The sequence below is a fragment of the Carassius auratus genome, unplaced genomic scaffold (genome assembly GCF_003368295.1).
Source record: "Carassius auratus strain Wakin unplaced genomic scaffold, ASM336829v1 scaf_tig00216100, whole genome shotgun sequence".
NCBI lineage: Eukaryota > Metazoa > Chordata > Actinopteri > Cypriniformes > Cyprinidae > Carassius > Carassius auratus.
In genome coordinates this window covers 10,776-78,088 of record NW_020528409.1, presented here as the reverse complement: position 1 = coordinate 78,088, position 67,313 = coordinate 10,776, and the positions used below count along the sequence as shown (strand labels likewise).

Genomic DNA, 67,313 nt, shown 5'->3' with positions numbered 1-67,313 from the left:
CGATCCGGAACGAGCGCTGTGTGAACAAAAGCCAGATCTAATTCCGTATCGAAGTGATGACGCGCGTTATCGCGCGACTCTTTTACCGGCTGTTTTGAAGGAAGATCAACATTCGCGACGAAAACATATGTGCAAACTGTAATGAAGCAGAGATCAGTTAGTTCCTCATTTCCGCGCTGACGCCGAGATCGTTTGCTTGCTTCAGTTAAAGTATAACGTGCCAAGCGTTGTGGACTCGTACATTACACGTCACGCGCTGATGTCACGTGTCGTTACGGGATCTTCTAGGGTTGTGTGTGAAAGCACGCACATATACCGGGTCTTCACTGGCAGTGTGAAAGTGCCAAATCTAGCGACCAGGAAACAATTACAGGAACACTTTACCCCTGTATTTGACGGAATGGCAGTGTGAAAGGGGCTATATTCAGCAGAGGGCCTGACCAACCCCAGAATGCCTTTTGAAGATTTTGCAGAGACTCCTTTTTTTCAGCGGGAACTGGAGGCCTCTAAGCAGAGAGGGACAGAAAGGAAGAGGGTCACTGATGAGAGAAGCAAGCGGAAGTCAGCAGTGGAGCATCCTACTGGTCGTCTGTGCAGATTCTGCCACCTGCCACTGAAACAAGGACCCAACAGTCCTCATATTCACACTAGTTTACCTGGAGTGGCAGGCAAATACATTTACTGTCCTGCTAAAGTGTTTTCTCTTTATCAGGCTCAGGGAATGAGAGCAGAAATGCCATGGAGAGACTTTCAGCAGTCTCCATTCTATGAGACTGAGAAGCAGAGGTGGATAAACGAAAAAAAAAAAATGACTTCACTGTGCTACAAAACAATATTTGAGATCTGGGCATGTCATTTGCCAAAGACATTCTTGCACAAGGTTATGTAAATAACCTTGTACATTTTTTTAAAAAAATTATTTCATTTATTTCCATTTGTTCATTAAAGCACAGAAAGGATTCTTTATTCTATTGCATTGTATTTTAGTGAGGTTTTATTTGTTGACTTGCATTGTTAATAACTGTTATAACTAAACTGTCTACATAATTATTTAATTTTAAAAATAATTTTTTCTTGTTTTTCCCCGTTATCCACAACTTTAGATTATATTATCATTATTGTTGTTGTTGTTATTTAATCTATAATTGTAAATTATTTTATTTATATTTCTGTTCATTAAAATACCAAAAGTAATATATTTTATTGTATTGCATTGTATTTTAGTGTTTTTAGTTTTATTTTATTGACTTGCATTATTTTATCTTGCCTCATAAACACTATATGTTAATAACTGTTGCTATTAAACTCTTTTTTAATTTAAAATATGTGTTTCTTGTATTTTCCCCCCATGTTATCCACAACTGTAGATTTTATTATTATTACTGTTGTTTAATCTGTAATTTTAATTATTTATTCCCATTTGATCTTTAAAATACCTGAAACATTGACCTTATTTCCATTGTATTTTAGTGTTTTTTATAAGTAATTTTATAGACTTGCGTTGTTATTACCTTGCTCAGATTTGTAAACACTAAATGCTAATCACTATTAAATACTATATAATTGTTCATAATTATTTAATTTACAACACAATTTAATTGTTTTTCCTGTGTTCTCCACAGCTTTGGATTTTATTATTGTTGTTGTTTAATATATAATTATTTAATGTATATTTATTCAACTATTATATATTTTGGTAAGTACTGTACTTTAATAATTACATTTTTCAGTTTTATGTAATATATGAATTACTGACCTATAGATAAAAATTAGAAACTTTTTTGCTGTTATATTTTTATTTATATATATATATATATATATATATATATATATATATATATATATATATATATATATATATATATATACTGTACATAGTTATACAAATATAAAATTAATTTCTTTCAAAATAAAGTCCTGAAATATTACCAAATGTTCTTTTTTAATTATTCAAATTGTTCTATATTAAAAATAACTTCCCTATAATAATGTAAATATTTATTAAGATCGTTGCACATTTTAAGTGTATCTGGATGAAAAACGAATACAAACTTGTTTTATGGTGTTTGTGGCCGAGACGGGAATTCAAACCTCTAATTCTGTGTATTTTTTACGTCCCGCCTCCCTGGAATTTCCTTCATTCCTATTGGCTAGTCAGCACTGTACACCTTTCCGCGACTAGCCTTCGCGTGTGAGGCGAACGTGATAACCACTACAATATGGAAACCCACTTTCTAAAGAAGTCCGAAATCGTTGTGTGCAGGCTCGGCAAAATGCGTGTAAAGGCTAAACCTTCTGAAGCCAACTGTCGGCTCAAAGGAGTTCATACATTTCTTCAAAAAGGGACAGCTGTTTCTGCTCGGTTTCGAACCGAGGACCTTTCGCGTGTTAGGCGAACGCGATGACCACTACTAATAGACAATCGGCGTAAGTCCCACACACAAGAGGCCAAAGTTCATTCGGCCTGGCAGTCTATGCAGAGTTTCCTGAAACGCTACCCTTAACATACCTCGGAATTAAACACTTGCAGCGTGATATCAAGCTGAAACCTGCCTTCCTGTGCTAGTCTCAAACTAACAAACCCAAAGTTTCAAGAACACAGGAGAAACTCAAAAATTTCTCTTGGTGATTTTTGTTGGTCAAATTTTTGAGTTTCTCCAATCTTCTTGAAACTTTTAGTTTTTTTGAGCCGAAATTTAAAGCTTCTCCAATCTTCTTGAAACTCACCACTGGGGTAGCACGTGTCTAGACTAGCATGGGAAAGCAGGTTTTAGCTTGATATCTCTTCAGAAAGCTGAGATATGACTTGCCACGTACAATCTATCCCATTGTAAAAAAAACAGGCTGTTTGTGGTCAGTGGAATTCCGAGGGTTTAACACCTCTGGGTGCTTCGGGAGTAAGCGAGGAGCCACCTGAACAGGTTTATTGGCAGATTCGTTGACCATTGTGTTGAATTTCAAGAAGGTTAGCCATGTGTTAGAAACTGCTATGGCTTGCATCATTTTATCAGAAAATAACACTCCAGATGGATGTGTTTTAAAGTTCGTAAAGGGGATAAAAAGGCTACTTGTGGGCACGTAGGGGATCAGGGGGACACATAGACTGCTTGTGGTCACAGTCTTTGTATTACCAGTCGACAGAAGGGCAGTTAGTGGTCACATAGGCGGTAAGAGGGACAGATGGGCTGTTTGTGGTGACACAGGTGATCATTCGGACAGACAGGGCTGGCGCGCAGGGGTCCAAGTGGATATTAAATTATGTTGTGGGATAATTAAATATATTCTAAATAAACTACAAACTTAAAATTATATAAATTTATTTTGTTCTCACGTTCTTTCTTGTAACACCTCCCTCTCAGTGACAACAGCTGACTGAGCGGCTCTTTATGCAGCTCATTATGCAGGGCTTTGTCTTCTCACGTGTAAATCGTGAGTAAATCCGTGACTCGGATTCGAACCGGGGTTGCTGCTGCCACAAGACAGAATACTAACCACTATGCGATTTTTTTTTTTTTAATTGAATAAAGTAATCAATTCAAACATACATATCAATTATTCACATAGAAAAATACATAAGATTCTTTCTTTGACATAAAAAAACTTCTACTTTGAATTGACAGACATCTTACTTACATTTAAAAGAAGTCATTAAATAGTTTAATCTTTTAAAAAAGACCATTCAATCCCCAGCTCTTTGAAAACTTTAACACGCTCCTGAGTAAAAATATTATAAAAAAACATCAATCGTTTCCCTCCAACTTAAAATAATAAAACAGACTTTCAACATATTTTTCTACTTTTCTCCTGAACACATTCCATACATCGATTAAAACATTTTCCTTTTTCATCACCACTCTTCTTTCCCATATCGAACTTTTCATCAGCATTACAAGTAAATTAATCAGCTTCTCATGTTTACATTTCTCAGTTATGCCCAACATTAACACCTTTTCCCACTCAAAGTTCCCATTTCCTTCTCCTCTCAAAATTAAAATCATGCTTTTACATCTCTCATTAAAATCTTTCAGCTTATCACAATATAAAAACAAGTGTAAAAAACCTTCATCAGCATCTTGGCAAACTTTACATATTGCACTTTCCTCCATCCCAATTTTGCTTAAAATTACGTCTGTGAACACTGCTTTGTTTCTGATAAAATATTCCATATTCTCCAGTTTAGTCTGTACAATTTTCCCCTTTATATTCCCCCATATTTTCTCTTCTGTTACATCATTGAACATCTGTAGCCAATATTCATTTACAACAGGTTTCTTGAAAACCACATCTCTAAAAAAACAATAAAACATTTTCACATTACATTCTTTAAAAGCACATAATTCCCCCCCCCCCAGCTTTACATAAACATCTTTTCCTTGATCTTCTTCTTCCATATTTTCAATACTCTTTATCCATTCTTTAGGTATAGCATTCTTAATTAAATCATATTTGTTTGTAATCTCCTGTCTGGTATAATCCTCCTTTGCCTCCTCCATCACATCCACAATGTATTGAACTGGTAAAAACCCCTCTTTTAATTTATATAAAAACATCTCTGACTTTCATGATTCCCACATCCCACCATTTCTTAAAAAACACCTGCTTGCCTTGATTTAAAATGCAGTTATTTAAGAATAAAGGCTGATTTAAAATGTTCTCTCTACCTTGTGGCTTAAAATGCACATTATCTAAAAATTTCCCCATGCTCCCATCAGTTCTCTATAAAATTCTGGCATCCCCTCCGTCATCCAATTTTTTGTTTTCATCCATAAAATGTTAAATGCTAAAATGTTAAATAAAAATCCAAATTAAAATGACTACACTTGTTTAAAAAATGCCCCATTGTTCTTTTCCATGCTGTTTTATTTCCTTCGTCTAGATATTTGCTTATGATTTTCACCCTTAAACTGTTCTTTCTTTGCTCCACGTCCATTAGCCCTAGCCCCCCTTCCCCACTGCTCCTATTAAAGAGTTATATGCAATTCTCGGTGGCTTTCCTTGCCATAAAAAATCTAAAAAACATTTTTTCAGCCTTTTTTCTATCCACAACGAAGCCACATATAAAATATGCCATATTTTTTGAAGCCACATATAAAATATGCCATAACTTAGAAACCATTAAAACATTCAAAATTAAAACCCTCCCTTTCAAAGTTAAGGACATTAATCTCCAAAAATTCAACCTTCTCTCGATTCCTCCTAACATCTCCTCCCACATAATTCCTTCTGCTTTGGTTTCATCCCTCCCCATTAAAACACCTCAAATCTTTATTTCATTAATTTCCTTAAAATTAAAGTGCCCAGTTAAAACCTCACTTCCCCGAATCTCATGTATACTGTTTTATCCTCGTTCACTTTAGCCCCTGATCCCCTGCAAAATGTTTGTACTATTTTCATTGCTTCCCTTACACTCAACAGATCTTCCAGCAAAGCGTAGTATCATCAGCGTACTGAAAAAAAATTTATTCTCTCCTCCCTCTATGCCTATTCCTCTTATTCTTCCTTCCTGTTCTACCATTAATCCAAGTGGTTCCGCAAACTAAGCATCGTAAAAGTGCCGACAACGGGCAACCCTGTCTAATTGATCTTGTTAATTTAAACATTCTGTTAAAAACCCCTTACATTTAACTTTCGTTACAGGCACTTTATATAAAATCTTAACACATTTAATAAAATTCCGTCCAAAACCAAAAGTATTCAAACCCCAAATAAAAAAGCATGCTCTACCCTGTCAAAAGCCTTCTCAAAGTCCAAACTGATTAAAAAAAAACATCTTCTTCTTTTCATTAATATATTTTATGGTATCTTTTATGCTCATTGTTGTATCCGCAATGTCCCTTCCTTAATCTGTACAGCTGGTTTGTTTGAATTATTGTGGGCATCACTTCTGTTAAATCTATTAGCTAAAACTTTTGATAAAATCTTTAAATCAGTGTTAAGCATTGTTATAGGCCTATAATTATTTAACTCCACTTTTGTTTCCTTTCCTTTTATATAGCTCATTAATCCATTCCCATCCTTTCGTTCATCTCACCTTTCCCTAAAAATCTCGTCAAATACTTCTTTTAATATAGTTGTTAAAAACATCTTTAAAAACATGTAAAACTCACTCACCAACCCATCTATCCCTGGACTTCTTCTTTTGTTTAACCCAATTATTGCTCTTTTTATTTCTTCTTCTCTTACTTCATCATCCACACTCTTTTTATCCCACTTCTCCTACTCTGGCTTTATCTTCTTCAGTAATTCTTTTTCTCCTTCTTTTACCCCCTCTGTACAGATAAGTTCTCATAATATGATTTTATTTCCTCTAAAAATGTACGCATTTCTTCTACTATTCTCCCATTTTTGCCCCTTATTTCTCTAATCATGTCTGCTTTCCCTCTTCTTTTGTCTAAATCAAAGAAAAATGTTGTGCACTTCTCCCCCTCCACTGTATATTTTGCTTTGCTTCTTAATCTTGCAGCTTCATATTTCTCCTCTTCCATTTCCTTCAGTCTACCTTCTATTCTTTTATTTTCTCTATGCTTTTTCTGCCTTATCCAGTTCCTTATTTAAGATTTGTCTAGCTCTCTTCCTTATTTTTCTTACATTTGTTAATTAATTTGCAATATGTCATTGTAAACTTTTTTACCAGATATTTCACGTTCTCCCACCACATTCGCTTATCCCCAATTTACATTTCATTTTCTTTTTTCTTTTCAATGATCTCCTTTAGACTTAAAACATAATCTTCATTCTTTAAAACCTCTGTATTTAAAATCCAGACTCCCGGCCCTCTTTGCACTTTACTCCAGTCTACTTTAAAAAATAAAAACTTGTTATCGCTAAAACTTGTTTCTTCATACTTAATCTTTTTTATAAAATTCTCCACATTTCTTGTACATAAAATAAAGTCTATTCTTGTTTCACACACAAACTGCCCCACTATTTGCCTCCTTGAAAAATCTTTTATCTATTCATTTCTTTCTCTCCACACATCGATGATATCATTTTCTCCCATTAATGCTTTTAATTCTTTTCTCCCCTTGTCATTTTTAAAAACCATTCCTTCTGCCATGTCTTGTTTACTAAAAACTGTGTTAAAATCCCATATCATTATTATTTCCATATACCTGTTTATGATATTTCTTAAAACATAAAAAAAAAATCTTTCTTTTCCTTCTCCTCTGTTGGCGCATGTACATTGAATAAAATCAGTTCGCGTCCTTCACAATTTACTTCAACCACCATACATTTCCCCATCTTATCTTTATACACTACCCTACTTGAATTAAAAACATCTTTTCTTATTAAAAAGTCACTCCTCTTCCAAGCCTTCCATCCCCATTGTTATATAAAATATCCCCTTGCCATTTCTTTTTATAGTCCTCCATCACACTCTCTTTCCAATTTGTTTCTTGTAAAACAATAACATCTTCGCCTTGGCATTTTTCCTTCACTTTTTCAAATGTACCCATGTCCATCAGTCCCCTTGCATTAAAAGTAACGCAACTTAAAACCGTTAATAAGAAAAATAAATACATAACAAACATTACTTTCCATCTTCTCCCTCCAACCCTCTTAACACTTCATATCTGTTTACAATTTTCACTCCGCCCATTGTCATTATCTTTTTCTAGCATTTTCCACATTTGGTTTTACCTTTAATGTTTGCCTTCTTATTTGTCCTCTCCCCTCTCTGTCTTTTTCCATGTTATCGATCCTTGTCTCTTCTCAACTGTCCATTTCTTTGTTTTGATCATCCATTCCATGTCCATCTCCGTCCACACCATCTAAAACTGTCCGATATTTCCATTTCCGTCCATTGGGTGTCCTGTTCTGTTGTATGCTCCTTGTCTGCATCATTTACTTTTTCTCCTTCTTCCTCTCTGTTGCTCGCTCCTCCTTCTATTTCTTCTTGTTGCAATCCGTCTTCCTCTTGTCCTTCATCAGTTTCTCTTTCCACCTCACTGTTTCCTTCATGCACCTGTCCGTCCAACTGAAGTTCCATACCTCCTTCCTCTCTTTCCATCCAACATTCACATTTATTTAAAACTTCTTGACACCCTGGGCATCTGACAGTATTGCAATCTCTTGCAAAATGTCCCCTCTCCTCGCACTTCCGGCACTTAAAATCTGGGCAGTCTTTCAGCGGGTGTCCAGGGCTCATGCACAGCCTACAGGTCTTCACCTGATGGCTGTGCATTACCCTAAAATACTGCTGCCCTTCTGCTGTTTCCAGCTTTGTGCTATATGGCAACGATGCTACATCTTTGGGGAATCTCACTTTTAGGAACCTTGTTCCGTCTTCTATGTTAGTGCCCGGGTAAACTCTTCTTTTTATCTGTGAAATGGGATTAACTCCCCATCCTTCCAATTTACCTATAATTTCTTTGTCATCAATATAGACTGGCAGGTACATGAAGGAAACAACATAATCTCTGTTTTGCAAATTTTTTACCTCACAGTTCACTCCTTTTATCATCAGTTTATCAATCAGTTTGTCACATGTTTCTTCTTTCTCTGTTGTTAATTCATATTCTTTTCCTTGTCTTGGCCTTAGTGCCAGGATTTTCCCATGTCCACATTGTTTTGATACAGTCTTGATGATATCCTCTGCTCTCACCTCGATCACATTCTCTACGTTCACAATCACTGTAGCCTCCTTTAGATATTTTCTTTCAAGAAATTTTTCCATCGTGCCTTGGTTATTTCCATTCCCAGTAGTCGATTTCCCAGTCCAGTGTCATTTACCGATCGTGTCTCTCCGCCAAATCCAGTATCGTTTGCCATGCGTCTCTCTCCAACCAGTCCAGTGTTGTTTGCCATCTGTGTCTCTCCAGCCGGTCCTGTGTCGTGATCCATTAATTCGTCCATTTTAAGAGAAAAAAAAAACAAAAACAAAGAAACCACCCTCCAGCCAGCAAAAAGCTGCTGTTAGGTGGTTTAAAACTGAAAAACACACAAAAAACTGAACTAAGGTCCAAAAACAACTTACAAACAAACACAAACTGTAAAAACAAAATGGAGAGAGCCTTCCTCTCCAAACTGCAGCCAACACTTCCTGTAGCTCTCTAGCGCCTTCAGGTTGGTATGGCCGTAAGCCCAGAAGAGACGCAGGTGTCATGGGATGAAAGCTAGAAGCAGTTAGGACAAAAGGGCAAAGGACCATAGAAGGCACAATTACCATCACAGAAAGCTAAAGCAATACTGCAAAGCCCTCCCGTAGTCTGCAGGGTTCGAACCTGAAAAATCTATGACCTGGATTTGAACCGGGGTTGCTGCAGCCACAACGCAGAGTACTAACCACTATACGATCATGGCGTACCACTGGCTCACCCAGGTTAACCACTGGAGCCCGAATACATGAAGCACCAGCGGCGTGTTGGTCCATCGAAGAGGGACTGGACATTTTGCAAATCAGTGGGAGGACCTTGAAAAATTCATGGACGCTTTTCCTCATGGCCTTCAGCAAACAGCGTAGTCGGTAGGATTCGAACCTGCGCAGGGAGACTGTAATGGTCAGCCTACTAATAGGCACCACAAATTTTGTAGCCAAATTAAACAGAGGCAGTATGAATACACAACTTTGAAATGTAAACAAATATTTATTTAAACTTGCAAAAGGGCAATCATCCAAGCCCAATAATATAATTAAACATGACAAAAAATAGAAGGAACAAAGTCTTAACCAAAAAGAAAAATCCAAATTAATTTCAAATGCAAAATAAAGTTTCCAAAAATAACTTCCTTAACAACAAGGTCAATTTCAAAATAACTAAACAAAATACCCACAATACCTACAACCCTCAGGCCACACTCTCCACTGCAGCAACAAACACAGACTACCTTCCATTACAAAGTCATTCACATTTATACTGGTGGCCAGCACCATTACCCCATGGGGAGGGACAAACTCACATACAACACTTTACACATGTTCACCTAAATATACAGCGTCTAAAAGAAACATATTGGCATGATGTTATAATTAATAAATCTACTTTGATGTTATTAAATCATTCACATTAAACAGGAAATAACAGCAACAACTAGGCCGCGTTGCCCCTGAAACCCCCTCGCTCAATTAATACATGGTAGATTCCCACCCTAAGCGGAACCAATAATTCCTGCCATGGTTTCCTACCGGGACTCTAAAAATCACGGGACAAATGCTACACGGGAACAATACACATCATTTACAGGTATTCCATTCACTCTGATCAATAATTACAATAAACTCTTATCACTAAACAGTCTCTGTGTGTGTTTGTGAGTATGTGTGTGTATTAAAGTCCATGTTGAATGTGCGGTCTTCCCGTGACCGTCACACTCCCCTCCACCCATTTTCAAGCCGGCAGGCGAGAAAGAAAGTCCGCTGTAGCATTACTCTTTCCTGGAACATGTTGGACAATAAAACGATAAGGTTGCATAGATAGATACCATCGAGTGATTCGTGCATTTGAGTCTCTCATTCGATCCATCCATTGCAGTGGCCGGTGGTCAGTTTCAAGGAGGAACTCCCGGCCAAGAAGGTAGTACCTGAACGTGTCCAGGGCCCATTTAACGGCCAAGCACTCCTTCTCAACGGTGGAGTATCTCACCTCCCTGGGATACAACTTGCGACTTATATAGGCCACTGGATGTCTATCTCCCAGTGCCCCTTGCAACAGCACTGCCCCAATGCCAGTATTAGAAGCATCAGTCTGCAAAACAAAAAGTTCTTCAAAATTAGGACAAGACAGCACAGGATCATTGCATAGGGCATTTTTAATGTCCTGGAAGGCATGCTTTGCCTCCTCAGTCCACTGAATTTGGACAGGACAGGTCTTCCGTGTCAGATCAGTTAAAGGTGCTGCTCGAACCGCAAAATTAGGCACAAAGCGCCTATACCACCCAGCCATACCCAGGAATGCTCTCACTTGAGTTTTCGTTTGGGGCAGGGAACAGTCTTGAATTGCCTGCATCTTTTGTATCTGTGGTCTAATGACACCACCACCGATAACATATCCTAGGTATTCAGTTTCCTTCTTTGCTATGGCACATTTACGGGGATTGATAGTAAGACCAGCTGATTGAATACGATGAAACACCACTTTGAGATGCTCAAGATGTTCTTCCCAAGATGAACTGAAGATAATGACATCATCCAAATAAGCTGCTGCGTATCCTTCCAGCCCACCTAGCACTTGGTCCATTAACCTTTGGAATGTCGCTGGTGCCCCATGCAGTCCAAACGGCATAGTACAAAAATGGAAGAGCCCCCAGGGGGTCTTAAAGGCTGTCAGCTCTTTTGCAGTGTCACTCAAAGGGACTTGCCAGTAGCCTTTGCATAAATCAAGTGTGGTCAGCCACCTAGCCCTTCCAAGATGGTCAATCAAATCATCAATTCGCGGAGTAGGGTAGGAGTCAAATTTGGAAACTGAATTTAAATAACTGAAGTCCACACAAAAGCGTAGGGTTCCATCTTTTTTTGGAACTAAGACTACAGGGCTACACCACTCACTGCTAGAAGGTTCAATAATACCCATGGCTAGCATTTGATTCACCTGTTCCTTCAATGCTGGTAATAACCGTTCAGGGATACGGTAGCTCTTCCGTCGATTGGCAGCCGCTTCATGTAATGTGATGTTGTGATGAATCAGTGTGGTGCGTCCAGGTTTCTCTTGGCACACCCCTGGGTGACAAATCTTCTGAAGCTGTGACTGTTGAAGGGGGGAAAGATGATTGAGGTCAACTGTGGCTACTACCGGCCGGGGTAAATATTGCTCCTCCACCTCATCTTCATCCTCCACCTGACGAATCAAACACACACCAGCCACTTGAGGCAGTCTCTCATGCCATTTCTTAAGCAAATTAACATGCAGTACTCGACTTGAGCGCCTCTTCCCCAAGTTGGCAACCTCATACGTAGTAGGTCCAAGCTTACGGACCACTTCAAAAGGTCCCTGCCATTTAGCGAGCAATTTGCTGGTATCGCTGGGTAACATTACCAACACCCTTTCTCCAGTCTCAAAACTTCTTACTTTGGTCTTTTGATCATAATATTTTCGCTGACGTTGTTGTGCTTGAGCTAAGTTTGACTGGGCTAGCTGAGTCATGCTCTTCAGCCTCTCTCGCATTTGAAGAACATAAGAAAGGACATGTTGAGTCTCTGGAGCCTCCTGGCCTCCCATCCAGCACTCCTTCAATAGAGCCAAGGGACCTCGCACCTCCCGGCCATATAACAATTCAAAAGGTGAAAAGCCAGTAGAAGATTGAGGGACCTCCCGGTAAGCAAATAGTAAATAGGGAATCCACTGATCCCAGTCAGCTCCAGATTCACTCACATACTTCCGCAGCATTTGTTTAAGTGTCTGATTAAACCTCTCTGTCAAACCGTCAGTCTGTGGGTGGTAAGGTGTGGTTCTTATGCCCTTAATACCCAACAAGCGGTACACCTGTCGTAAAAGCTTAGACATGAAGTTGGAACCTTGATCAGTCAAGATAGTTTTAGGAAAACCCATTCGGGAGAACAACTGCATAAGGCATATTGCAATGGTCCTAGCCTTGACTGTCTTAAGAGGGAAAACCTCTGGGTACCTTGTTGCATAATCGGTCATAACCAACATAAAGCGATTTCCAGTTTTGCTTCGTTCTAATGGCCCTACCACATCCATACCCAACTGTTCAAAAGGCACACCAACTACGGGAAGTGACTCTAATGGGGCTCTAGGGGGACCTCTACCGGAAGTCTTCTGACACTGAGGACAAGTTCTACAAAATTCTGCCACATCTTTATTCATATTTGGCCAGAAAAAATGTCGGCTAATCCGAGCTGAAGTCTTCTGCCTTCCTAAATGGCCAGCCCAGGGAATAGAATGGCCCAATTCAAGCACCATCTCCTTTGCCTTCTGAGGGACTACTATGCGAGCCTCTATCCCCTTCCCCTTATACAACACACCATCTTTAACAAACATCAAATTCCCTAAACCACCTGCGGTAGAGTTCTTATCTTGTCCCTCTTCCTGAGCCTGCCTATATAGTGAACCAATCACTGAATCCTCTTGCTGCCACAATCCAATCCCCTGAGGTATGTCTACTGGAGCCATCCCTTGTTCTACACTAGGTTCCTCACAATGCGTCACAGTAAAACGAAGTTTCTCTAATCTTTTTTGTCTTTTAGGTTTCCTCGACTTACCTGGATGAGCTTCCAAATCTACTCCAAAGTAAGGTAACATACTCAAGGACTGACTATCTGCATTTTGTTTCTGAGCCTTAGCCCGGGTCAAAGCTACACTGCAATCTTTTATCATCATGCTTTCATTGTCATCTCTGAGTAGGTCTACTAGAACAGGCAAGTCTCTGCCCAAAATCATTGGATACGGCAAACCATCCACTACACCTACCTCCAATATATAAGCCTGCCCGCGTACATTAACTTGAACACCTACAGTGGGGTACTGCCTTTCTTCTCCATGAACACAACAAATCTGTGCTATAGAAGTGTGACTCCCCATATCTACAGAGACCAAATCTGAACGCACCAGTGATTGCATACTTCCTGTGTCTACCAGTGCTCTAACCTTTTGTCCATTAAGAACTACGTCAACACAAGGCAATATAACTGGGGTTACTACACCGCTAGATCTTGGAAATGTACACATATTGACCTGGGTAGAAGCATTACTAGGGCACCTTGACTGTTTGTGACCTTCTTGTCCACAATGGTAACATATCAAACTCCTATTCACACCAAATTTCAAACCAGGGCTTTGTTTGGCCGAACAAACCTTATCACTCACAGACTTACCTTCATGGATGGCTCTTACTGTAGTGGGGAAGGAGTGTTGGAACTTGTTGGAATCTTTACTCCCCTTCCAACGCTTGAATGTCCATGGTTGAGTCTTGCGTCGCGCTGCCACAAAGGTGTCTGCTAAGTTGGCGGCTTCTGCAGCAGAGACAGGGCCTCTTTCCTTAATCCATACTTGCAGATCAGGGGCCAACATGCGCAAAAACTGCTCCAAAATGACTGTCTCCCCAATCTCCTCCTTAGTATGATGCTGTGGCTGCACCCACTTGGCATAGTTTTCTTTTAGTCTGGCATACAACTCTTTTGGGGTTTCATTCTCCTTCACTTCTGTTGACCGGAACTGAAGCCGATAAGTCTCTGCATTTATGTCATACTTAGCAAGAATGGCTGCTTTGAGTTTGTCATAATCAAGTGAGTCTACCATGTCCATATATACATATGCAGCCCTAGCCTTGCCCGACAAGAGGGGCACTAACCTAATTGCCCAGTCGGTTGTTGGCCACCGACACGCCATCGCTATTCGTTCAAAAGTAGCTAAATAATGCTCTACGTCATCTGTTTCACTCAGTCGTTGCAGGTGTGGCTCTCTCTCAATTCTCAATGGACTCTGGCCTTGGCCTTCCAGTGGAGATGCAGCTGGTGATTCCATCTGTCGGCTGACTGATGTATCCCGTAACACTGAGGGCACTCGCTGGACTGTTGGTTGTGATAAAAGGCCAGTCTGAATATCACTACCAGGCCGTAGATCTGGTGTCGTCCTTACATGCACTTCCTGCTGCAGAAGAGAGAACTGATGCTGCATTGCTCTCCACCGAGCATCTTGTCGGTCAGCCTCTTGCTCCAGGCGATGGTCTCGAGCCTGCTGCTGTGCGAAATGTGAACGGAACAGGTCTCTCAACTCTGCGAGTGAGACATCCTCAGTGACGCTCCCCAGTTCCACTTCACTAACATCACCTTCCCCAACAGCTCTACCGGGTTCCTCCACCTCAGCTTGATCCGTCCGCACCTTTTTAGGAGCCATTCTGAGCCAACACTATGCCACTGTTGACTGCAGTGGAGAGTTAAAAATAAAACAAACAAAAAAAAAAAAAAATCCCTACTGCTCTCTTCTGGCTATCCCACTTCTGACACCAGTGTAATGGTCAGCCTACTAATAGGCACCACAAATTTTGTAGCCAAATTAAACAGAGGCAGTATGAATACACAACTTTGAAATGTAAACAAATATTTATTTAAACTTACAAAAGGGCAATCATCCAAGCCCAATAATATAATTAAACATGACAAAAAATAGAAGGAACAAAGTCTTAACCAAAAAGAAAAATCCAAATTAATTTCAAATGCAAAATAAAGTTTCCAAAAATAACTTCCTTAACAACAAGGTCAATTTCAAAATAACTAAACAAAATACCCACAATACCTACAACCCTCAGGCCACACTCTCCACTGCAGCAACAAACACAGACTACCTTCCATTACAAAGTCATTCACATTTATACTGGTGGCCAGCACCATTACCCCATGGGGAGGGACAAACTCACATACAACACTTTACACATGTTCACCTAAATATACAGCGTCTAAAAGAAACATATTGGCATGATGTTATAATTAATAAATCTACTTTGATGTTATTAAATCATTCACATTAAACAGGAAATAACAGCAACAACTCGGCCGCGTTGCCCCTGAAACAACCCTCGCTCAATTAATACATGGTAGATTCCCACCCTAAGCGGAACCAATAATTCCTGCCATGGTTTCCTACCGGGACTCTAAAAATCACGGGACAAATGCTACACGGGAACAATACACATCATTTACAGGTATTCCATTCACTCTGATCAATAATTACAATAAACTCTTATCACTAAACAGTCTCTGTGTGTGTTTGTGAGTATGTGTGTGTATTAAAGTCCATGTTGAATGTGCGGTCTTCCCGTGACCGTCACAGAGACCCCAATGGATTTCTAGCGCTAGATGGCGAAGGATAGTCCGACATAATTTCAGAAATGTTGAGCAATGTCGAACTGCGCAGCCAATCGCATCGAAGCCCTATGACATTTGGACCAATCGCGTCGAAGCACCTTAACATTTCCAGCCAATCAAAAAGCACAATTCATAACATTCTCTTGACATTCGTGACATTTGGCCAATCATAGAGCAAGGGGATGCCGGCGGCACGTTTCCGCGTATCACCGCTAGGTGGAGGGGTCAGCTCTTCAAGTCAGGTGTCAATCAAGTTGCCGAAATGTGCCGAAGGTGTACGAAAGAATGACATCGTACTCAGGAGGTGTGTCAAGGGTCAAAAAGTTCATTACTGAAGTTCGTGACCTACGACGAGTATCATTGCCGCGGAGCTCAGCATCATTTTTACGGAGGACAGCCAAACTTCATTTTAAAACTAAATACGGCGATATTACCGACGACGACAACAGTTAAGAAATTATCATCTAATTGCAAAAAAAATTTTGTATTCAATTTTTTTATTATTAGTGTAATTTTAACTGTTTTAATTGTTCTTTCAAAACTGTTTCATCAAAGTCAATAAAAATGTCTGGCAAACAACAAAAATCACATAAAGCTATGTCGGACGCTGAATGGATTTCGCGTTTAAAAAAGTTTGCCAGCACAGGAATTTGGCCATCAAATGAAGGTAACAGGCCTGCTCCTAGACAGAAAAAGTGGTAAGAGATCTATCAAAGGGTGAGTGAGTGTTTGTTACCTTTGCATGATAGAGAGAAAAAAAAACACTTAAGTGTTTGTTGACTTGCATAATCGAACATTATTAGTATAGTTGTTTAATGTATTTGAATAAGAGAACAACAGATTAGGCTCCATTACAAACATTTACCTGGTCCCATTCATTGGTATGGTGTAATGTGATGGTTGTGTTATGTTTATGTAATGTTGCAGGTATTTTGAGATTTATGTCATACTGTTAATGAAAAGTTACATCAAAGACCTTTTGTGTACTGGGAGACTCAGAGATTTGAGAGGGGGAAGGGGGAAGGGACAGTGAATGAATAGGTGGTCTGAAGGTGTGAAATGTCTCCTTTAAAGAGAGATACCAGCTCTAACATTATATGTAAGATAAGTTTGACTTGTGTCCTAGACATTAATCAGTGAATGAATTAATATATTAATTTAATAAAGTATTTTATGCTCTTTTAAGTGACTCACTTGTATTGTGCATTACATTTGTTATAATACTTACAGATTGAGAAATGTCCGATGCTGTCTCGTGGCCAAACAACCTTGCTTGGAGGTGTGCTGAAATGCATCTGTGGTTTTCACACTCTAAAGGTAACATTAATGTAGCAAGTATTTTTTGTTAATATTATTTACTGAAATGTTTTCTTTCTGAATTGTTATATGTATTTTTTATTTAATTTTTTTGGTTGTGTTAAGCAGCCCATTGCGTCAAACGTTACTGGACCAGCACAAAAGGTGGTGGAACAACCTCATGCTGCTGAAACAGCAAAGAAGGTCATGGAGCAGAGTCAGCCTGACATCCAGCCTCATCCCCTGCCCAAGCCCCAGCACCTGTGGAAGCAAGAGTTGCAACACAATTTTCATTGGTAAGAATTGCTTTTTTGTAGCACTGAAGTATGAGCTCAGTTCAAATTCGAGGAAGTTCAGAAAGTAAGAAGAAAAAAAGAAAAAGCAATAATTCTATGAGATGCTGGTTGAGACCTGCTAATTTTCACACCTTTTGTACAGTGGGGCAACTGTTGTCTGCTGATTGGTCGGTTTGAATATCTCAGCTTTGGTTTAAGTCACATGGTCAAGAATAAATGAAGATTGTAACCTGCCTGCTTTCTCCCTTTCATCTCTGGGCTCTACTCTTTGATTGTCCTCTTTGTCTCTAACTGAGCTCTGCCTTTGTTGAAGGTAACTGAGCTAGACTCATGTCCCTCATGGCATCTCTCTCAATACTTCTCATGTGTTAAAGCTCTTTTTTTTCCTGCAAGTAAATGCTGCATTTTCTTAAAATTGTAATATTAACACAAATAGTAATGCTTGCTATTATAACACATTCTGTCTTCTCACATTTTTAGTTTACCGAATCAAGATTTACCGGGTCTCACATTGCTGCAGCAAAGCCAAATCTCAGTTTGGCCAGGAGAACTTCTCAGGCTGAAGACCAGCCCAGCGCAGCAGTGTCTAGTGCCTCTAGACCAAGCACTACAGTCTCTGTAAGTAATGGCATAATCTATATTGTACTCTATGAAGACACGTTTCACGTTCCATTCTATACAAATTATTAAACTATTTAAACTATTTTTTAATAACAGAAAACCATATATTAATAAACAAAAAAGTTATATTTTATAAATAGATTTCATATAAATTACTATTCAAAAGTTATTGATGTTAAGATAGTGTTACTTTTATTGAAAAAGGAGGCATTAAATTGATAAAAAAAAATCTCAGACATTTAATGTCACAAAAGATTTCTATTCAACATCATGTTACAAATTTTTTTCTATTTCAAATAAATGCTGTTCTTCAAACTTAATTCTGAAAAATACCACCTGTCATATTTATGGACTTTTGTATTTTCTCTCCTCATGTTCCTCAACCTAGTTTGTGTCTCCTCCTTGATTATGTCATTCAGTTAATCTGTGTCTAGTTAATTTACTCATTTGTCCCTCATTGGTCTGTCTACTTAAATTTTAGTCTGTTCAGTTTGTCTTGGTCTATGTGTTACTGCCTTCCTTTGTGTGGGTTAATTAAAGATTATTTACCCTTGATTTTCATCTTTGTGTGCTTTCCCCAACACCATAAGTGTGGCAACCACTGTAATGCAGTTTTATTATCAGCTATTTTCACGGTTTGAACTAATAATGAAGGTTTATGTTCAATAGAATGGTTTCTGAAGGATCATGTAACACTGAAGACTGGAGTAATGATGCTGAAAATTGGTTCTTGCCACTGTATAAATAAATTACATTTCATATTTTTAAACTTTAAATTGTTTTTTAAATCTTTTTAGTTTTTAACTGTATTTTTTATCAAATGCAACCTTGGTGAGCAGAATAGGTTTCTTTTATAAACATTTGGGCCTCAAACTTTGCAACTGTAGTGTATGATTTAATCTAGGACGACTAAGTTATTGTAATGTTCTATTTGCAAAATCTTTATTTTACTTCATGATTGTACAGACACCAGATCCTACAGTTCCAACCCCTGTCCCCAGAGCCACTGCAGATGTGTCCAATCCCGCTCAGCCATGCAGGATCGTCTCTGTAAGTAATTTCATATTCTGTTGGTCCAAAAATGTAATTAAATCAGCTTTTACCAGACACTTAATGGAGATGTAAAAAGGATTACATGCCATGAAAATTGAATATTACTTTTATAACCAGTAGTTCCTTAAAACACATTCATGCTGAAAAAAACAACAACAATCAAACTATTGTCATAATGTCAATTGAGTTTACATGATACTGATTTATTGATGATAAACAGTGTATAGATGTTAACATTCATGTGTCAGAATAAATAGATATTGGTTATAAAGTCTCAGAATTCTTTTATTTTTCATATTCAACAGGATTTCAGGATTATTTTGTTCCTTTTTTTGGATGACTTCCGTGTATAATGTAAAGTTATCAGTTTCATTGTCGTAATAATCATTGTAATACCATGTAATACAATGATGATTTCATGTGAAAGTAATCAGGGATACAAATAAAATTGATTAAAAAGTAAAATGAACTTTTCTTCCTTTTTTTCCATCACAGACTGCTCCTTCTGGGGCATTATTGCAAGGTCCATCTGTAGTTCAACTTCCTCATTTGTGGTCTGAGACCATACCACCAGAGGATCACAAGTGGATTGGCAAAAGGCTTTTCAAAATTGGATCCAAAGGAAAGCCAGCACTTCGTGATGACCTCCAGCTCTGGTATTACCCCCCACAACCAGCACTTATTTACAATCAGGCTCCAGCTCCAGACAGATTCTTTTGTCATACTCTTCTGCTGTGGATGCCATACAAGCTGTGGAGGGTTAAGGTTCTCTGTCCCAATCCAGCCTGCGGACAACATCAGCTGACAGGAGGTGGTCTGCACAAAAGGGCACGGCAGGTTCTAGACATTGACAGAACATACAATATGGTCACAGAAACCCTTATCTGTACAAAGTGTAGAGCCTCGCATGTGTCCTGGAGTCAGACTGTCCTGCAACAGCTAGATCTGGGCCATCGCTCTGAGTTTCAGGTCATCCTCACGCGGAAGTAAGTGCACTTTCATTCCTCATCCAGTTGTTAGCCTATCATCACGTGTGTGTATGTATGCAAATACTTTACAATTAAATAGCTAAAATATATGAATATGTGGATTTTGCTTTTCCTAAGGTACGCCTGTGATATGCGGGTCATCAGGCTCTTGCGTGAGCGTGGCTTAGGCAATAGTCCCACTAGGGTGATAAAGCAGCTTTGTGAAAACCACAGCGAGCAGTGGCTCCATCGTCTGGCCCGGTACACCACCCAATGTGTTGACTTCCTCAATCAACCCGGGGTGATGCCAGTAAATTTCCACACAGCAAAATCCCCAGTGTTAATTTAACACTCCCCAGTGTTAATTTAACACTCTGAGTGTGGACTCATATAAACACTGAAGCAGTGTTAAAAGTAACACTGAAGCAGAGTTGAAGTTAATGAGATAATTAAGAAGTTAATTGAGTTATGATTAAGCATTATTGAGGACACCTGATGTTAACAAGCAGAATCACCAAACGAGAAAATCACAATTTGTGTGTCACCATTATAGTGGTCAGTGTTTGATTTAGCTGGGATCTTGGCTTGTAACTTTTTACTATTAAAGTTTGTTTGTCAAACCAAAAGCAAAAATCATTGCGTGTTGATGATTATGTTTTAATGTAATCGTTGTTTGACATGAGTCATTGAACTCATTTACAGTGTTTTCTCAAAGTAAAGCTTCCATTATTGATTGTCACAGCTTTGATTCCACAATGAAAAAAAAATCTGTATTTTCTATACATTTTGTAGGTATCTCTTGCAAGTGATTCTGATTTTTTTTTTTAATTTTAGGCACACACAGATAACAATAATCAGCGTATGAATCTCAACAATGGTGACAAACAGCATATTCAGATAAACACACCAACTCTGAAAATCACAAAACTAGATACTAAAAATGAACATAAAAACAGCAAAAGTAAAATATAGTTAGAATAAAAAGTTAAAAAGACAGTTCAGCTCATAATTTATTCATGCCGCAATGCATGATGGGAGCCATGGATGAGTTTTTATTGGCTACAACATGCTTTTTTGATGGTCACCATTGTTGTGATGCTCACGCTGATTCCTGATGTCTGTGTCTAAACAAAAGATTTCTTTTTTTTTTTACGTAGTACTAACTATTAAAAACATGTCATACTATGTCAGAGATGCTGAGTTGCTTACTTTTCTTTTTCACTTAATGTATGTATGCAGTAAAGAAACTTAAACTCAGGCATTCAGATCACTCCATAACAAATAGCTCAAATCACAATCAATGGCACACATGATTGCCTTTGCTGTGGTCTGTCTGTATGATAAAATTCAGTCACCATAGCCACATAAAATCTAAAGATAATAACTGAAGGGTCAAGATCCCAACTAAATCAAACATTGACCACTATAATGGTGACACACAAATTGTGATTTTCTCAACATCAGGTGTCTTCAATAATGGTCAATCATAACTCAATTAACTTCTTAATTATCTCATTAACTTCAACTCTGCTTCAGTGTTACTTTTAACACTGCTTCAGTGTTTATATGAGTCCACAATCAAGAGTGTTAAATTAACACTGGGGATTTTGCTGTGCAGGAGCCCCCAGAGCCTACGGTGGTGCCAAGCTGCAAGTGGTTGCTCACCGTTTACAGCCAAGACATTCTGACCAGGCTGGATGAAATCCATGCCAGAATAAAATCCACCTATGGCTCTGTCTTGAAGATGGATTCTACTAAAAAGGTTAGTTGTGGATTTGTTCATTAATGGTGTTTATATGCCAGCATGGCACTGTATCTGTATTTTTCATGGTGTGATGTTTGATTTATATTTACAGCATGCTTCATATCATCTCTTATTACAGATCACCAAGAAGCTGGCTGGGACAGCGAGGGGAACGGGACTCTGGCTTACCTCTGTTGGCAACGAGTTTGGTCAGGTGCTCATAAGTGTGCTGACAGCCCAGGAAGGAGCAGGACTTGACATGATGGTAGACGGTCTGGTGAAAAGATACCAGCAGGCTGGTGTAAATCCACCTCCTGTGTTGTACGTGGACTGTGGGTGCTGCAGTGAGGTGAGCGAGAGCAAGCTGAAAACCAGGTTTAGGGGCTGGCCAGATCTCATGATACGCTTGGACATCTGGCATTTTATGCGCAGGATTGCCTTGGGGTGTACAACTGATGCCCATCAGTTGTACCCCATTTTCATGACACGGCTATCAGCATGCATCTTTGAATGGGATGCAGCTGACGTCTCTATCCTTCGCAAAGCAAAGAGAGAGCTGTTGATGTCCCAGGGTTGGCCTGCGCTGACAGATGAAGATGTAAACAAGCATCTGACCAGGGAGGAGCTGGCTCTACATTGCCGGAGGAGGACCCGTGGAGAGGAGACTACCATCCTTCTCCTTGAACAACTGCTTACAGAACTCTCTGGGTGTTCCTCTCTTGGATCGAGAAAGGATGGAGCACATCTGGTGTGTCCAAAAGAAGCACATCAAGTGTATCCAAGACCCTCTTGGTGTTGCCCTCTATACTGAGACCGGGAGCCTAACCAAGGGAGGTGTGCTTCTGAAGACTTACAGATGTGCCAGAGGCTCCACTTCTCTTGAATCCTTTCATTTACACCTTAACCGTTTCATCCCAGGTATGTATTTGTCGAACACACACTGCATGTGCAAAGAAAGAACATTTAAGTGTCTGTGTGTTTAACATTGCCTAAAAACTGTTGTCTGTTTACAGGGACCAGTGCAAACAGTCTGAACTTTCAGATTTATTTGTTGGAGGGTCTACAAAGGTGGAACCAGGATCGGGAGGCAGCTTCCATGTCATCTGAGCCATCAGCTTTACGCAGCTACACAGGAGAACTTGTTCACTGTGTAAACAGCAATTATGAAAAGCTGTTTGGCAGGAAAGTGGTCCCCACGTTTTGTCCCCCTGCACGTTACACCGGTAAAATAATTTATTATTGTTTATTAACTTGCAATTCCCGTGTAGTCTCAGTCAATATTTTATTTAAGCCTATACAGTGTACTTTGTATCTGTATTTTTGAACTATAAACTATCAACTTGATCAACTTTTTTTTTCTTGAAACATGCCCTCTGTCATCTGATTGATATTTTCTTTCAAGTAAAAGGCCTTTCAGTATAATTGTACAAACGTCTACCTTAATCTCATAAATCACATGTCATTTTGCTGTGGAATCTTTTTTTATTAGAAAGTAGTTAATTTTTAGAAAGAATAACTTGATTATTATTAGTAATATTTGGTGACCATTTACTGTACTGAAGTTACTTTGGTTTACTTGATTAGAAAAGTCAAGTTACATGTAGTAACATTTGAGTAATTACATTTGAGTTACATTTGAGTAATTGTATTTGTATGTTTCTCAGTCATCATTGTATTGTATTTCTTTGTTTTGGCCCCACAGTTATAGGTTTATGGCCTTTTTTTTCTTTTTCTCCTGTACTATGATCTCCATGATCTCACACTATAACAATATATGAACAACTACAAAGGCCTTATGTATCAAATATGTTGCACAGCAATTGTATATAATTCCCATTCATTGTTTTTATTCCAGGTGAGCTCATTGGAGTGCAGTATCTATTCCAGCAGACTGGTCAGGCACTGCAGGACATGAACCCAGACTCTGAAGAGACGGCAGAGCTCATCGAGGAACTTAATGTGGAGGAGCAAGATGAAGATGAGGGCTTCTGTGATGTCAGCGAGGATCACACAATTGCAGATCCCGAGGATGTTCTGTCACCTCCCTCCTCCACTCTGACACTGGGTTCTTCCACCGTGGTCACCAGCAGTGACACGGCTGTACTGGGTTCCACATCCCCTTCACTGGTCCCTGATCCTACACCTGCTCCTTCATCACCTGGACCCTCGGGGACTGCTGTGCCACCTTTTCCCTCTGAAACATCTGTTTCACCACTCTCCTCAGAGCCAGAGGATGCTGGTCAGGATGATGATGACGATGAAGAGACTGTAAGTGCCACTCCTCTCTATTTCTTTCAAATAAACTACATTAAATTAAAATAAGGATTGATCAACATATACTTCTTGCTACTGCTTTATATCCAGACTTTGCTCAGATTTTAAACTAAAGTCATTAGTAGGCAACAAATCAGTTTTATTTAGTTAGTGCTTTGTACTATACAGATTGTGTTAAAGAGCAACACATCAATGGAACTAGTTATGGAACTAGGCATTTAACAAATGTGATTATTATTTGTGCTTGTTTTCTTAATAGGCTGTTGACTACCAAAATGTTCCGGGATACCAACATGTTGACAAGCTGGCCGAATATCTGGTGGAGCTCCGGGGTCACACAGCCCTTAGCCTGACCAATCAGGAAGCCAGCACCATAGTTGAACTTTGGCAGAACCTGGCTGACCAGGACAAGCAACGGGTGGTGTATGCAGCTAGACACCAGAAGAGACTGTTGAGTGGACGCTTCAGAGTACCAAAGAGGCCCACTAAAACCCCAGGAGTAGAGAGCACCATCAGAAGTGTGCTGGGAGCAAGCAGCGCACCTGCTCAGTGGCCTGACTGTTGCCGTCTGGTGGAAACCATCTTCATCAGGCTTTGCAATACCCACCCAAGCCCCAAGAGAAAAGGCAAGGGAACGCTGTCGAGATGGTCTCTAATCCTCCAGGATTACAGGAGGATAAGGCAGCTTGTACTGGGCAACAGCTTGGTGATGGGAGGAACCTCAATGCAGCTGGTGGAGGTTAACCAGAATACCCTGATTCAGTGGTATAACAACAGACAGAAAAAGCAGGAACTGTCTGTGCTGATTCAGGGCATTCAGTTGCCTCAGCCCCTCCCTGAAGCTCAGGAACCTCTCCAGGCTGCCAAACGCCTACGGACTGAGCCAGAACAATCAGGGGAGCAGCACCAGTACAAGCTACCAGAGAGCACAGCAGGTCAGGCAAAACAGAGGCACACCTCTACTGGGCGACCTCCTCTCAGACCCAAGGCACCAACACAGACTACTATGTTGTACCCTAGGTACCCAATATACTTATACCTGCAGCACCAGGTTTCCCGGGTGTGCCAATGCTTCAGGGTGTGCCAGTGTGCCAGGGCATGCCAATGGCTCAAAGACTGCCAATGGTCCAGGGCACGCAAATGGTCCAGGGCATGCCAATGGTCCAGAGGATGCCAATGGTTCAGGGAATGCCAATGGTTCAGGGAATCCCGATGGTCCAGGGAATGCCAGTGGTTCAGGGGATGCCACTGTTACATCCTACAGTTGTGCAGGGCACAAGTTCACAACCAGCTGCCAATCCCCAAACCATGCCTAAGAGACCCTACAAGAGAACTGTAGAGGCGAACACTTGCAAGAAATGCGGACATTTCAAAACCAGTGCAACAGGACATAGCCAGTACAGGGGCAAAGTATACTGCCCACAGTCTGAAACTGTTACAAAAGAACAGTGGTTAGAGGAAATGCGGAGAACTGTTCCCAAATAATGTATATATTTTTATTTATTGTAATGCAGTTTTATTATCAGCTATTTTCACGGTTTGAACTAATAATGAAGGTTTATGTTCAATAGAATGGTTTCTGAAGGATCATGTAACACTGAAGACTGGAGTAATGATGCTGAAAATTGGTTCTTGCCACTGTATAAATAAATTACATTTCATATTTTTAAACTTTAAATTGTTTTTTAAATCTTTTTAGTTTTTAACTGTATTTTTTATCAAATGCAACCTTGGTGAGCAGAATAGGTTTCTTTTATAAACATTTGGGCCTCAAACTTTGCAACTGTAGTGTATGATTTAATCTAGGACGACTAAGTTATTGTAATGTTCTATTTGCAAAATCTTTATTTTACTTCATGATTGTACAGACACCAGATCCTACAGTTCCAACCCCTGTCCCCAGAGCCACTGCAGATGTGTCCAATCCCGCTCAGCCATGCAGGATCGTCTCTGTAAGTAATTTCATATTCTGTTGGTCCAAAAATGTAATTAAATCAGCTTTTACCAGACACTTAATGGAGATGTAAAAAGGATTACATGCCATGAAAATTGAATATTACTTTTATAACCAGTAGTTCCTTAAAACACATTCATGCTGAAAAAAACAACAACAATCAAACTATTGTCATAATGTCAATTGAGTTTACATGATACTGATTTATTGATGATAAACAGTGTATAGATGTTAACATTCATGTGTCAGAATAAATAGATATTGGTTATAAAGTCTCAGAATTCTTTTATTTTTCATATTCAACAGGATTTCAGGATTATTTTGTTCCTTTTTTTGGATGACTTCCGTGTATAATGTAAAGTTATCAGTTTCATTGTCGTAATAATCATTGTAATACCATGTAATACAATGATGATTTCATGTGAAAGTAATCAGGGATACAAATAAAATTGATTAAAAAGTAAAATGAACTTTTCTTCCTTTTTTTCCATCACAGACTGCTCCTTCTGGGGCATTATTGCAAGGTCCATCTGTAGTTCAACTTCCTCATTTGTGGTCTGAGACCATACCACCAGAGGATCACAAGTGGATTGGCAAAAGGCTTTTCAAAATTGGATCCAAAGGAAAGCCAGCACTTCGTGATGACCTCCAGCTCTGGTATTACCCCCCACAACCAGCACTTATTTACAATCAGGCTCCAGCTCCAGACAGATTCTTTTGTCATACTCTTCTGCTGTGGATGCCATACAAGCTGTGGAGGGTTAAGGTTCTCTGTCCCAATCCAGCCTGCGGACAACATCAGCTGACAGGAGGTGGTCTGCACAAAAGGGCACGGCAGGTTCTAGACATTGACAGAACATACAATATGGTCACAGAAACCCTTATCTGTACAAAGTGTAGAGCCTCGCATGTGTCCTGGAGTCAGACTGTCCTGCAACAGCTAGATCTGGGCCATCGCTCTGAGTTTCAGGTCATCCTCACGCGGAAGTAAGTGCACTTTCATTCCTCATCCAGTTGTTAGCCTATCATCACGTGTGTGTATGTATGCAAATACTTTACAATTAAATAGCTAAAATATATGAATATGTGGATTTTGCTTTTCCTAAGGTACGCCTGTGATATGCGGGTCATCAGGCTCTTGCGTGAGCGTGGCTTAGGCAATAGTCCCACTAGGGTGATAAAGCAGCTTTGTGAAAACCACAGCGAGCAGTGGCTCCATCGTCTGGCCCGGTACACCACCCAATGTGTTGACTTCCTCAATCAACCCGGGGTGATGCCAGTAAATTTCCACACAGCAAAATCCCCAGTGTTAATTTAACACTCCCCAGTGTTAATTTAACACTCTGAGTGTGGACTCATATAAACACTGAAGCAGTGTTAAAAGTAACACTGAAGCAGAGTTGAAGTTAATGAGATAATTAAGAAGTTAATTGAGTTATGATTAAGCATTATTGAGGACACCTGATGTTAACAAGCAGAATCACCAAACGAGAAAATCACAATTTGTGTGTCACCATTATAGTGGTCAGTGTTTGATTTAGCTGGGATCTTGGCTTGTAACTTTTTACTATTAAAGTTTGTTTGTCAAACCAAAAGCAAAAATCATTGCGTGTTGATGATTATGTTTTAATGTAATCGTTGTTTGACATGAGTCATTGAACTCATTTACAGTGTTTTCTCAAAGTAAAGCTTCCATTATTGATTGTCACAGCTTTGATTCCACAATGAAAAAAAAATCTGTATTTTCTATACATTTTGTAGGTATCTCTTGCAAGTGATTCTGATTTTTTTTTTTAATTTTAGGCACACACAGATAACAATAATCAGCGTATGAATCTCAACAATGGTGACAAACAGCATATTCAGATAAACACACCAACTCTGAAAATCACAAAACTAGATACTAAAAATGAACATAAAAACAGCAAAAGTAAAATATAGTTAGAATAAAAAGTTAAAAAGACAGTTCAGCTCATAATTTATTCATGCCGCAATGCATGATGGGAGCCATGGATGAGTTTTTATTGGCTACAACATGCTTTTTTGATGGTCACCATTGTTGTGATGCTCACGCTGATTCCTGATGTCTGTGTCTAAACAAAAGATTTCTTTTTTTTTTACGTAGTACTAACTATTAAAAACATGTCATACTATGTCAGAGATGCTGAGTTGCTTACTTTTCTTTTTCACTTAATGTATGTATGCAGTAAAGAAACTTAAACTCAGGCATTCAGATCACTCCATAACAAATAGCTCAAATCACAATCAATGGCACACATGATTGCCTTTGCTGTGGTCTGTCTGTATGATAAAATTCAGTCACCATAGCCACATAAAATCTAAAGATAATAACTGAAGGGTCAAGATCCCAACTAAATCAAACATTGACCACTATAATGGTGACACACAAATTGTGATTTTCTCAACATCAGGTGTCTTCAATAATGGTCAATCATAACTCAATTAACTTCTTAATTATCTCATTAACTTCAACTCTGCTTCAGTGTTACTTTTAACACTGCTTCAGTGTTTATATGAGTCCACAATCAAGAGTGTTAAATTAACACTGGGGATTTTGCTGTGCAGGAGCCCCCAGAGCCTACGGTGGTGCCAAGCTGCAAGTGGTTGCTCACCGTTTACAGCCAAGACATTCTGACCAGGCTGGATGAAATCCATGCCAGAATAAAATCCACCTATGGCTCTGTCTTGAAGATGGATTCTACTAAAAAGGTTAGTTGTGGATTTGTTCATTAATGGTGTTTATATGCCAGCATGGCACTGTATCTGTATTTTTCATGGTGTGATGTTTGATTTATATTTACAGCATGCTTCATATCATCTCTTATTACAGATCACCAAGAAGCTGGCTGGGACAGCGAGGGGAACGGGACTCTGGCTTACCTCTGTTGGCAACGAGTTTGGTCAGGTGCTCATAAGTGTGCTGACAGCCCAGGAAGGAGCAGGACTTGACATGATGGTAGACGGTCTGGTGAAAAGATACCAGCAGGCTGGTGTAAATCCACCTCCTGTGTTGTACGTGGACTGTGGGTGCTGCAGTGAGGTGAGCGAGAGCAAGCTGAAAACCAGGTTTAGGGGCTGGCCAGATCTCATGATACGCTTGGACATCTGGCATTTTATGCGCAGGATTGCCTTGGGGTGTACAACTGATGCCCATCAGTTGTACCCCATTTTCATGACACGGCTATCAGCATGCATCTTTGAATGGGATGCAGCTGACGTCTCTATCCTTCGCAAAGCAAAGAGAGAGCTGTTGATGTCCCAGGGTTGGCCTGCGCTGACAGATGAAGATGTAAACAAGCATCTGACCAGGGAGGAGCTGGCTCTACATTGCCGGAGGAGGACCCGTGGAGAGGAGACTACCATCCTTCTCCTTGAACAACTGCTTACAGAACTCTCTGGGTGTTCCTCTCTTGGATCGAGAAAGGATGGAGCACATCTGGTGTGTCCAAAAGAAGCACATCAAGTGTATCCAAGACCCTCTTGGTGTTGCCCTCTATACTGAGACCGGGAGCCTAACCAAGGGAGGTGTGCTTCTGAAGACTTACAGATGTGCCAGAGGCTCCACTTCTCTTGAATCCTTTCATTTACACCTTAACCGTTTCATCCCAGGTATGTATTTGTCGAACACACACTGCATGTGCAAAGAAAGAACATTTAAGTGTCTGTGTGTTTAACATTGCCTAAAAACTGTTGTCTGTTTACAGGGACCAGTGCAAACAGTCTGAACTTTCAGATTTATTTGTTGGAGGGTCTACAAAGGTGGAACCAGGATCGGGAGGCAGCTTCCATGTCATCTGAGCCATCAGCTTTACGCAGCTACACAGGAGAACTTGTTCACTGTGTAAACAGCAATTATGAAAAGCTGTTTGGCAGGAAAGTGGTCCCCACGTTTTGTCCCCCTGCACGTTACACCGGTAAAATAATTTATTATTGTTTATTAACTTGCAATTCCCGTGTAGTCTCAGTCAATATTTTATTTAAGCCTATACAGTGTACTTTGTATCTGTATTTTTGAACTATAAACTATCAACTTGATCAACTTTTTTTTTCTTGAAACATGCCCTCTGTCATCTGATTGATATTTTCTTTCAAGTAAAAGGCCTTTCAGTATAATTGTACAAACGTCTACCTTAATCTCATAAATCACATGTCATTTTGCTGTGGAATCTTTTTTTATTAGAAAGTAGTTAATTTTTAGAAAGAATAACTTGATTATTATTAGTAATATTTGGTGACCATTTACTGTACTGAAGTTACTTTGGTTTACTTGATTAGAAAAGTCAAGTTACATGTAGTAACATTTGAGTAATTACATTTGAGTTACATTTGAGTAATTGTATTTGTATGTTTCTCAGTCATCATTGTATTGTATTTCTTTGTTTTGGCCCCACAGTTATAGGTTTATGGCCTTTTTTTTCTTTTTCTCCTGTACTATGATCTCCATGATCTCACACTATAACAATATATGAACAACTACAAAGGCCTTATGTATCAAATATGTTGCACAGCAATTGTATATAATTCCCATTCATTGTTTTTATTCCAGGTGAGCTCATTGGAGTGCAGTATCTATTCCAGCAGACTGGTCAGGCACTGCAGGACATGAACCCAGACTCTGAAGAGACGGCAGAGCTCATCGAGGAACTTAATGTGGAGGAGCAAGATGAAGATGAGGGCTTCTGTGATGTCAGCGAGGATCACACAATTGCAGATCCCGAGGATGTTCTGTCACCTCCCTCCTCCACTCTGACACTGGGTTCTTCCACCGTGGTCACCAGCAGTGACACGGCTGTACTGGGTTCCACATCCCCTTCACTGGTCCCTGATCCTACACCTGCTCCTTCATCACCTGGACCCTCGGGGACTGCTGTGCCACCTTTTCCCTCTGAAACATCTGTTTCACCACTCTCCTCAGAGCCAGAGGATGCTGGTCAGGATGATGATGACGATGAAGAGACTGTAAGTGCCACTCCTCTCTATTTCTTTCAAATAAACTACATTAAATTAAAATAAGGATTGATCAACATATACTTCTTGCTACTGCTTTATATCCAGACTTTGCTCAGATTTTAAACTAAAGTCATTAGTAGGCAACAAATCAGTTTTATTTAGTTAGTGCTTTGTACTATACAGATTGTGTTAAAGAGCAACACATCAATGGAACTAGTTATGGAACTAGGCATTTAACAAATGTGATTATTATTTGTGCTTGTTTTCTTAATAGGCTGTTGACTACCAAAATGTTCCGGGATACCAACATGTTGACAAGCTGGCCGAATATCTGGTGGAGCTCCGGGGTCACACAGCCCTTAGCCTGACCAATCAGGAAGCCAGCACCATAGTTGAACTTTGGCAGAACCTGGCTGACCAGGACAAGCAACGGGTGGTGAATGCAGCTAGACACCAGAAGAGACTGTTGAGTGGACGCTTCAGAGTACCAAAGAGGCCCACTAAAACCCCAGGAGTAGAGAGCACCATCAGAAGTGTGCTGGGAGCAAGCAGCGCACCTGCTCAGTGGCCTGACTGTTGCCGTCTGGTGGAAACCATCTTCATCAGGCTTTGCAATACCCACCCAAGCCCCAAGAGAAAAGGCAAGGGAACGCTGTCGAGATGGTCTCTAATCCTCCAGGATTACAGGAGGATAAGGCAGCTTGTACTGGGCAACAGCTTGGTGATGGGAGGAACCTCAATGCAGCTGGTGGAGGTTAACCAGAATACCCTGATTCAGTGGTATAACAACAGACAGAAAAAGCAGGAACTGTCTGTGCTGATTCAGGGCATTCAGTTGCCTCAGCCCCTCCCTGAAGCTCAGGAACCTCTCCAGGCTGCCAAACGCCTACGGACTGAGCCAGAACAATCAGGGGAGCAGCACCAGTACAAGCTACCAGAGAGCACAGCAGGTCAGGCAAAACAGAGGCACACCTCTACTGGGCGACCTCCTCTCAGACCCAAGGCACCAACACAGACTACTATGTTGTACCCTAGGTACCCAATATACTTATACCTGCAGCACCAGGTTTCCCGGGTGTGCCAATGCTTCAGGGTGTGCCAGTGTGCCAGGGCATGCCAATGGCTCAAAGACTGCCAATGGTCCAGGGCACGCAAATGGTCCAGGGCATGCCAATGGTCCAGAGGATGCCAATGGTTCAGGGAATGCCAATGGTTCAGGGAATCCCGATGGTCCAGGGAATGCCAGTGGTTCAGGGGATGCCACTGTTACATCCTACAGTTGTGCAGGGCACAAGTTCACAACCAGCTGCCAATCCCCAAACCATGCCTAAGAGACCCTACAAGAGAACTGTAGAGGCGAACACTTGCAAGAAATGCGGACATTTCAAAACCAGTGCAACAGGACATAGCCAGTACAGGGGCAAAGTATACTGCCCACAGTCTGAAACTGTTACAAAAGAACAGTGGTTAGAGGAAATGCGGAGAACTGTTCCCAAATAATGTATATATTTTTATTTATTGTAGTGTGTATATAGTTGTTTAAATATAGTTCACTATAGTTAATATTTGTGTTGAACATTATTTAATATTTTATTTACTGCTTTTTAAAAACCTATTTAACTTATTTGTGTTTGTATTTAAAACTGTATTTACTGTTTTATTTACCTTTTTAATTTATTGTTTGAAAACTTATTTAATTTTATATTTATTACTGTTCAGTTAAAAAAAAAAATCATTTTATTTCCCTTTTGATTTAAAGTTGTTTTAAAACTTATTTAAAATGTAATTTGTTTAATATTTATTATTGTTCTATTGGCATAAGTGTAAAAATAAAATAATAATTGGCAAAATACAGATTTTTTTGTAATTTGCACTTTAATATAACCATTTCATCAGTACACTGAAAAAATAAAACGTGTTTACAAAAAATAATTTGCATTTGTCATTTGTCACAGACATTTTCCAGCATATGAATATTTTCATCTTTAATTAGAAATGACAGATTTGAATGTGTCGAATAAATGTAAGATCCTGAATGTAAGATGTAAAATCCTTAATCAGAATAAATATCAATACAACTGCAATAATTATATGCTTAATCAGAATAAATTATGAATACAACAACAACTAAATAACTAATAATAACAAAACACATTTCCATTCGTGTACTTACATTTTCATGACAAAAAATATCAAACAAAGCACATATATACATTTAATTAACATTGAAACATTATTTATTTAAAGCAATTAACAATATTACAAAAAGTTGTCTTTAGCTGGATTCGAACCTGGGTAATTTCACCCTTTCTTTTCTTCCTTTTTTCTTTCTCTTCTTCCCCTTCTCTTTTTCTTCCTTCCCTCTGTTCTTCCCTGCTTCCCCGTCTTTGACGGACTATTGTTCCCCAGCTTGAGCGCATCGCCTTAACCACTCGGCCACTTAACCATTTTTTTTTTTTAAAGTCCCACGGGCCCGAAATTTGGAACGGTGGCTCTTTGGGGCCCCTGGATCGTGCAGTAAAAAGCGCGGGGCCCTAGTGCGATGCGATGCGATTTTTTTTCCATTTGTACGATGACTACATGCTTCTGCGCCCTGGTTGAGGGGCCCCTGAGATGCCACAATCTCAAATATGGGGGCCCTACGACCTATCGTCTCTGAACGGTAGACGTCCCACGTCCAATCAAAACATGTACCGGTTTGGTGGAAGTGCGCTCACTTCTGTGACCCTTTGACCCTTAAAGATGGTCGTAGGGCCACCAAACTTTCCTGCCCGGTTGAGGGAGTCACCATGAGACACATATTCAAAATTCGGCCCGATCGGACCCCGGCGAGTCGTATCCACGAAACCGCTAGGCCGAACGCATTGACGTAAATGGCAGGTGGGATTTGTCCTAGGGGCCCGAAATTTGGAACGGTGGCTACTGAGGGCCCCTAGAACGTGCTGTCAAAAGCGCGAGGACCTAGTGCGATGCACTTTTTTTTCTTGGGTCCTACGGCTACGTGTTTCGGGGCCCTGGTTGAGGGGCCCCTGAGATGCCAGAATCTCACATCTGGGGGCCTCATGACCAGTCGTCTCCGAACTGTGGACGTCCCACCTCGCATCGAAACGCGTACCAGTTTGGTGGACTTGGGGTCACTTCTGTGACCGTTTGACACCTAAAGAAGGTCATAGGGCCACCAGTCTTCTGTGCCCAGTCGAGGGGATCCCCACGAGACACATATCCGAAATTCGGCCCGATCGGACCCTTGCGAAACGTGTCCACGAACCCGCTAGGCTGAACCCATTCAAGTAAATGGCAGGTGGGACTTCTCAAGGAAAAGACCCAGGGGTCCGAAACTCGGATCTGTGGGTCCAGGGGCCGCCTCGAGTGAGCTGCCAATGGCGTGTGACCCTAGGGCCCCTGCAAGTCATGTCCATGAAACTGCTATTCTAATACTGTAGAATATACATAGAAAAAAGTTGGATTTTGGGTAATTTCCCCACATGTGGTGCATGTTCACCAGCAATTTATTTGACTGGATATGTGTCCACTTGCTGTTTATTAAATAGCAATTATCTTATTGTTAATGAAAACACCTCTACTGTACTCAGCACGCTCAACAGAGTCCATTCAAGTTTTATCACATAAAAGTTTATTTATATTTGCATAAAAATTAATGTCCATGGGAGGATTACGCAGGTCCTGCTGAATAAATTGTAAAAGAACATTAAAAAAAAAAAAAAAAAAAAAAAAAACTCCCATTTGCCATTTATTCAGCGCGCCCTTCATAATGGTTCCGTGGACAGATAAATTTTAGCGATTTCGTGGTTGAAATCTCATCAGCTGTACTCTGCAAGCTCCGAGGAATTCATATTTGTAAGATTTATCCCATAATACTGTAGAAATATGCATATAAAATGTTGGATTTTGTCACCACATGTTGTGCATGTTCCCCAAATTTCACTATTTTTGCCAAGCTGTAACTCCCCCAAAACGGGGCCAAACTGTACCAAATTTGGGTCAGAGTCAGACCTTGGGGCCCTCTATCCGACCACACCGGCCCCATGGATTTTGGTTAATGTCACCACATGTGGTGCATGTTAACCATATTTCACTAATTTTTTCCAAGCTGTAACTCCTCCAAAACGGGTCCAAACTGCACCAAATTCGGGTCAGAGTCAGACCTTGGGGCCCTCTATGCGACGACACCGGCCTCATGTCCTTATGACCCCGAGTTACGGACCCCCAAAATTTGCAATTTGAACCATTATAACTGGAACCGGACCACCCAGGAACTCGAACTCAGTGGTATAATGACACAAATTTAACACTGATATAACAAAGGTAAATGTAGTTTATGAAATGTCTTGAGTTCTCATAATTCAGATCACTTAAAAAATATTTTATTAAAAATGTTTGTATGCAGAATTTGTGTGATGGATAGGTGTACAGTTTGTACTGTAAAAAAATCATTATGTCTATGGAATGTCATAAAGGAATGTAGTAATACTCCAAATGTTTGTCACCATGAGTATGCTTTTCTAAATTAGAACAAGCAGGAGCCCTTTGTTTGAGAATCTCAGTGTATGAACCGAGTATGGTTGTGCAAGGTCGGTGATATAGGTCGGGGCGAGCCCATTAAGTGCCTTAAAAACAAACAATAAAACTTTAAACTGAATCCTAAAAGGAACTGGGAGCCAATGCAAAGATGCCAAAATGGGGGTGATGTGTTTGCGCCTCCTAGTGGCAGTTAAAAGACGGGCTGCTGCGTTTTTTACTAACTGCAGACGTCTAAGTGATGATTGTGGGAGGCCCAAGTAGAGGGAATTGCAATAATCCAGCCGTGATGTAATAAAGGAATGGATAACTGTCTCAAGATCGTTAAAAGATAGGAATGACTTCAGGCGGGAAATCATTCTGAACTGGTAAAAACTATTTTTAACAACAGAACTAATCTGTTTGTCAAGGCAGAGTTCTGAGTCAAGAATGACACCCAAATTTCTAGCATAGGGTTTGATAAATGGAGTGAAGTTACCTAAATGTTGTACCACAGTGCATCTTGCCTTGGGAGAACCAAAAACAATCACCTCTGTCTTGTCACTGTTTAACTGGAGAAAGTTATTAACCATCCAAGTTTTAATGTCTTGGAGACAGGCCAGAAGAGATTGTATGGAATCCCTAGATTTTAGAGGCAAGTACAACTGTGAATCATCTGCATAGAGATGAAAAGAGATGTTATGCTTCCTTATGATGTCACCCAGTGGGAGCATATACAGGCTAAAAAGCATAGGACCCAAGATGGATCCCTGAGGGACCCCGTATAAAACAGAAGCAGAGGATGAGGAGAACTTGCCAGTAGATGCTGAGAAAGTCCTATCATTGAGATAGGAATGGAACCAAAGTAATGCAGTCCCCCTAAAGCCCACCTGCTGATCAAGGCGAGTAAGGAGGATGTTGTGATCGATAGTGTCGAAGGCGGCACTAAAATCCAATAATATCAGGAAGGCACTATCCACTGAATCTAGTGTAAGGAGAAGATCATTGGTTACTTTGAGCAGAGCAGTTTCAGTACTATGAAATGATCTAAAATAAAAAACTATTGTGAGTGGTCAAAAAGGGGAGCAGCTGTGACAGAATGGCTTTTTCCAAAATTTTTGAGATAAAAGGAAGCTTGGAAATGGGACGGTAGTTATTTAGGAGTTTAACATCGAGATCATGTTTTTTGAGCAGGGGCTGGACAACTGCATGCTTAAAACATTTAGGGACAGTGCTGGATGCAAGACATTATGGAAGTTCTAAGCGGCCATGCATTATAATTTTTTTTTCCTTTTTGTTTTCTCGTTATAACGACTTCATTTTCTCGTTATCTCGACATGACAAAAGTCGTTTTCTCGTTATAACGACTTATTTTTCTCGTTATCTCGACATAACGAAGTTCGTTTTCTCGTTATAACAACTTATTTTTCTTGTTATCTCGACATAACGAAGTTGGTTTTCTCGTTATAACGACTTATTTTTCTCGTTATCTCGACATAACGAAGTTCGTTTTCTCGTTATAACGACTTATTTTTCTCGTTATCTCGACATAACGAAAGTTTGTTTTCTCGTTATAACGTCATGACAGTTTTACTGTTGCTATAGTAACGGACTCAACTTTGACAGGCATGAGATGGACAACCATGCAGGCGCTCTTACTGTAGCCTATATTTCAGCAAATTTAGATTCGCCTAGGTAATAACGTCTACAATACTGTAGCCTATATAAATAAAGGCTGATCAATCACTGTTGATTTTTCCAGAGACAGTAAAACGAACGTTTTGTTTTTGTAATTAACATGTTTAAATGGCAACACCGCGAAATTAGAGCTGCTTGGATTAAACTCACTTTTCATTTTCCCTTTATTTGAAATAAAATTATATATAATTTGTAATTTGTAGTAGTCATTATATGATGTGGCAGATATCATGTGTGTTACAAGCTTCTGTTTGAAAAGAGCGTCCATGTGTAGGACTACGTGTAGTGTGTGTGTGTGTGTGTAGAAAAAAACGATTACAACATTATAAAACAAAACTGAATTGAATTAGCCTATGGATTTTACATATACATCACATTTCTCATCAAAATGGTTAACAATAAAGATTAGTAATAAGGAAAAGAAGCACATCAGCCTACATCATTAAATCCCGTCCTACTGTAGATAAACAGAATACAGTGATGTCAACCTTGGTTTTGATAAGCAGTTATTTTATGACACAGAACGCGTTGGTGAAACGAATTTCGTTATGTCGAGAAAACGAGAAAATGAAGTCGTTATAACGAGAAAACGAACTTCGTTATGTCCAGATAACGAGAAAATTAAGTCGTTATAACGAGAAAACAAGAAGAAAAAATATTATAATGCATGGCCCCTTAGAACTTCCGTAAGACATAGATTTAAGATTAAATTCAATTCAATTCAAGTTTATTTGTATAGCGCTTTTTACAATACAAATCATTACAAAGCAACTTTACATAAAATTATGTTTCTACAATATTTAGTAGTAGCTAGTAGTTTGTGCACATTTGACAGGATTTTAGAAAAAATAAAAAATAATAATACAAGACGTAGGCAGCTAGACGATGAACTATCAATATTATTAATTAATAGTTATTATATGATGCAGTCACACATGTAGCAATAATTGTTAGTTCTGTTTGTTGATTCAGGGTTAGCATCATCTGAGGTCCTCTGAGGGTCAGCATCATCTCTTTCTCAGGTGTTCTGGATCCAGACTGGAGCTTGTGTAAATCCTAGTTACCACGGGATGTAAATCCCGAGGCAAAACATAGAAACAAAATAGAGACATCATTAGCATAGCTGCTGATCCAACAAAGTAAAATTAGTTTAACCCAAGCTAATGAATAAAATTGCACCTTTGATCAGATGCAACTACACTCACAATTTAAAAGATACATTATTCGTATGCTTGGCGAAAGAGATGTGTTTTTAATCTAGATTTAAACAGAGAGAGTGGGTCTGAACCCCGAACATTATCAGGAAGGCTATTCCAGAGTTTGGGAGCCAAATGTGAGAAAGCTCTACCTCCTTTAGTGGACTTTGCTATCCTAGGAACTACCAAAAGTCCAGCGTTTTGTGACCTTAGGGTGCGTGATGGGTTGTAGCGTGGTAGAAGGCTAGTTAGGTATGCAGGAGCTAAACCATTTAGGGCCTTATAGGTAAGTAATGATAATTTGTAACTGATACGGAACTTAATAGGTAGCCAGTGCAGAGACTGTAAAATTGGGGTAATATGATCATATTTTCTTGACCTCGTAAGGACTCTAGCTGCTGCATTTTGGACTACCTGTAGCTTGTTTATTGACGAAGCAGGACAAGCACCTAGAAGTGCATTAAAATAGTCCAGTCTAGAGGTCATGAATGCATGAACTAGCTTTTCTGCATCAGAAACATATAACATGTTTCGTAGCTTGGCAATGTTTCTAAGATGGAAGAATGCAGTTTTTGTAACATTGGAAATATGATTTTCAAAAGACAAATTGCTGTCTAATATAACACCCAGATTTCTGACTGTAGAGGAAGTAACAGTACATCCGTCTAGTTGCAGATTGTAATCTACAAGATTCTGTGTAGTGTTTTTTGGTCCAATAATTAATATCTCTGTCTTATCCGAATTTAATTGGAGAAAAATTATTTGTCATCCAATCTTTTACATTTTGAACACACTCTGTTAGCTTAGATAATTGAGAAGTTTCATCTGGTCTCGTTGAGATATATAGCTGAGTATCATCAGCATAACAGTGGAAGCTAATTCCGTATTTTCTAATAATATTACCAAGGGGCAACATGTATATTGAAAATAGAAGGGGACCTAGGACGGATCCTTCTGGCACTCCATATTTTACTGATGATAAGTGAGATGACACCCCATTTAAGTAAACAAAATGGTATCGATCGGACAGGTAGGATCTAAACCATCTTAGATCCTGCCCTTGAATACCTGCATAGTTTTGTAATCGATCTATGAGTATGTCATGATCTATGGTGTCGAACGCAGCACTAAGATCAAGTAAGACTAGAAATGAGATGCAGCCTTGATCTGACGCAAGGAGCAGGTCATTTGTAATTTTAACAAGTGCAGTTTCTGTGCTATGGTGGGGCCTAAAACCTGACTGAAATTCTTCATACAGATAATTTTTATGCAGGAAGGTGCTCAATTGAGCAGACACAACTTTTTAAAAAATTTTAGACATAAATGGAAGATTTGAAATAGGCCTATAATTTGCCAGTACACTAGGATCTAGTTTTGGTTTCTTAATAAGAGGCTTGATAACCGCCAGCTTGAATGGTTTTGGGACGTGACCTAAAGATAACGACGAGTTAATGATATTGAGAAGCGGTTCTTCGGCTACAGGTAACAGCTCTTTCAGTAATTTAGTGGGTACAGGATCTAATAAACATGTTGTTGGTTTAGATACAGTGATAAGTTTATTTAGCTCTTCCTGTCCTATATTTGTAAAGCACTGCAGTTTATCTTTGGGTGCGATGGATGAAACTGAAGTGTTAGACGCTGTAGAATCTACATTCGCTATTGTATTTCTAATGTTATCTATTTTATCAGTGAAGAAATTCATAAAGTCATTACTATTTAACGTTGGTGGAATATTTGAATCAGGTGGCATCTGGTAATTTGTTAACTTAGCCACTGTGCTAAATAAAAACCTTGGATTGTTTTGGATATTTTCAATGAGTTTGTGTATATGCTGTGCCCTAGCAGTTTTTAGATGACCAGAATGGAGGGACCGACTACATCAAAACATCCTTTATAATAGAAGAGGGGATAGAATCAAAAGATGAAGTAGTAGGTTTCATATGTGATACTAAATTCCTCAATTCAATGAGAGAGATGGGCTGAAATTGGTTAAAAGTAGCCAGAACCTCTGAGCAACCAGGTGGAGTAGCAGATGAGGTGGGAGTAAACACTGATCTAAAGTTCTCAATTTTATTACTAAAAAACTTAAGAAATGCCTCACAGGTATCAGTAGATACATCAACAACTGGGGAATTTGAGGGGTTGATAACAGAGTTTATTGTACTAAATAAAATTTTAGGTCTGTTTGAGTGTTTACTGATCAAATCAGAGAGGTGCTTTGCTCTGGCTATTTTTGCTGCTGCCTGAAAAGAAGCTAATGCAGATTTAAAAATTTGAAAAGAAACATTGAGATGATCCTTTTTCCATTTCCTTTCAGCTTTACGACAGGCCTGCCTAAGAGAGCGTGTATTCTCATCTAACCAGTAATGAGATTTTAGTTTGGAGCGAGTGTATGTGAAAGGTGCTACAGAGTCAAGTATGGAAGAGCAAGATGAGTGAAAAAGGGTGACTAATTCATCCGGACTATAGGAGAACGATGCCTCTGTTGCAATAATAGATGCAACATTTCCACTCAAACAACTATCAGAAAACTGAGTTGCAGTAAGAGAATGTATCTGGCGAAAGTAATGATCCTGAACTCTGACAGTTTGCTGGGAAATGAAAAGGGTGATGTCAAATGTAATAGGCTTATGATCAGAGAAAGTGGCCCCCTCAATCACAATATTATCGACATTAAAACCATATGATAAAATTAAATCAAGTGTATGTCCCAGTTTATGAGTAGCTTTATCTATATGTTGCGTGAGGCCAAAGGCCTCTATTACACCAGAGAATTCGCTAACCATAGGTCTATCCGGACAGCAAACATGAATATTAAAGTCACCAAGTATAAGGAGACGATCATACAGTGACAAAAAATGAGAAAGTCAGAGAATTCAGTTATAAAGTCTTTGTCAGGCTTAGGGGGCCTATAGATCAGTACAAAAACCAATGGTGACATAACAGATTCTACAACTACCCATTGCAGTTTGAAAGTGGAAAAAGTCCCTGCAAACACTGTCCGTAATTTAAAATTGTTCCTAAAAACAAGAGCCACACCGCCTCCTCTTCCGACGTACCTCGGCGTGCTAATAAATGAACAATTAGTTGGGCAAAGTTCACTAAAAACAGATGACTGACCAACTCCAGCGCTAATCCATGTCTCGGTTAAAAACAGAAAATCCAGATTGTGACGGGAAAAAAAGTCATTCAAAATAAAAGTCTTGTTAGACACTGACCTGCTATTGACCAGGGCCACTTTTGCATTTAAAAAGGCCGCAGACTGGGGGCAGCGAGAAGCATGTTCACTCATCCATCTAAATGTAACTGAGTATTTGGGTACTCACTGCTTTTTGCAAAAAAAAAAGTTTTCTTGTGTTTGCCTGGTGGTTTTCATCTAGTGTGGGATGAAGCTTATGGCTTACAATGTTGTTGAAATTTGATCTTCAATGCTTCAATGCATTTAGTTGTGTGGCCCTGGTCAAGACAAATGGGAAAGAGAGGTGATTTAAAGGGGGGGTGAAATGCTATTTCATGCATACTGATTTTTTTTTACACTGTTAAAGAGTTGGATTGGACAAAGTTTAAAAAATTAAGTTGTATGTTTGAAGGAGTATTTTTGTTCCCAAAATACTCCTTCCGGTTTGTCACAAGTTTCGGAAAGTTTTTTTCGAGTATGGCTCTGTGTGACGTTAGATGGAGCGGAATTTCCTTATATGGGTCCTAAGGGCACGTCTGCAAGAAGAGTGCGCGCTCCTGTTTAGCAGAGCACTGAGAGCACAACAGACTTCACTGATCAAAGCGAGAGCGTCGTGAAATGTCACAAAAGGAGTGTGTTTTTGGTTGCCAGGGCAAGACAACCCTGAAGCAATCCCAACGAAAAAGGGTCACGATCGTGTGTTGGAACTGCAGGCGGTGAGTAAAACTGCTTAAAATATCTCTGCCTCCTTGTTAGTGCGTCCGCCTCCCATCGGAGACCGGGGTTCGAGCCCCGCTCGGAGCGAGTCGTTGCTGCTGCTGCTCTCATTCAGTTTCAGCCTCGGGATCTGATTCTGGATCATAAATAAACGGCTGAATCTGACTGTAAGCCATGGTTTGTTTTGAATGATGGTTTTTCCCTCACGATAATGTCACAGCTTCCACATGCTCTCAACGCAAAAGCCTACTGGCGCTCGTGATTCTTTAGCTCCGCCCACACGTCACGCCTCCAGCCGGTCGTGTTTTTCCGGGAAGGATATGAAGGATGCAGTACTCTATAGGTACTCAAGATTAACAGGATATTGAGTGAAAACGAGCATTTCACCCCCCCCCCCCCCCCCCCCTTAAGCAATTTTTAGCGTGGCATGGTTGTTGATCCCAGACTGGCCCGTCTGAGTATTTCACAATCTGCTCAGTTACTGGGGTTTTAACACACAAACGTTTCTAGGGTTAAAAAAATGGTGTGAAAAGGGAAAAACATCCAGTATGCAGCAGTCCTGTGGGTGAAAATGCCTTGTTGATGCTAGAGGTCAGAGGAGAATGGGCCGACTGATTCAAGCTGATAGAAGAGCAACTTTGACTGAAATAACCACTGGTTACAACCGGTTACAATCCTCTGATGGCTACTTCCAGCAGAATAATGCACCGTGTCACAAAGCTCGAATCATTTCAAATTGGTTTCTTGAACATGACAATGAGTTCACTGTACTAAAATGGCCCCCACAGTCACCAGATCTCAACCCAATAGAGCATTTTTTGGGATGTGGTGGAATGGGAGCTTCGTGCCCTGGATGCGCATCCAACAAATCTCCATCAACTGCAAGATGCTATCCTATCAATATGGGCCAACATCTCTAAAGAATGCTTTCAGCACCTTGTTGAATCAATGCCACATAGAATTAAGGCCGTTCTGAGGGCGAAAGGGAGTCAAACACAGTATTAACTATGTTGTTCCTAATAATCCTTTAGGTGAGTGTATTTGCGTATGTTGTGACTGGGTTAGTTAAAATAGCTGTACAATCTCAGTGAAGTCCATTATTAATATCTGCACAACTTTTGATATGCCAAAAATAATTCAGTCAGATCAAGAATCTAATTTCATATCCTGTGTGTTTCGTAAGGTAATGAAAGAATTGAATATCAAACATTGTGTATCCAGAGCATATCATCCACAATCACAAGGAATGTTACAGAGGTTCCATCAAACTCTTAAATCTATGCTTCAAACTTGCTGTCTTGAACATGAGCAGGATTGGGATGAAGAGGTTCCCCTTTTGTTATTTGATGTCAGAAATACTGTCCAGGAATCCCTTGGATTCAGGTCAGCTGAATTGGTCTTTGGACATTCTCCTCGTGGTCCATTAAAGATGTTGCAAGAACAACTTCTTTCTCAAAGTCACTAAGTTTAAGAACAGAATTTGTTAGATCATGTGAGTTATTTCCATGAAAGATTGCATTCTGTCTGGAAGTTGGCAAAGCAAAGCTTAGAAAATTCACAGTCTCAGATGAAAAGTAGATTTGATAAAAGGACTGTTCAACACTCATTTGAGCCCGGTGATGAAGTTCTTGCGTTACTGCCTTTGCCTGGGTCAGCTCTTCAAGCTAGATTTGAGGGTCCATATGTGACTGAGGAAAAGTTAGATGACACTGACTATGTGGTAAGAACCCCTGACCAGAAAAGTAAAGAGAGGGTATGTCATTAAGATGCTAAAATTGTATTTTAAAATAGTCTCCTCTGACTATTCATCTAGTGTAGATGATCTATGAATTGGAACTGCCTGTTTGTCTGACATTTTTCTTGCGGTAAGTTCAGAACTGTCTCACTTATCTAGTTCATCTCAAAAGGAACTAATGCAGTTGATTGAAAAGTTTTCTTCACTGTTTTCTGATGTGGCCACTGTAACAAATGTGTTAGAGCATGACATTGATGTGGGTGATCCTCGTCCTGTTAAGCAAAATGCTTATTGTATCAATCCAGTAAAGCTTGAGATCATGCAGAAGGAAACGCAGTACTTGATTGAGCATGGTTTAGCTGTGCCAAGTTCAAGTCCCTGGTGTTCCCCATGCCTTTTAGTTCCTAAACCAGATGGAACGTCACGATTCTGCACAGATTACCAAAAGGTTAATCAGTTGACTAAATCAGATTCATTCCCTCTTCCTAGAATAGATGATTGTGTTGACCGCATTGGTCAGGACAAATTTGTGACAAAGCTAGATTTACTAAAACAGTATTGGCAGGTACCACTCACTGATCTTGCTTCAGAAATCTCTGCTTTCGCTACTCCAGATGTTTTCCTGCAATACAAGGTTCTTCCCTTCGGCCTGAAAAATGCTCCTGCCACTTTCCAGCGATTAATGAGCAAGGTGCTGTCTAATGTAAGAAGCTGAAGAAAATTCCCCCATTTACTTATTTTGTTGGTTGTATTTTTGTTTGGTTCAAATAAAACACTCGCAATAATCCCTGTTTCCTCCTCCTCTTTTCATTTTGTAACAGTATCCAGTGAGTATGTGTTTTAAATTTCAAATCTGTGTTTATACACAGGTACACCCCTGTGTGATAGTTCTGTCAAGTTTTGCTTCAGTTGGTTAAACAAGCATTGCAGAGATAAAGCATCATGTCCACTTTTCCACTTTGGTGTGCTTGGCATCAAATGAATCATTGCATGAGAATGGTCTATCAAAAAACTTTTTATACATTTTGGTCCACACGGTCTCGTGATTGTGGATCATGAATCATTGAATAATTTAGGACAAGTTCATTTTAATTTTGTGTCTGGATCTTAAAGTACAGTAGAAATAAAAGGGTGATCAGGCAAATACCAGAATTATCATACAAAGTAACAAAAATGACACACTACAAGATTGTCTGATTGTACACAACCTTTTGAAGCCAACAAAAATGTAGTAGTTTATAACTCTTTATTTGTAATTCTATGCTCAATGATATGGTTAGTCGTATTTTATTTGTATTTGTTTTAGTTGACATTATTTTTCTATGACTCTATCAGAACAAACATGACACCCATTTTTGTAACGTGATCCAACAGTTGAAAAACACCACGAAGCAGCATGGACAAGCTGAATAAAGGGGCAAAGACAGATTTGTGGGACTCTATATTTGCTCTGTGTTTAATCACTCTAAAAATGCTGGGCTGTTTTTTCAACCGAAAATGCTGGGTTGAGACCGCTGCGGTGGACTTTGGGTTGTTTTCATCCAAGTTTGTGTTAGATACGGAGGTCTTAATGGCGCCGAGCGCTGAGAATTAAAACCCCTTTACGTGCAAACATCGCCGACGGCCCCAGTTTATTATTGTTTCACTTTCACAGCACGTTAAACATCACTCTCTTAACTGATTTGGGCAAACTGTGCATCAATTGAAAGATTAAAGACTCTAGCTTCGATATTTGACCAATAATTAGATACAACATTGTTGCAGTGACAGATATTTAGTGATTTATGTCAGGAGTGCAAAATAATAAATCCGTATTATGCCACATTTTGAATAGAAATTCACCACTCATTCATATTCAGTCACGTCAGCAGCGGTTTATTTGTGTTCACGTAGAAGAGAGAATAAACGGTGGGTTGTCTCCAACAATTTGATTGATGAGGGTCATAAAAGCCATCTGTTCTGGACACCTGTTTGTACACCCCCCCTCTCCTCGCTGTACACCCCGGTGACCTAGATATGAACTTATGAACCTAAGATGAACTTACAAACCTAAGAAGGAATTTCGGTGAGGGATGGGGGAAAATGTGTTGGGATCTATGTGCTTTTTTTTTGTTAAACTCTGAAAAGGGCAAAATCATGAAAATGGTATAAGGGGATTTTTTATTAAGGTTTTAAGTACACAGTGCATTTCAAGAAAAAGCTTATAAACACATACGAGATGGAAACGATGTAATGCTCGTTTTTCGTAGTTGGAAAAGTGTAAAACGTTGTTAAAGTTGTAACAAATTTAAGAAAACTATTGGTTATTTATCTAAAACAACTAAACAAGTCAAAACTATCAGATGTGTTTTCGTTAAGCAACACGTGAAAAAGATGTGAGAGGTTGTAAAAATTTAAAAAGGTGTTTTGTTACCAGCTAGAAAAGAAAGCATTTATCACTTATACCTTACCTCAAACTAAAAAAGAAACGAATGTAAAGCGGCGATACAAACCAGAAAACATGGCGTTTGTTATAATGTGAGAAAAAGTTAAAACAAAAGAAAAAAGATGGAAGGCATTACGCGGATCTAAAATAAAATCCATCAGACAAGAAACTTGTCAAATCTATGTTGTACTTTACCACTAACTACAACTTTAAAAATCGAGAGTGTTACTGACAGAGAGTTAGACGAAAGAAAAAAAAAGATCTCACAGCAAAGTGTTACGACATCTCCGTTGAGTGATCCTGACAGCATCGCAGACACACTTAGAATGAGGCTCGGGGAATGCTCCGGAAACAAAACCACGTCTACAGCGGGGGCAGTCTCTAGCGCTGGAGGCGTGATAGCAGCGTCAAATAGATTTAAATGTTAAAATAATTAAACTAAGTAGTTTTTAATAAATAGACATCAGTCCTTAATTAGCGAAAACTTTAAATCCGTTTAAACATAAGATCAATTTGTACTTTTTAAATGATGTAGCTTTATGCGATTTTTATTTACTTTTAGTCTTAAAAAATACAAAATAATAATAAAAAACAGCATTGAAAAAGCATTATTTGTTTTTAATGTATTAAGTTAATTACTCTAATCTATGACTAGTCTAAATTTAGACTATTGCCGTCGATAGATCTTTTATTTTTGTCAAGCTTAATTTCTCAAGCTATGACAATTAACACACACACACACACACGGACACACACACACACACACACAAACACACACACACACATACTTTCCTTCTGCCGCGCTTGTGTTGTGTTATCTGGTTAATAAACCAGACACATGTAGTTAAAAGTATCCCCATTTAACAATATAGCAGGGAAGAAATATCTCGTCTCAGATCGTGCATCGAAACGTGACCGTGCCGGGCATCTGGTGTCTGTGTGATTACTGGTACCTGCATATTAGTAAGACATCAAACGCCTGTAAAAACATCGTTTTTGGGGTTGCAACTCAACTGTAATCTAATTAGTTTTCTGGGGTTCTGGTGTTGTAAATGGTCTGCTGCAGGTCAGCTAAAGTTTAAAAATTGTATGTATTCACTGATCAAAGGGGTACAATTTAAACTTTATGGTTTAGGCCTGTGATCGTGAGGTTAGCTTAAAGTTAATTTACTGGTCAAATGGACGTGAAATCTTTTAACAAATCAGACCATATAGGAATATGTAGTTTAATTCGAGTTAATTTAGTTTATTTTAGTTACATTTATAATTTTTATTAACCCCTAGATCTTTCAACCTCAACATAAATGTACCGAGAATGCAAACAAGTACACAAACACAACCACACAATCATAAACACACACACACACACACACACACACTCTTTCCTTCTGCCGAGTTTGTGTCGTGTTATCTAGTAATTAAACCATACATATGTAGTTAAAAGTATCACCCATTTAACAATATGACAGGTAAGAAATATCTCGTCTCAGATTGAAACGTGACAAACTTAGTAGTGATTCTTTAAATCCGTTTATCAACTCTTTGAGATACTTAAAGGGACACTAAGTAGGAATTACTCCCATCTAGTGGTGAAATTGTATTTTGCATTCAAACTAATTTTGCTCTCCAGCGCCTCGCTTTTTCAAATGCGCGTTGCATCTACGGTAGGCGATATGTACCAAAAAGGTTTGACAGGATGTCTTCTAATAGCACTTCGTCGAGTTTTCCTTCAGGTGAATAGGTGTGTTATTTCAAACAAACTGCAACATGACAACTAACAAACGAATGTTACAGTATGAATTACTGACTGTGGAAAACATGAAATATTGTAATTAGTAGTTATGTCTAATTTATTCGTTATATTTTCTGAATTATATGCATTGTTAGATATAAAAAAAATATATTATAATATAGATTGTAACACTGACTTACCTGTCGAGAAGAAAACTGGCCACTTCAGCGTCTCTTTTGAAATCTTTATCAAGCATTAGCTCTTTCCACCTAGAAAAAGCTTCCCGACATTAACTCTTGTTTTCTGTAATCTACGGTCACGTTTCCTTTTACGTTCTATTTTTGACTGTTTTGGCGACTATGTTTTCTTCTCCTGTGGCGCGGCATATGTATGGTCCATAATAAGAATGCAATCCAGACTTTTAAACTTGCCGGTGCAGTTTTAAGCGCCTCTCACTGCTCTGCACCTGCGTTTCTGGCTCTTACCGAAAACGCGCTGTGGAAACGCGTTGGCTTAGTACTTTTTGTCCCTCTCTGCTGTTATAGTTTTGCAAGATGGCGGAACTACATGGAAGCCTCCGTCGACCTACCCGTCCCATGTATATAAAGATAATAAATTCTTCATTTACAAGGATTAGTTTAAACATTGGCATAGGTATTTGTACACCATTGAGGGCATATTTATGAATAAAAATATTGATTTTAGATAATAAAATACCTAAAGAGTTACTTATTGTCCCTTTAATCATTGAAACATTTCTATAGTCACATCTTTATTTAACATTTTCTAAAATGAGATCTGGTTTATTTCTATATTAAGTGTAAGTAAGTTGTATTCTTTCGTTGTCATATCTTTTACATTTTATTAAAATAGGTTCAACTGATTCAGGAAGATCACATTTAACACAAAGTCCAGACACATGTTTTTCCTCTTATGAATAATGACTGATTAAGTGCAATGGATTCAATTCTATGACGAGATCTTCCTTTCTACCTCCCAAAATGCTCCTTTCATTTCCAACTGTTCTTTGAATATTATATAAATGTCGTCCTTTATTCTCACCATCCCATTTAATTAGTCACGTATCTTTTTATTTATTTATTTATTTTTTTAAATTAATCCTTTTAGTTCTAATTTACTCATTGGAGTATTAAATTTGATGTCTGACATTTTAATGTTTTTATCTGATCCACTATTCATTACCTTCAATTCCTATATGTGCAGGTATCTATACAAAATAAATATTTGTTTTTGCTTGTATTCTGAACAAACTCTGTAAAATGACTGACAAATTGTCTTGTTGAAGATTCGCCACACTTTAAACTTGATAGTACTGAAAATGAGTCTGAACATATGACTACTTTAGGTATATTAATGTGTTCAGTCCACTGAAGAGCCAAAAATATGACAATCATTTCTGTAGTATAAACAGACGGATGATTAGATGTTCTTTCAGGTATTCTATATCTACTCACTTGGAACATATGTGTCCTCTTTCAGGATCTTTAGATACATCTATTTATATGAGTTAATTTAAAACTATATGCTCTTTATTTTTCATCTAAGAACAAAAGTCCTTGATGTTTTATTTTATTTTAATAAGTCACTCACACTTACTTTAGTGGCCTAAATCATTGAATATGTCTTTTGTTTTCTCAATATCAACTTCTGGCACGAAATTCTACATTCATAAATGTATGTTTCTCAAAACTCCCCGCGTTTGGTGGTATTTAAAGAGGAATTTGTGATGTATTTGGAGACGTTAAAAGGAATCAAATGTCCCAAAGCAAGATTTTTGTATTCTTCATTAAAGGACTTTGGTTTTTCTTCATGTGAAAATCTGTTACTCCCCTACTTTTTCGTTCTTTATCTTTTTCTTCAGTGTTGTTTTATTTATTTTACATTTATTTTGTTTTGTGATGTACAGAGTGTGAACGAAAATTGAATGTAATCTCAGACCGTATTTGTAAATCTACCAGTAAAGTACTCCTTTATGTTTTTAATGTTTAAAACTTTGAATAAAAAAGAAATAAAAAAACACCCACAAACACATACCCCTAACACCTCCCTAATAACGTTTGTCACAAAGGTTTAAATGTATGTTAAAAGAGTTAAACAAAGTAACGTTTTTAATAAAAACACATCAGTTCTTATTTGATGAAAACATTCTACCTGGTTTTAATATTAGACCGATGTTTTTACTTTAAAATTAGGTTAACCTATACCATTTTATTTTCATCTCAACAAAAATTCCTTGTTGGAAATTTTTTTTATTTTTTTTATTTCATTTTAATAAGTCACTCACACATACTTTAGTATTCTAAATCCTTGAATACGTCTTTTATTTTTTCAGTATTAACTTCGATCATTGCTATATTGTTGCTATATCAATTAAAACATGTGTTTAGGCATACACAAATCTAACTGGAATGAAATGTTTTGGAATGTCTTTGATTTTCTTGCCAAAGAAACTTTAACAACATTACAGGAGAGGCTAAATATTTCATCTCAAGTAGTGCGTAGAAACGCGTCTGGTGTCTGGAATCTGATGTCTTTGTGTTTACTGTTACGACCATGTCAGCGAAGATTGTAAAACATCTAAAGGTTTTTGGGGTTTACAACTCAACTGTTATCTAATTAGTTTTCTGGGGGTTCTGGTGTTGTAAATGGTCTGCTGCAGGTCAGCTAAAGTTTAAAAATGTATGTATTCACTGATCAAAGGGGTACAATTTAAACTTTATGGTTTAGGCCTGTGATCGTGAGGTTAGCTAAAAGTTCATTTACTGGTCAAATGGACGTGAAATCTTTTAACAAGTCAGACCATATAGGAATATGTAGTTTAATTCAAGTTAATTTAGTTTATTTTAGTTACATTTATAATTTTTATTAACCCCTAGATCTTTCAACCTCAACATAAATGTACCGAGAATGCAAACAAGTACACAAACACAACCATACAATCATAAACACACAAACACACACACACACAAATGTAAACATTACAGAAAACATGAACATGCAAACTAAATAAATACTTAATATACACTCAAACAAGTACAAAAATACACAAACAAACAAAATAGGTCACAAACACGAACATATCTATATAAGATTGAAAATGAGTTGCCGTAAGTTTTCTTTGAAACCAAAAGTGTTTGTTGGTACAAATGTCTGACAGAAATGTATACAATAGATTAGACGTCCTTTCTCACTTTCCAAATGGTGTTGTTAACCATGATGTTTAAAATAGTTTTAAAAAAGTATTATTTTTTAGCTTTCATGCAGGATTCATGTCAGCACTCAAGTGTTTTAACAAGAGTCCAGAGACAGATGAAAATAGATGTGTGAAGAAAAAAAAAATGTAAGAGTTTTTAAGGATAGACTAAATGGTTTTGTCACGCCCCCGGGCTGATCTGTCTGTTTTCCCCTTAGTGTGTGTTGTTTACACTTACCATGTGCTTCTGTGTCACCATGGTGCCCGTCTCCGCCCTCTTGTTTCATCATTATCTTGTTATTGGTCACCATCACCTGCTCTGCATTATGATAATCACTCCTTCTCTATTTAGTCTCCTCATGTGTGCTGTCTGTTGTCAGATCGTCGAGTTGTTCTCGTCCTTGTCTCAACTTTATCCTCATCCCTTGTTTAGCCTACTCAGAGATCGTGCCCGTTTTGTTTTCATCCTCTAGTTTGTTTGTTTTTTCCCACTTCCTCCTGCTTTCAGGCAGCGCTACTCTCCAGCCTTCCGTGTCAGAGCTCACCGATCGCTGTCACTCGTCTTCTTCGCCGCGCCTCAGCGCGCCACCAGTTCCCCGCCTCAACAGCGCCCCCGCCTCCCTGTCAGTTTATCCGGGCATTGCATCAGAGGATTTTCCAAGTGGAATTCGTCCAGGAGGCTCTTTCGGATCTGTTCCAGACTGCCCTGTTCCTGGATAGTTTTTTGTTAATTCTCATTTTTATTTTTTATTTTTTTTCTGTCCTTTTGGAATTAAGCCATCAAATAAACTGACCTTTTGAGCACCTGCAACTGAGTCCCAGTCTCGCCTCCTGACAGAACGATCTGACCACCATGGACTCAGCAGGTGCAGATCCCCTCAGATCAGCCGTCACCCAGCAGGGCATTCTCCTGGGCCAACATGCCTCCCAGCTAACATCCACATCGCGGGAGGTTGAGTTCCTCAATGCCAAGTTGTCGGAGCTGACTGCCCAGCTCCAGGAACTTCGGAGACAGACATCTGCAGGATCGGAGGACCCCACTAGCCTTTCCTCTATCCGTCATGATCCTGAGCCTCATGCCAACAACCCACCTCCCTATGATGGGAACCCTAACTCCTGCAGAGCCTTCCTGTCTCAGTGCTCCCTAGTCTTCGCCCTCCAGCCCCGCCGGTATGCCCAGGAGGAGACTAAGGTGGCTTATGTTCTAACCCTCCTCACAGGCAGAGCCCGTGACTGGGGCACTTCAGTGTGGGAGGCCCGGGTTCCCTTTTGTGCCTCGTTTGAGGCTTTTCGACAGGAGATGGTCAAATTATTCGACCGTTCTGCTCGGGGTGATGAAGCAGCGGCCCATCTGGCACGGCTACGGCAAGGAGGCCGTTCAGTGACCGAGTATGCCATTGAATTCAAGACCTTAGCAGCGGCCTGTGACTGGAATGAGGGGGCTTTCAGAGCAGTGTTTCGTACTGGACTAAACGAGGAGATCCAAGACAAGATCGCCACCCAAGAGCTTCCACGCAGTTTCGATAATCTGGTTGACCTGGCCCTCCGTGTTGAGAACCGCCTTCGCCTTCGTCACCAACAACTGACTGCTCGCACTTCTTGGAGGGTGGGCGAAATGATCAGCGAATCCACCCCGGTCCTGCCTCTGCCATCTCCTGCTGACCCTGAACCCATGCAGGTGGGACGACTGCGTCTTACTTCACAGCAGAAGCAAGAGAGACTCACCCGGGGTTTATGTCTCTACTGTGGGAGGGCCGGACACTTTGTCGGAAAATGCCCGCTAAAAGCCAAGGCCCATCAGTAGCCAGGGGGATTCTGGTGGGCACATCTCCGCTTAATTTCCCCCACTACCATCACTCACCTCACCCCTCCTGTAAGTCTTATCGTTTCTGGCAATCACCATGAGATAACCGAGCTGTACCTTCTTGATTCCCCGAGTGCCCCCGTGGTTCTGGGACACCCATGGTTGGTGCAGCACGGCCCTCATGTGGATTGGGCCAGAAACTCAGTCTTGTCTTGGAAACAGTCTTGTCTTGAGTCTTGTTTGGGTTCTGCCTCTTTTCCTGGTGTTGTGTTTCCTGTTGTGCAGGTGGATGATGCTGATCTGTCCGGGGTCCCGGAGGAGTACTGCGATCTGCGGCAGGTCTTCAGCAAGTCCCGGGCTGTGTCCCTGCCTCCTCACCGGCCTTATGATTGTGCCATCAACCTCCTCCCAGGCACTTCTCCGCCCAGGGGTCGGTTATATTCCCTGTCTGGTCCAGAAAGAGAGGCTATGGACAAATATATTCGTGAGTCCCTTGATGCCGGTCTCATCCGTCCCTCCTCGTCTCCTGCTGGCGCAGGGTTTTTCTTTGTTAAGAAGAAGGACGGCTCCTTGCGCCCTTGTATTGATTACAGAGGTTTGAATGACATTACCATTAAGAATAGGTACCCCCTGCCCTTAATGTCATCTGCCTTTGAACTTTTGCAGGGAGCCAAGGTCTTCAGTAAGTCCTCCGTAATGCTTATCACCTGGTTCGGATTCGAGAGGGGGATGAGTGGAAGACAGCATTCATCACTCCTTCGGGACATTATGAGTACCGGGTGCTACCCTTTGGCCTGACAAATGCCCCAGCTGTCTTCCAGGCCCTGGTTAATGACGTGTTGCGAGACATGGTTAACAAGTTTGTCTTTGTGTACCTAGATGACATTCTTATTTTCTCTCCTTCACTTCAGGTACACACCCAACATGTGCGCCAGGTGCTACAACGGCTGCTGGAGAACCAGCTATATGTTAAAGCGGAGAAGTGCGTTTTCCACTCCAAGTCAGTTCCCTTCCTGGGCTATATCATTTCGGCGGAGGGAATCAAAGCTGATCCCGCTAAGGTAAGGGCCGTAGCCGAGTGGCCACCTCCAGACTCACGAAAGGCACTGCAGCGGTTTCTGGGATTTGCCAACTTCTACAGGCGCTTCATCAGAAACTTTAGTCAGGTTGCTGCACCCTTGACAGCTCTTACTTCCACTAAGGTACCGTTTAGGTGGAATTTGAAGGCTCAGGAGGCCTTTAATGACCTAAAGTCCCGATTCATTTCTGCTCCTGTTCTTTCATTTCCAGACCCTGAACGTCAGTTTATTGTGGAGGTGGATGCTTCTGAGATTGGAGTAGGTGCGGTCCTTTCTCAGAGATCCCCCAGAGATGGGAAGGTACATCCCTGTGCCTACTACTCTCACCGCCTGAGCCCAGCAGAACGGAATTATGACGTAGGGAACCGGGAACTGTTGGCGGTCAGGCTGGCCTTGGGTGAGTGGCGTCACTGGTTGGAGGGGTCAGCGATTAATCGATGATCGATTAATTGTCGATAAGAGATGCAATCGATTAAGGCTATCGATGGTCGGTTAACCGATTCAATGTTGGGCTGCGTGCGGCTCATGCGCACTCAACACCTGCGAGCGGCTGTGAGTGCAGTGACGATATATAAAAGCATCATCATTCATTCACAATGTACAAATTAAGCTTTTAATGTGATTTAAACTTTAAAGTACATTAAAATAGAAACAACATAAAAGTTCTTCAACATTAAAAGCAATAGAAATGTAGTTACTAATCATTTCATCAGATAACTGTTTTATATCGTGCGCTTTGCAGGGCTGCTGGACACAGTGACAGGACAGATAGTCTATTCATTCCTACAACTTGTTAATTCATTCCTACGAATTATTAATGTGGCAATTGTCCATGTTTCATTAATTTTGTTCCCTAAATAACCCATGATTTAAGTGAAATAAGGGAACAAATTAATACATCGAACAAATTCTTAATTCATGAAATCTTTAATTTCCCTTCCCATGTTTACCACAGTAAGAGATGCGAAAACAGTTATTAAAAGCGAAAGATAATAAAATAAACCTGGGAAATTAGAGGGTTCGACTATGAAGATTTAGGAAAAGAAACAATGCCTAAATATAGCCTACTGAATTTGTGGAAATTCGTGACCAACCGGCAAACCAGAACAAAGCCGCGTAAATGAAGACTATGGGGTCCAAAAGCATGGTCGCGATGTAACATTTTCCAGTTAACCTATTATTCCTCTAATAAACAAAGCTTTTATACCACACTTGTCATAATCAGATCTTATCATTTCTAAATAAATAATTGCTGGATTCAAAACAGCGATTAATAGGCGCTGTGACCGACACATTCCTGGAGCATTCACTGCTGTCACTAAACGGTGACGCCGAGCATCGTTCACAAGTTTCTGCATGGACCTGACTAGGGCACAGGTTCTAAGCCCTGGGACAAAATGGGATGCTTTAAGGAAAATGTATAGCCTACTAAGTAATAGGGCCAGAATAAAAATAACAATTTGTTTTCATGTTTTTTTTTTTTTTTTTTTAAATCGGCTATGCGAAATATATCCGACTTAAATAGGCTAATTAAGATTAACGGATTTAAAACAGAAGTGTGGGAGCGTTTTTGCTCATATGAAGAGGATCATCTTTTCCGTCTATATGCGAATGCGTGTTAAGTACAAGCCTAGTTTACATTATAAATAATAGTTTAACATTCAAATACATTGCGAATATGGAAACATTTCGATTTGTGCCGAATGAGACATGAGCAATAACCTCCAAATAAATCTAGCCAAAGCCGCGCTCGCTCATCCTCGTCTGCACGCATGCACTGTCACGATCTAATGCACTGTATGCCGGATTTTTAAAAATCTGACATTTTCTAGGGCAGAATCCAGCAGGATTAAATTAATGTAAGCAACTGTGTTTTGGTGCAGCAGCGCCGATGTAGTTCACTTAATGTGCAGCGCAGTCACACGCGCTCCACATTTCGGATAATTTTAAACAATATTGTCAGTTGAAAACATTGCAATTGTGCTTTAAAATACAACAACGAGCACCACAAAACCATTTAAAGATGCGCGTTCAGCGTTCTCCGTGCGGGATTGGAAACTGTCAACAAAGTAAAATGACCTCAAAAGTATGGCGCGCTCTCTTCATTTTATCAAATGATCATAATCGCATCTATTCATTTTATAATCCTGCTACTAGCATTTTATTCAGACTAAAACCTCTTTAATTCAAGTGAGAAAGCGTTTTGTGTGTGTTTGTGGCTTTTGCACATCCTGTCATACCGCTGACTGCGTGCCTGCAATAGACGCATTTTGCAGTATTATGGTTAACGATTAATCGATTAATTGATCGTTAATTTAAACGACGATCGATCATGGAAATAATCGAAATTTGACATCCCTAGTTTGGACGGACCATAAGAACTTGGAATACGTCCGTTCGGCCAAGAGGGTGAGTTCACGCCAGGCCCGATGGGCACTCTTCTTTGGCCGGTTCAACTTCTCTCTCTCGTATCGCCCAGGCTCCAAAAATATAAAACCTGATGCCCTCTCCCGTCTTTACAGGGATACAAAAAGAACCAGTGTATCTACTGAAACAATTATCCCTAAGGAGATTGTGGTAGGGTCCCTCTCCTGGGATGTGGAGAGGAGAGTGCTGGAAGCCATACGAGAGAGAGAGGTGCCGAGGGAGTGCCCAGAGGGTAGACTTTTCGTGCCGGCTGGGCTGCGCCCTGAAGTCCTCCAGTGGGGGCATTCATCCAAGTTAGTCTGTCATCCTGGGGTTCGTAGATCTCTGGCTGCCATCTGCCAGCGATTTTGGTGGCCATCCATGGCCCAGGACGTCAGGCAGTTTGTGTTTGCCTGCCCAATTTGTGCCCAGAACAAGAGTTCTAATCAGCCTCCTGTTGGTCTGCTACAGCCCTTACCCATCCCCTCCCGCCCCTGGTCACACATAGCCCTTGACTTTGTCACTGGTCTTCCACCATCGAGGGGTAACACCGTAGTATTGACGGTGGTTGATCGCTTCTCGAAAGCGGCCCATTTCATCCCCCTTCCCAAACTGCCTTCAGCTAAGGAGACCGCTCAAGTGGTGGTTGACCACATCTTCCGGATTCATGGCCTTCCGGTGGACGTGGTTTCTGATAGGGGGCCACAGTTTATCTCCCGGTTCTGGAAGGAGTTCTGTCGACAGATCGGGGCCTCTACGAGTCTGTCGTCAGGTTTTCACCCTCAGACCAATGGGCAGTCCGAGCGGGCAAACCAGGTTCTGGAACAAGCTCTCCGCTGCCTGACGTCCCATAATCCGAATTCTTGGAGCCAACAGTTATCCTGGATTGAATATGCCCATAACTCCTTGCCAGTGGCGGCTACAGGTATGTCTCCATTCCAGTGCTCCATTGGTTTTCAACCTCCTATGTTCCCCTCACAGGAACCCGATGCTGCTGTTCCGTCTGCCTTAGCCTTCGTCCGCAGGTGTCGCCGCACCTGGAGGAGGGCTGAGGAAACCTTGGCTCGGGTTTCCAGACGAACCGAAGCAGCGGCTGACCGTCACCGTATTCCTGCTCCCCGCTACGTATGTGGTCAGAGAGTATGGCTGTCTACCAAGGACCTTCCTCTCCGGGTGGCTTCTCGCAAGTTAGCCCCCAGGTTCATGGGGCCATATCAGATCACCAAGGTATTGAGTCCGGTGGCGGTAAAGCTCAAGTTACCTCCCATACTTGGTCGGGTACACCCAGTCTTTCATGTTTCTCGGGTCAAGCCTGTGTTTCATTCTCGCCTTAACCCATCTGCTACTAACCCTCCCCCTCCCCGTCTAGTGGATGGTTCCCCAGCCTTCACTGTCAGGAGGTTGCTGGATGTCAGACGTCGTGGTCGGGGATTTCAGTATCTGGTGGACTGGGAGGGATATGGTCCGGATGAGAGGAGTTGGGTCCCGGCTCGGGATATTCTGGATCGGTCGCTGATCGAGGACTTCAACCGGCAGCGTGGTGGTACCTTCCCTGGAGCGCCAGGGGGCGATCCTGGGGAGGGGGGTAATGTCACGCCCCCGGGCTGATCTGTCTGTTTTTCCCCTTAGTGTGTGTTGTTTACACTTACCATGTGCTTCTGTGTCACCATGGTGCCCGTCTCCGCCCTCTTGTTTCATCATTATCTTGTTATTGGTCACCATCACCTGCTCTGCATTATGATAATCACTCCTTCTCTATTTAGTCTCCTCATGTGTGCTGTCTGTTGTCAGATCGTCGAGTTGTTCTCGTCCTTGTCTCAACTTTATCCTCATCCCTTGTTTAGCCTACTCAGAGATCGTGCCCGTTTTGTTTTCATCCTCTAGTTTGTTTGTTTTTTCCCACTTCCTCCTGCTTTCAGGCAGCGCTACTCTCCAGCCTTCCGTGTCAGAGCTCACCGATCGCTGTCACTCGTCTTCTTCGCCGCGCCTCAGCGCGCCACCAGTTCCCCACCTCAACAGCGCCCCCGCCTCCCTGTCAGTTTATCCGGGCATTGCATCAGAGGATTTTCCAAGTGGAATTCGTCCAGGAGGCTCTTTCGGATCTGTTCCAGACTGCCCTGTTCCTGGATAGTTTTTTGTTAATTCTCATTTTTATTTTTTATTTTTTTTCTGTCCTTTTGGAATTAAGCCATCAAATAAACTGACCTTTTGAGCACCTGCAACTGAGTCCCAGTCTCGCCTCCTGACAGGTTTAGATTGTTTAAAACAATTGAGTTTACTCATTTCTCTTGAATGTGTGTACGGTAACCGTTGCATACATGAAGCAGAACAAATACATAACTCATAAACGCATTGTGGTTAATAAAAAACACTTATTTATCTAGCATAACTTACTTTCTTTTCATAATATTATACATTCTTACGACTTTAACAACTGCAAACAAACGGTTTGGTTGGAAAAAAAAAAATAAACATATTGTGTTTTCTTAGTTAGAATGCTTATAGTTTGTAGTAAAATCACATATATAAGCTAAAAAAAAATTCTTCCAAACCATGCTGCTTTCACACACACAAACACACACACGCGCACACACACACACACCTCACAAAACTGTCAACAAGGACCTTAAGCTTTTGTTATAACGTTTAGCTGTAGCTGAGACCTTGGTGGAATTATTTATGTACAGTTTTGGGGAGGTTACTATGAACGTTGTAATAGGTTATAGATCACAAATTAACCCATTTAAAATCTAAAAGTTTAAAAAGTAATGTAACTGATAACATTTGATTACATGTTTTAAGACTTGTAATGTTTTCAACCGTTAATCTTTTGAAACGTGTAAACAGGACAGGGGTTAACATTAGAGTACTCAACAACTAATGACCGTCAGACTTTTCAAATCCTTCATCACTTAAATTAGGATTGTGATCATTTCATTTTAAAGCACGACCACCACGAAATCAGATTTGCTTGGAGATTAAATACATATTTAAAAACACAACAAGAAAGTTTAACAGCTATGATACTGTTTTTAAATCAGGTTTTTGCACACCTATGAAGGGAAATGCCATGGCATCTAACAACGGTTGGTAAATCGGTTCAATTTAACAAATAAATATACATCGGCCAAATAGGAAATAAGCATACGTCTTTAACTCATGAAACATCTGACGCATATTTTAGAGTATTTAAGGTGGTTTATGAAATATATCAATGAAATCTGTAATCTGTAAAAATATTCAGATGTAACATTTTCATAATTAACCGCAATTTAATTATTTTTCTCACTGTCTGTAACTGATTACATTTATTTTTAATCAAATGATATAATTTAGCTATATGTAACTAGTTGACCCCTAACACTGATTATGCGTTCTAACAAGAATAGTTGGTGAAAGAGTTCATTACCCTCTTTAACTTTAAAAATGCGTACAATGTCCACAAACAAGGGTTTGCTCTTAAAACAAGCCCCAGACACCGACTTGGAAGCACCGTAACAAGTATAGCCATTGCAGAAATTTGTTATAGAGATTCAGTAAGTTAAACTCTGGATGCACGATTGACCGACTTACGTTTGCCATATTATTACTTTTTCTAAAGATAAAGACAATTATTTGGTTTCAGGACACACGAATCCTAACGCCCAATGGTTCACAAGATAACATGACAACGGTTGCTCCATTGCAGCATAGTCAACCCATTTTAGCCTGTTTTAGCACATGTATATCGTATTATTGTTGAATATAGTCGTTTGCTCTAAATATGTGTTAACAGTTATTTTATTGTTGTTATATGTATTATATGTTTTTGTTTTACAAATTTAATATGTTTACCTAATACCTCATTCAAGCTATGTAGATCTTCAGGTCAGGGAACTACAATACCCATCACACACCTCAGGCTTCAAACATGCCCGTCGTGAATACATACTCATATTGTATGAGGCAACGCTCTAAATCATTGGACATCTGATTAAACGCATACGCAGATAACCTAAATAAAAAGACTTATATTCTTTTCTGTGATCTGTTTTAGTGATGCAAAGTTCGATTCACTTCTGAAAAATTATTTATTTGGACAGTTTGGTTCAATGAACCGATTCATAGGGTCCTTAAGTCATTTTCGCAGTTACGTAGTACACTTTTTTTTTCTTCTAACAACTGAAGAGTCATTTTTATTTCTGTGAATCATCTAAATAAATGTCATTGTGTGAACACATATTGTTGGTTATTATCTTTTGTTCATTTAAGTTAATTCTGAATCATCTAAATAAAGTTAACTGTGTGAACACACATTAGTGGCTATTGTCTTTTGTTCATTTAAGTTAATTCTGAATCACCTAAAAAAACAAGAAAAAAAAAAAAAACAAGTTAATTGTGTGAACACATATTGGTGGTTATTATCTTTTGTTAATTTAATTTAGTGATGTTCGTGTTTGCAGTTTTATGCACAGTGTCTCTGTCGTTGTTTAGCTTAAACATCAGTTTTTAGTCAGTTACAAAAGTGTCAGGCATTAAGTTTTTGCATTTTTAATTCACCTAATTATGACAGAGTTACAGGTTTTGGGTGTTTTTGAAAGTGTAAGCGGTGAAAACTTAAATGTTACCGTCGAGTAACGTTAGCTACTCAAACGAAGACAAATTGTGTAAGTGTTCATTAAGATGCAGAAATGAAAATAAGTGTACAAATATTCATAATGACAAGTACAATATAACCTAAAAACACTATAGCCCCCTGCTAAGTATACCTAAAATTTTCTAGAGCGGTGAGATATTTACATTTACTGTACATTTATTCATTTAGCAGACGCTTTTATCCAAAGTGACTTACAGATGAGGACGGTGGAAGCAATCAAAAACAACAAAAAGAGCAATGATATATAAATGTTTTAACAAGTCTCAGTTAGGTTAACACAGTACACGTACCATGGGATTTTAAATAATATCATAAATAAAAAGAAAACAGATTGAATAAAAAAAGAATAGAGCAAGCTAGTGTTAGAGGTCTTTACAAATACACATGCACACACACACATAAATAGATATAAACCAGAATGTTTTTCATAGCGTTACACTTTGAACGATATGTTTCCATGACATTGTTAGCTCTTTCTGTTTGAATCTATTTACCTCAGTTTTCACCATCCTAATTGTAATGGTTTGGTCTTATGCTTAGGGCCTTATACGTTGTATTTTCTAGTTTTTGCTCTCGTGTTAGTGGGTCTCTTTGTTCATACAAATCAATATTTCTGTGGATTTGGGTATTAAAATATTGCTTTACACATTGTCTTCATTCGAGACGTTTACTTAACATCATATCGTCCTAGTTTATATCAGATATACGATATGTTGCTTATTAATTATTATTGTTAATTGTTAACAAACAAAAAAGTTGCTGAACTCAGAGAACAGAATAGCGAGTGAAGTGGATCAATCTTTTATTTCAACACTATATTGTTGAATATATATCGATGTAGTGAAGAAAATTATCAAATTGTCATTAAAAACAAATAATACTCATGACATCACAGGCAATCTAACCAGAATAGAAAATCTCTGCAGATTAACATGTTTTGGTCCAATATAAAATCAACCAACGATGCAACAATTTCACAGGTCATAGAATCATAATTTTTGGCAGCCAACAGCACACATTGATCTGTTATAGATGTACACAGATAGAGAACGTCATTAACGTCCATCTCATCTTCGTCCATCACATTCAGACATCACTTCCAGAATTTACGTGCAGAAACATGCACCGGGTCCCTCCCGGTTAAAAATATGCTCGTCAAATCAGGCCATGTATATTTCAGTCTTCTTACAAGTTTCATTTGGTTACTGAGATTTGTTTCCCGCTTGCTATCGCCCGTACAATCGTGATTTGGGTCGCATTCCGCCGTGATGATCTTTTGCATCAGTCCGATCATCTGCCCTCTGTAGTGTAGTTTAAAATCAGGGTCGATAATGTCTTTGACAAAACTGGTGTTTCCCGCAGCGCACTCCAGTTTTTCGACCTCATCAGCGCCGCTCCATTTACCCTCCATGGGTCAGTTGTGCAGCGTCAGACGACTTTTTCAGAATTCGATTCTTTCCAAGGCGTAAACTTTGCCCCTAATCGATATAGAACTGTCGCCGAATGCGGTAGTACTGTTTTAATTCACAATAAATTTCCGGTTTATTGATTTATTGTATTGTTTGTTGTTCACGGCAGGCAACTGTAGCATTTATCAGCCGGTCTTTGTTGGTTTTAGTGAGCCACCCTCAACCCTTGTATGATGTACACGATGGGGGTTTGTCATCAGGAAGTCATAAACATTGGTCACACCCAAGATGGCTCCGCCCAAGATGATCACTCAAGTCAGTCGTGATATTTTGATGATTAAAAGGTTGGATAATAATTAATAATCAACATATCTTATATCTGATATAAACTAGGATGATATAATGATGTTAAGTAAACGTCTCGAATGAAGACGATGTTTAAAGCAATATTTTAATACCCAAATCCACAGAAATATTGATTTGTATGAACAAAGAGACCCACTAACACGAGAGCAAAAACTAGAAAATACAACGTATAAGGCCCTAAGCATAAGACCAAACCATTACAATTAGGATGGTGAAAACTGAGGTAAATAGATTCAAACAGAAAGAGCTAACAATGTCATGGAAACATATCGTTCAAAGTGTAACGGTATGAAAAACATTCCGGTTTATATCTATTTATGCGTGTGTGTGTGCATGTGTGTGTATGTGTAAAGACCTCTAACACTAGCTTGCTCTATTCTTTTTTTATTCAATCTGTTTTCTTTTTATTTATGATATTATTTAAAATCCCATGGTACGTGTACTGTGTTAACCTAACTGAGACTTGTTAAAACATTTATATATCATTGCTCTTTTTGTTGTTTTTGATTGCTTCCACCGTCCTCATCTGTAAGTCACTTTGGATAAAAGCGTCTGCTTAATGAATAAATGTACAGTAAATGTAAATATCTCACCGCTCTAGAAAATTTTAGGTATACTTAGCAGGGGGCTATAGTGTTTTTAGGTTATATTGTACTTGTCATTATGAATATTTGTACGCTTATTTTCATTTCTGCATCTTAATGAACACTTACACAATTTGTCTTCGTTTGAGTAGCTAACGTTACTCGACGGTAACATTTAAGTTTTCACCGCTTACACTTTCAAAAACACCCGAAACCTGTAACTCTGTCATAATTAGGTGAATTAAAAATACAAAAACTTAATGCCTGACACTTTTGTAACTGACTAAAAACTGATGTTTAAGCTAAACAACGACAGAGACACTGTGCATAAAACTGCAAACACGAACATCACTAACTTAAATTAACAAAAGATAATAACCACCAATATGTGTTCACTGTCACAGCCACACCTTCTACACTCCCGGAATCGGACACTTACGCCACACCCACTCGTCCCCAATCACCTGAATTCTGAACACCTGTGCATCATCACCAGTGCCACATATAAAGCCATCAGTCACCATCACCCAGTGTCTGGTCTAGCACCGATCTCCTCACTTACCTGAACGCCAGTCGTGTAACCTACCTGATCTACTGAACCCTCTTCATCCTCATCTGTATTCCTGTTCCCATCGTCTTCGTCTGAGTCGCCACCTGTATCACCATTCACCTGAAGGAAAGTTGTGTTATTCTCTGTGTCATCTACGTGTCAAGATTCACCTGTGTCTGAAACCTCTGATTCACATTAAACACTATATCACTGAATCCTCTGTGTCCTCGTCTGTGTCTGACATTCACACAATTAACTTGATTTTTTTTTATTTTTTTTTAGATTATTCAGAATTAACTTAAATGAACAAAAGACAATAGCCGCTAATGTGTGTTCACACAGTTAACTTTATTTAGATGATTCAGAATTAACTTAAATGAACAAAAGATAATAACCAACAATATGTGTTCACACAATGACATTTATTTAGATGATTCACAGAAATAAAAATGACTCTTCAGTTGTTAGAAGAAAAAAAAAGTGTACTACGTAACTGCGAAAATGACTTAAGGACCCTATGAATCGGTTCATTGAACCGATGCGTTTAATCAGATGTCCAATGATTTAGAGCGTTGCCTCATATGAGTATGTATTCACGACGGGCATGTTTGAAGCCTGAGGTGTGTGATGGGTATTGTAGTTCCCTGACCTGAAGATCTACATAGCTTGAATGAGGTATTAGGTAAACATATTAAATTTGTAAAACAAAAACATATAATACATATAACAACAATAAAATAACTGTTAACACATATTTAGAGCAAACGACTATATTCAACAATAATACGATATACATGTGCTAAAACAGGCTAAAATGGGTTGACTATGCTGTAATGGAGCAACCGTTGTCATGTTATCTTGTGAACCATTGGGCGTTAGGATTCGTGTGTCCTGAAACCAAATAATTGTCTTTATCTTTAGAAAAAGTAATAATATGGCAAACGTAAGTCGGTCAATCGTGCATCCAGAGTTTAACTTACTGAATCTCTATAACAAATTTCTGCAATGGCTATACTTGTTACGGTGCTTCCAAGTCGGTGTCTGGGGCTTGTTTTAAGAGCAAACCATTGTTTGTGGACATTGTACGCATTTTTAAAGTTAAAGAGGGTAATGAACTCTTTCACCAACTATTCTTGTTAGAACGCATAATCAGTGTTAGGGGTCAACTAGTTACATATAGCTAAATTATATCATTTGATTAAAAATAAATGTAATCAGTTAGTGAGAAAAATAATTAAATTGCGGTTAATGATGAAAATGTTACATCTGAATATTTTTACAGATTACAGATTTCATTGATATTTTTCATAAACCACCTTAAATACTCTAAAATATGCGTCAGATGTTTCATGAGTTAAAGACGTATGCTTATTTCCTATTTGGCCGATGTATATTTATTTGTTAAATTGAACCGATTTACCAACCGTTGTTAGATGCCATGGCATTTCCCTTCATAGGTGTGCAAAAACCTGATTTAAAAACAGTATCATAGCTGTTAAACTTTCTTGTTGTGTTTTTAAATATGTATTTAATCTCCAAGCAAATCTGATTTCGTGGTGGTCGTGCTTTAAAATGAAATGATCACAATCCTAATTTAAGTGATGAAGGATTTGAAAAGTCTGACGGTCATTAGTTGTTGAGTACTCTAATGTTAACCCCTGTCCTGTTTACACGTTTCAAAAGATTAACGGTTGAAAACATTACAAGTCTTAAAACATGTAATCAAATGTTATCAGTTACATTACTTTTTAAACTTTTAGATTTTAAATGGGTTAATTTGTGATCTATAACCTATTACAACGTTCATAGTAACCTCCCCAAAACTGTACATAAATAATTCCACCAAGGTCTCAGCTACAGCTAAACGTTATAACAAAAACTTAAGGTCCTTGTTGACAGTTTTGTGAGGTGTGTGTGTGTGTGTGCGTGTGTGTGTGTGTGTGTGTGTGAAAGCAGCATGGTTTGGAAGAATTTTTTTTTAGCTTATATATGTGATTTTACTACAAACTATAAGCATTCTAACTAAGAAAACACAATATGTTTTTATTTTTATTTTTTTATTTTCCAACCAAACCGTTTGTTTGCAGTTGTTAAAGTCGTAAGAATGTATAATATTATGAAAAGAAAGTAAGTTATGCTAGATAAATAAGTGTTTTTTATTAACCACAATGCGTTTATGAGTTATGTATTTGTTCTGCTTCATGTATGCAACGGTTACCGTACACACATTCAAGAGAAATGAGTAAACTCAATTGTTTTAAACAATCTAAACCATTTAGTCTATCCTTAAAAACTCTTACATTTTTTTTCCTTCACACATCTATTTTCATCTGTCTCTGGACTCTTGTTAAAACACTTGAGTGCTGACATGAATCCTGCATGAAAGCTAAAAAATAATACTTTTTTAAAACTATTTTAAACATCATGGTTAACAACACCATTTGGAAAGTGAGAAAGGACGTCTAATCTATTGTATACATTTCTGTCAGACATTTGTACCAACAAACACTTTTGGTTTCAAAGAAAACTTACGGCAACTCATTTTCAATCTTATATAGATATGTTCATGTTTGTGACCTATTTTGTTTGTTTGTGTATTTTTGTACTTGTTTGAGTGTATATTAAGTATTTATTTAGTTTGCATGTTCATGTTTTCTGTAATGTTTACATTTGTGTGTGTGTGTGTGTGTGTGTGTGTTTATGATTGTATGGTTGTGTTTGTGTACTTGTTTGCATTCTCGGTACATTTATGTTGAGGTTGAAAGATCTAGGGGTTAATAAAAATTATAAATGTAACTAAAATAAACTAAATTAACTTGAATTAAACTACATATTCCTATATGGTCTGACTTGTTAAAAGATTTCACGTCCATTTGACCAGTAAATGAACTTTTAGCTAACCTCACGATCACAGGCCTAAACCATAAAGTTTAAATTGTACCCCTTTGATCAGTGAATACATACATTTTTAAACTTTAGCTGACCTGCAGCAGACCATTTACAACACCAGAACCCCCGGAAAACTAATTAGATAACAGTTGAGTTGGAAACCCCAAAAACCTTTAGATGTTTTACAATCTTCGCTGACATGGTCGTAACAGTAAACACAAAGACATCAGATTCCAGACA

General features: G+C 39.3%; 4 protein-coding genes across 4 annotated transcripts; 3 read left to right on the top strand and 1 right to left on the bottom strand.

Annotated features, from left to right (window-relative positions):
- Positions 1-10,576: 10,576 nt before the first annotated feature.
- On the bottom strand, positions 10,577-15,746 carry LOC113097063 (uncharacterized). Its single transcript, XM_026262293.1, has 2 exons — positions 13,772-15,746; positions 10,577-10,685 (listed from the first exon to the last, which is right to left on the bottom strand). The coding sequence occupies exons 1-2, from the start codon at positions 14,790-14,792 to the stop codon at positions 10,681-10,683; spliced, it is 1,026 nt and encodes a 341-aa protein (XP_026118078.1). The 5' UTR covers positions 14,793-15,746; the 3' UTR covers positions 10,577-10,680.
- A 5,821-nt stretch (positions 15,747-21,567) lies between these two features.
- Positions 21,568-25,504, top strand: LOC113097066 (uncharacterized). The gene is made up of 5 exons (XM_026262297.1): positions 21,568-21,756; positions 21,878-22,656; positions 22,752-22,961; positions 23,594-24,006; positions 24,272-25,504. The coding sequence occupies exons 2-5, from the start codon at positions 22,473-22,475 to the stop codon at positions 25,349-25,351; spliced, it is 1,887 nt and encodes a 628-aa protein (XP_026118082.1). The 5' UTR covers positions 21,568-21,756; positions 21,878-22,472; the 3' UTR covers positions 25,352-25,504.
- A 349-nt stretch (positions 25,505-25,853) lies between these two features.
- Positions 25,854-27,290, top strand: LOC113097064 (uncharacterized). Its single transcript, XM_026262294.1, has 3 exons — positions 25,854-25,964; positions 26,463-26,953; positions 27,074-27,290. The coding sequence occupies exons 1-3, from the start codon at positions 25,869-25,871 to the stop codon at positions 27,282-27,284; spliced, it is 798 nt and encodes a 265-aa protein (XP_026118079.1). The 5' UTR covers positions 25,854-25,868; the 3' UTR covers positions 27,285-27,290.
- A 1,217-nt stretch (positions 27,291-28,507) lies between these two features.
- Positions 28,508-32,553, top strand: LOC113097065 (uncharacterized). Its single transcript, XM_026262295.1, has 5 exons — positions 28,508-28,696; positions 28,818-29,596; positions 29,692-29,901; positions 30,534-30,946; positions 31,212-32,553. Exons 2-5 carry the CDS (start codon positions 29,413-29,415, stop codon positions 32,289-32,291), a joined length of 1,887 nt encoding a protein of 628 aa, XP_026118080.1. The 5' UTR covers positions 28,508-28,696; positions 28,818-29,412; the 3' UTR covers positions 32,292-32,553.
- The last annotated feature ends 34,760 nt before the right edge of the window (positions 32,554-67,313 follow it).

What these genes read in the sequence shown, in the direction of transcription:
- LOC113097063 (XM_026262293.1), bottom strand. Translation starts at nt 14,792, where the DNA reads ATGGCTCCTAAAAAGGTGCGGACGGATCAAGCTGAGGTGGAGGAACCC.
- LOC113097065 (XM_026262295.1), top strand. Translation starts at nt 29,413, where the DNA reads ATGGAGCACATCTGGTGTGTCCAAAAGAAGCACATCAAGTGTATCCAA. An exon ending in TCCCCCTGCACGTTACACCG is followed by an intron (nt 29,902 to 30,533) that starts GTAAAATAATTT and finishes TTTTTATTCCAG; the next exon opens with GTGAGCTCATTGGAGTGCAG. An exon ending in ATGATGACGATGAAGAGACT is followed by an intron (nt 30,947 to 31,211) that starts GTAAGTGCCACT and finishes TTTTCTTAATAG; the next exon opens with GCTGTTGACTACCAAAATGT.
- LOC113097064 (XM_026262294.1), top strand. Translation starts at nt 25,869, where the DNA reads ATGATTGTACAGACACCAGATCCTACAGTTCCAACCCCTGTCCCCAGA. An exon ending in AGCCATGCAGGATCGTCTCT is followed by an intron (nt 25,965 to 26,462) that starts GTAAGTAATTTC and finishes TTTCCATCACAG; the next exon opens with ACTGCTCCTTCTGGGGCATT. An exon ending in CAGGTCATCCTCACGCGGAA is followed by an intron (nt 26,954 to 27,073) that starts GTAAGTGCACTT and finishes GCTTTTCCTAAG; the next exon opens with GTACGCCTGTGATATGCGGG.
- LOC113097066 (XM_026262297.1), top strand. Translation starts at nt 22,473, where the DNA reads ATGGAGCACATCTGGTGTGTCCAAAAGAAGCACATCAAGTGTATCCAA. An exon ending in CCTTAACCGTTTCATCCCAG is followed by an intron (nt 22,657 to 22,751) that starts GTATGTATTTGT and finishes GTCTGTTTACAG; the next exon opens with GGACCAGTGCAAACAGTCTG. An exon ending in ATGATGACGATGAAGAGACT is followed by an intron (nt 24,007 to 24,271) that starts GTAAGTGCCACT and finishes TTTTCTTAATAG; the next exon opens with GCTGTTGACTACCAAAATGT.